The sequence below is a fragment of the Antechinus flavipes genome, chromosome X, assembly GCF_016432865.1.
Source record: "Antechinus flavipes isolate AdamAnt ecotype Samford, QLD, Australia chromosome X, AdamAnt_v2, whole genome shotgun sequence".
NCBI classification, from domain to species: Eukaryota; Metazoa; Chordata; class Mammalia; order Dasyuromorphia; family Dasyuridae; genus Antechinus; species Antechinus flavipes.
In genome coordinates, this window is record NC_067404.1 from 80,169,099 (window position 1) to 80,234,134 (window position 65,036).

The 65,036-nt window shown below is 50.4% G+C and overlaps 1 protein-coding gene across 2 annotated transcripts; it reads left to right on the forward strand.

The window, feature by feature from the left end:
- The first annotated feature begins 11,322 nt into the window (after positions 1-11,322).
- On the forward strand, positions 11,323-52,529 carry DCX (doublecortin). 2 transcript variants are annotated; one of them, XM_051968430.1, is made up of 6 exons: positions 11,323-11,701; positions 21,230-21,570; positions 41,683-41,785; positions 43,147-43,284; positions 49,326-49,420; positions 52,108-52,529. In XM_051968430.1, the coding sequence occupies exons 1-6, from the start codon at positions 11,338-11,340 to the stop codon at positions 52,162-52,164; spliced, it is 1,098 nt and encodes a 365-aa protein (XP_051824390.1). In that variant the 5' UTR covers positions 11,323-11,337; the 3' UTR covers positions 52,165-52,529. The 2 variants fall into 2 exon arrangements, with proteins under 2 accessions (XP_051824390.1, XP_051824392.1); XM_051968432.1 differs by having other exon boundaries at positions 43,147-43,269.
- Positions 52,530-65,036: the final 12,507 nt, after the last annotated feature.

A 65,036-nucleotide genomic window follows, 5' to 3' on the forward strand; every position in this document is an offset into this window, starting at 1 on the left:
TCCCTTTTCTTATTGAAATAGCAGAGACTGATTGTCAATATAATAAATTAATAATCTAGCGTCTGAAGCAAAATGCAAACACTGCTCTTTGGATTAAAGGCAAACCTTTGAACTGGGGACAGGAAAAACAGCCCATAACAGAGACTAAAGGCTTTTGGGAGAAAGGTACTTTGAGGAATCGCTGATGGGATTATTGTCATCCTTATCATTATTTCCTCACTTCTCTCTCATGTGAAAGTATTGTAGAAAAAGTCTTCATGATGTAGACTCAAAGCCTTGCCAAAAAATTTCTGATCATCACTTAGAGTAAGCAAATTATCCCCCTGTGAAGATTTGTGCCATTTTCATTCCCAAATACATGGTATCAGGAGACCCGTCCAGAGACTGGATAATTTGGGGATCCATTCACCATTTTCCCCAAAAATTTATATGGAAGTTCCAAAAGGGATCATCGAAATTGCAGAGAATTCCAGAGCCTCTGAGGCTGTATTTTCTGTTCTCTAGGTTAGAGAATTAGGTTTACAAACCTGAGAAGGAAAACTCTTCCTTGAGCTAGGCAGAAGTATGAGTGTGAGTGTGTGTGTGTGTGTGTATGTTACTTCCTCAGGAGAATAACAAAAATATGGCAGGTTCTCCATGGAATTGCTGAACTGTACTAGAACTTTGGAAGGCCAGGGAATCACCCCATGATAAAACTGTCAGGATGGGGATCACAAGATTTGAAGAGGGTTGTGAATCTTTAATATTTGTGGTGACATGATCAGTTTATTATGTGGGAGTTCTGCTTTGGATATACTGAAATTAAGATGTCTGGGGAAGCTAGGTGGTGCAGTGGATAGAGCACCAGCCCTGAAATCAGGAGGACCTGTGTTCAATCTGGCCTCAGACACTTAACACTTCCTAGCTGTATGACCCTGGGCAAGTCACTTAACCTCAATTGCCTTGGCAAAAAGAAATAAAGAAAAAGAAAAGAAATTAAGATGTCTACTGGATATTCAGATGCAAGTCTGTATATAAACAGAAAGGCTAGGACTGAATAAGTAGATGTAAGAATCATCAGTATGGAGGTGATAATTAAGAACGTGAGAGCTGATGAAATTACCTATAAAGATAGAGTGGGAGGGGGGGGCAGCTAGGTGCTGCAGTGGATAGAGTACCAGCTCTGAAGTTAGAAGGACCTGAGTTCAAATTTGACCTCAGATACTTAACACTTCCTAGCTGTGTGGCTCTGGGCAAGTCACTTAACCCCAATTGCCTCAGCAAAAAGAAAGAAAGAAAGAGAAAAAAAGAAAGAAAGAAAGAAAAAGAAAAGAAATTAAGATGTCTACTGGATATTCAGATGGAAGTCTGTATATAAGCAGAGAGGTTAAGACTGAATAAATAGACGCAAGAATCATCAGTATGGAGATCATAATTAAGGACATGATGAAATTACCTATAAAGATAGTCTATATGGAGAAGAGAAGGGGGCCCAGGAAAGAGCCCTGTGGAACACCCACAGTTAATGGGTATAACTTGGATGAAGATCCAGTGAAGATTGAGAAGGAATGGCCAGACAGGCGGGAGGAAAACCAGGAGAGAGCAGTGTCCCAGAAACCTAGAGAGAAGAAAATATCAAGAAGACAGTGATTAAGAGTGTCAAAGGCTGCAGAAAGGTCAACTCAATGCAATTAATGGATTTATTTAATTTATTAATGCATCATCAATGCAATTATTAATGAAATTTAATTATCAATGCAATGAATTTCGTTCTTAAGCACCTGCTAGGTGGCAGGCACTGTGTTGAGCACTGGAGATACAAAGAAGGAAAAGACAGTCATCGTCATCGAGGAGTTTATCAGCTAATAGGAGAAGACAACATACAAATGGAAGCTAGAAGAGGCAAGGAGAATGGGGACCGTGTCTAGCAGGCCGAGCTGCAGAAAGAGAGTGGGATGAATTGGAAAGCCCTAAAGGAAAACCCTCCAATCAGAGGGTAGAGGAGGCTGAGGGAGGTGAGAGTAACAAGGTGACGAGATTGGAAGTGATCAGCTTCTCTAGGAAGGGGCAACTCGTTCCTTGGAGCTGAAACCAAGCAGAGCTGAAGAGAGGAGGTCGGGTGTAAGGGTCCGGAGGTTACAGTCAGGTGGTCCAGAAGGATGAGGATCGAGAAAAGACCACTGGGTTTGGCAATGAAGAAATCATCGGTATCTGGGGAGAGTAGTTGCCACAGCGAGGCAAGAAGAGAGTGAGAGGGGAAGATGTGAAGACCCACATTGTAGATGCCCTTCCCAGGAGTCTGGCCACAAATGGCAGAAGAGATCCGGGATGATAGTGAGGATGGCGAGCACAAGAGAAGGTAAGCCATGGGCAGCAGGAAAATGGCCAGGGGACAGGAAGAGGCAGAAGAGTTCAATTTGCTCCCAAATTCACAAAAGTGAAGATGATGGGGGCAGGATAATCTGCTCCAGGAAACAGGATGAAATGAGGTTGCCCCTACAATCATCCTGGCTCGCTCTACTCTTCAGTCTCTCCTTATATACTCATTCCTTTCCTGCTCCCTATAAACATATTCAATTCTTCCCCATCCTGAAAAAGAAGCCTCACTTGCCCCTGCCATTTCCTCTAAATATCTTTTGTCTCTCCGCCCTTTCACAGCCAAACTCCTAGAAAGACTTGTCTATACCCCTCGTCTCCACTTTCTCTCTTTTCACTCACTTCTTAGTATAATATTACCATTTGACTTCTGATCTCACTCAATTCAAACTGCCCTCTCTCAGACTTCTAAGGGTTTATCAACTGCCAGATCCGATGTCCCCCTTTTCAGCTCTCACCCTTCCCACTATCTCTACTGTATGTGACACTGTTAACCACCACCTTTTATTCTCAGGGGTTTTGTGACCCTTTGTTCACCTGGTTTTCTTCCTACCTGCTTCTTAGTTTCCACACCCTCCCCCAGCTGTGGTGTTCCTCAAGTCTCTATCCTGAGCTCTTTTTTCTTTTTCTTTACACTCTCACTTGGTGACTTCATTTCTACCCCAGGTTTAATTAACTATGTTCTATTTACAGTATTCAGTCTCGCCTCCTTACTGAGATCTCGATGCCCATTTCTAATCGCTAGACATAGAAAAGCGGACGAGCCGTCGACATCCCAAACTCAACATATCCAAAACTAAACTCGTTATCTTTTTTCCTAGGCCTACTTACTTCCCTTCCAAATTTTCCCACTTCTATCAAGGATCGACCGTCCTTTTCATCTTCGTGCTCAGTTATACAGTTGACAAATCTCATTTCTTCTTCCACCATATCTCTCACCTCCATCCCATTTTCGCTACTCATTTTGCCATCGTCCTAATTCATGCTTTCATCAGTACTTACGTAGAATATCAAAATAGCCTTCCAATCGGTTACCTTGCATCTGTTCTCTCTACTCTCTAATCTGTCGTCCACACAACCACCAAAGTGATTTTCCTAGCTTAGGTCCTTGCCGCTCCCCTACTTAATAAGTTCCTAGGGCTCCCTATTGTCTTTAAGATCAAATATAAGATGCTCTGGTTCTCTTCTAAAGTCCTTTCCAACCTGGCTCCAATCAACCTTTCTAATCTTGTTATGTGATATCCTGCTCACTATGGTCCAGTCTCAGAGTTCCTCCCATATGACATTTTCATATCCCATTTCTGTGCCTTTGCACTGGCCATGTCTCATCCCTCACTTCTTCCTCTGAGAACTCCTTGCTTTTAAATTTCTCCACAAACATCACCTTCTATATGAAAAGTTTCCCGATTTCCCCAGCTGCTGGTGCTCCCCTGTTTTTTCTTTTACATTTCTTTCATCTGTATTTCATATGCAGAATGTAAGTTCCCTGAGGGCAGGACCGGCTCCTCTATTTCTGTGTCTGCGATGTCTATCTAGCACGGTACCTGGAACATCACGGCTGACAAATACTCGGTAATGGATCGACTATTGCCCGATGTCTTCTTTGGGATGCTTCCAGAACTGACCGTTTCAATAACGACATTCTCTCCAAAAAGAAAACCAATTAGCAAGCATTTCTTAAGTATCTACTATGGGCCAAGCTCTGAACTAAGTGCTGGAAATACGAGTAACATGGTGAAACGGCCCCTTCCTGCAAGGAGCTGACATTCTACCAGGGAGCCCAGAAGACAAAAAGAAGGCTTTCTCGTTGCTTTTTCTTGGGATGGCAGGTAAAGAAATGGGTAGAGTTGACTTTATCGGGTATTTAAAGGCAATGTGAAACATTGGTTATCTGACTTTCCTGGGCTTGTAAGGAGCATGAACAAAATGACCTCCATGAAAATATGTGTAATCTAGTCAATAGCATCTGTTGTAGAGAATGAAGAGAAAGAAATCTAATGAGGCATCCAGTGCAATCCCTCAAGGCAAGTCAACATATACACTGAGACTTGGTGACTTGAGTGTGACAATAGGTATAGGAGAGGATGGTAAAATATGTTGAAAAACAGAACTCAGAATCAAAAATCAAAATAGGCTAAAGGCTTGAAAACAATTCCAAATTTTCCTACCTATATAGCATGAAAACTTTCATCTAGAACAGTCTCTTTTCTTGGAGATAGAGTGTTAACATAACATCACATCCCCCCCAAAAAAAAATAATAAATTGACTATATCTTTTACAGACAAGAAACAACTGGTTACCAAAATGGAAATCAGCTGTCTATGTACAGAGGAAGGAAGAAAGTCAGTCCCAAACTAGGAGAAAGAATGAAGATGAGAAGATGATACTTGAAAGAAACTGTAAGAGTTGTAAACTGATTTATTCAAACTATTGGTATTAAAAAAAAAAAAAGAAGAGAAGCCAGCGTAGACTTTCACTCTTTCCTATGGACGTTTAACTGAAATTAAGCACTTGGCACAATGAGGGGGGCAAAAGAGCCCAGAAACCACCTCATCCAGCAAACACTTGATCTCCTCGCCAAGTGGAGAACCGTGGCGGCCAAGGGCAACACTAGTTTAGAACATAAACTCAATTACAAAATGGTACGGAAGAGGATGGTGGAAGATTACAAGTACTGTCACCTCATAAAATAGGAAAAAAGCGATGGAGGAAAAACCTTCAGCAGAAGGACTGGCATGAGCCCCAGTGAAGCCCAAGAGCATTTCGAGATGAAACAGGGAAGTGAGTAAGTAACAGACAGGTGAAAAATGGACCAAACTTGCCAGCATCTTAATAGCGATCTATTTTCATCCACTACATTTGAACTCTAACATCTCAGTTCCTGATGTGCTAATGAAATGGAAAAGAGGCCTAAGAAAATGAAGTCAGGAAAGACCAGGTGAACCAGAGTACATACACACAGAAGGGATCTGTGCTGGAGGCAACACAATTTGGAAAGTGTTGAGGGATCCATTTACGAGATTTGAAAATGGAGGTGCCGAACGATGGGAAAAAAACCCCACAGATGGCATCACTGCCCAAAAGAAGAAAAGGTTACTGAGAGGGCACGACTAACCACTGACCCATATGGCTCTACTCTCATCATCTGTGCACTTTAAGAGAATGCTTTACACATGCACTAACGACATCCTTGCTGATCACAGGAGAAGTGATCTGGTTTTCACGAATGATTTTCTACAACAGACCACATCTTTCCAGTCCCACGACTGATTTCAAGGAAGGCATAGAGGACACAGAAATCCATTTGTTGTTTACTGATTATTTGTAAATCAGTAGTTTGTAGTTTGACAGACCCAAATGCTACCATAAAGGTTCTGCTCCAACAAAGTGTCTCTTAAACATTAATTAAACCAGGCAAAATTCCTTGTTGGAAAGAGACAGAGACACAGAAAGACAGAGACAGAGACAAAGACATTGAGGTGGAGGGAGACAGATACAGAAAGACAGAGAAGGGGGTGAGATTGAGAGAGAGAGAGAGAGAGAAAGAGAGAGAGAGAGAGAGAAAGAGAGAGAGAGAGAGAGAGAGAGAGAGAGAGAGAGAGAGAGAGAGACAGAGACAGAGACAGAGACGGAGATGAGAGAGAGAGAGATTGGCCATTGGCATTGGCCTACAATTGTCTATCGATATCAGGCAACACATTAAGAAGGAAGCTGTGTGCTCCCCAGAGGGATTCTTCCCTCTGCCTATGCAAAGTCCAAATGGAAGAGGTAAGTGGCCCGGTGCTTCTGTTACTATATGACATTATACTGGTTGCAGTAAGGCCAAAAGACTCCAGGACTTCTTCAATGAAATTTGTGAAGAGATTTTGTGGCAGACATGCCCCTAATTCACCGATGGAGTATGAGCCCTGTTGGTTACCATCACCTCGGGTTAGCTGTCTGCCAACATGGTTATTACTCGGGTGTGGCTGCTGTCTACATTACAGCTTCTGGAAGCCACAGGGGAATTCTGGGTGACCAGATGGACACCAAAGGAGGATGAGTTAGAGTGGTCGGTTGGAGAAATAGAAGAGAGCAATGGCACAAAAACAGAGTGGAGAAATGTTAAGAAGAGCATTGAAGGCAGCAGAGAGGCCAAGGGAAAGATTGAGAAAAGGTAGCTTTGACAAAGCTCAGAAGAGATGAACCTGACAAACCATACGGGGAAAACCAGTTGGATGACGACTGCCTATTATTCAGAATATGACAGACAGCCGGATAGGCAATCTATTGAATTCAAATATCAATACATCCTATTTTCTGCCCCTCTCCCTATATCAAATGATCCTTCCTTACTACAAATATTCCTAGGTTTCCCTCATTAAAAAAAAAAAACCTCCTTTGATCCAAGCATCTCCACTAGCTCTTGTCCCATATCTCTCTTTGTTCATGAGCAAACTCCTGAAGAAAGCTCTCCTCCGTTGCTTCTCTTCTCATCTTCTAAACTGCCTGTGGCCTGCCTTCCTACCTCATCATTCAGTCAAAAGGCTCTCTCTAGACACCAATAATCTCTTTGTCAAAGCTACCTTTTCTCAATCTTTCCCTTGGCCTCTGTGCTGCCTTCAATGCTCTTCTTAACATTTCTCCACTCTGTTTTTGTGCCATTGCTCTCTTCTATTTCTCCAACCGACCACTCTAACTCATCCTCCTTTGGTGTCCATCTGGTCACCCAGAATTCCCCTGTGGCTTCCAGAAGCTGTAGTGTAGACAGCAGCCACACCTGAGTAATAACCATGTTGGCAGACAGCTAACCCGAGGTGATGGTAACCAACAGGGCTCATACTCCATCGGTGAATTAGGGGCATGTCTGCCACAACAAACATATGAAGACTTGACCCCAGTGGAATGGGTAGATTAGGACGATTTGTTCCAGTAGCCATGAAGGCATCGTTATCCTCCCAGTTACCCAGGTTCACAACCTAAGGATTATTCCCTCACACCTGGATTATGACAATGGCCTGATTGCCACAAGTTCCTTTTCATTCCAGTTCAAGCTTTATTCAGCAAAGTGATTTTCCTAAAGGGGGATCCAATTACATCACTCCCCCCCCACACACACACACATTCTCACTCAATGAAATCCAGTGGCTCCTCTCTTTAGCTTTTCATTAACATGGCCCCTTTCTACTTTTCCCTACACTTGCCCAGTGATACTGGCTTGACTGTTCCCTTCACAAGACCCTCCATCTGTTGGCTCTGAGCATTTTCATCAACTGGGTTCCATTACTAGACTTCTCTCCCTCCTCACCTTGGCCTCCTGGCTTCCTTCAAGTCTCAGCTAAAGTCTTACCCAATCCTGCTTAATATCATCACCTTCCCTCCAAGGTTTTCTCCACTGTTTCCTGTCTGTATCTTGTTTGAACATAGCTGTTTGCATCTAGTCTCCTCCCTTAACCTGTGGGCTCCTTGAAGGCAGGGATTGTCTCTTTCCGGTCCTTGTGTCTTCATCGCTTAGCACAGGGCCCTTCAGACAGTGCTTAATGATTACTTGCGGACCGCCTGACTGGACATACGCTGCAGATAGAGGATGAGTTTGGGCCAGAATCGTACCCGGGAAAAAGGCAGCAGACTCAGTTGCATTTGGGAAACTGTGCACATCTTTTCATAATACTAAGCTGTGTCTGGTCGCCAAAATCTACCTTGGACAGCTAGGAATCTCCGAGTCTCTCTGTGGCCACCAGTCTTGGAACATCAAGGGCTCCAAAGAATCCCAACTACAGATGGTCCAAGGGGCAATGGAGGAAGCCACCGGGGAGGCGAATCAAATCGTTCGCGTTCCCAAGTCACAAGAAGTGGCGTGGATGAAATAATCCAGAGTGCAAAAGGAGAAGAGCCTTCATGTAATAAGGAGCAAGGAGAAAGAGATGGACAGCTCCAGTGCTGCCCTAGTGCCCAGGGCCCATCATCAGACCTAGAGGAAAGCCCCAGCACTTTCAGTAGACGCTCTGGCAAGATTTCTGAGAGGAAATGGACAACTACTGTACAGTCTCCTTGGAGAGTTAGAATTGATATTAGGAAGATTTGGCTTCAAAGCCCACCTTGGACAGTAGCTCTGGGCCAGTCACTTGATTTCTGTAAAATGGCAACGACGTCTCTAGTTTTGTAAACCAGTTCTCTGGTCTGTAAAATGGGGACGAAGTCTCACTTACCCATCCAATTCCGCAGTCTCTTAGCTTTCCGAGGTGACTGAAGGCAGTCCTGCTTTTACCTCTGGGCCTGTCTGGGGACCTCTGCTTCCTTCCCTGAAATGTGAAAGAGGTAGAAGAAATAGTCTTTAGCAATCTAGAATGCTAAGAGTTTCCTAAAGTCTCTCTCCTCTGCTGCTTTTTGCAGCCAGGGCTCCCGTGGCCTCTCCCAAAGAAAAGCCCTTCCTCCCACTTTCAGGAAGGCTGGATTGGGGCCCTTTTATCAGCAGGGCTCAGGGCCTCAAGGTCAGCTTCCCTCGGGCTCTTCTGCCCACTTCCACTCTCCACTCTTCAGGGGAGTCTTGGCCACCAGAGGAGCAAGGGACGCGAGGGTGTCCTGGCAGGACTTTTTCTTGCCACTGGAACAGGCTGAAGTCCCCTGGACCTGGAATTCGAGCCTGCCCCTGGCTCCCATTCATCCAGCTAGGAGAGACAAAGCCGGGAGCTCTTTGTCTTCCAAGCTCCAACCTCGGTCTCCTGGCCCCGGGCTCGGTGCGCTTTCTGCCATACTTTCTGTGTCACATACTGTGACTGGCCGGGCACCCCCTCCACCGAAGTGCTGGCCAGTGTGGGGATTTGTGGGAAAAGGTCATGGATGCCATGTACCCCATCCCTACCCCCAGCCGGCAGCTCCTTTCCAAGTCTCTCTTTCCCACCCTGCCCAGTGGGACAGTCACTCCCTGCTCTGATCTCTTTCCTACCACCCTTTCTCTGCTCCCACTGGTCAGCCACGGGGGCGCTCGGGTCTCCACTCTCTAACTGGGACCCCCCAAGATCAGGAGCAGAGCTTTTTGGAAGCTCGGCTTGGCCGGATTTGGGGTGAGGGGCGGCAGCCTCCCACCCCGAGGCGGATTGAGCCGAGGACATTTGTCCCGCCGGGGCCACCCCCTCTCTAAGACTCTCCTCGACCTTCCTCCCTCAAGCCTCGGGGTCAGAACTGTGAGCCCCTCGTATTGGCCACTGCTTTACAAAGCCGAGCTCTTGCGGCTATTAAGTGCTCCAACTTGAGTGGGAGTGGGTCTCTCTCTCGCCAGCCGCCCCTGGGGAGAAAGAAGGAAGGATGTGATTAAGGGGGTGGGGGAGGGGAGGCTCAGTGGGCCCCAGTTAGTTCCTGGGGAGCAGTCGGGCAAGGCACTAGGACCTAGAAGGCATCTCTCCACCCTGGCAGGAATTCCTTGCTCGGAGCTCAGACAACAAAGGCAGAGGGTTTCTTTCTCTCAGCATCTCCACCCAGCAGCCCAGCCCTGGTGAGTGCGGCTCCGGCGTTCCGCGCGCGGCGCGGAGCAGATGTCCGAGGGGGGAAACACGAGGCGAAAGGCTCTGGGGCTCTGGGGCCGCGCCGTTCCGCCCGCCCGTCCCCTCGGGTCCCCCCAGTCCCTCCGTCCCCTCCGGGGGGCTCTCCCCTTCCCCTTTCATTCTGTCGGGCTCGCACCCCCCCAGCTTCTACCTGGGATTTTCTTGTGGAAAAAGTGAGTTGCCTTGTCCTTTGTTTGTAGCGCGTGCGGAGGTGGGACGTGAGTTTAAGTGGAGGAGTAAATGGGGGGAAGGGGAAGTGGGGGGACAGCAGATGTGGGGGGGAAGGTCCCGGGGGGGGTCCGAAGGATGGGGGGGTCTTTTGCCTTGTGACGGGCCGGAGGGGTGCGGGGAGACAATGCTAAGTGCCCCCTCCCATCTCTCCGGGTTATTGGGACTGGGTGCAACCGGGACCCCACAGGCCGACCCCCGACCCCCCTCCCCAGTCCCCAAGGCTCCGTGAGCAGCCCAGCTTCATGCCCTACCCCCCCTCCCCTTTCTCCTGGCCTCCAAGAAGGTGTGAAGAGACCAACCTTTTCTAGGGCCTGGGGGGGAGGAGGGGTCCTGGGGAGGTGTGTGTGGCGGGGGTGGGGGGGGGCTGTAGACCCTGGCTTTGCCCAAAGAGGGAGGGGGGAGGGAGGGATCCGAAGTCAGATCTCCATCGCTCAGCCCCGCTTACTACTTGGCGCCCAGAACAATGAAAGGTGTGCACTCCTTGCTTCCTGGGGCTCCCCGCTCGGGGCAGCCAGGCTTCCCAGAGAAATCCCTTCAGCCTGAGGGAGGGCTGAACAGCAGCCAGGGGGTAGCTTTTGACAGCGGGGCTCCCAGCCTGCCCCCAGCCCCATTCCCCGCCGTCGCCTGGAAATGTCAGTGGGATGTACAATTGACGGGCAGACTAGGGGGAGAGGGTGTGCCCAGCCCACCAGCACAAAGGCCCAGCCTGTTCTCCAAGGACTGTCCCTTTTCCAGGCAGATCTGCTCACATCCTGGGGGAGCATGCCATGAATAGCATTGAGGGGGGGGTGAGAAAAAGCAGGGCGTCCCTCTGAGAGAGCGCTTCCTTCGCTAGAGACAAGGGACCCTTCTGTTCGAGGAAACTGAGCTGGGGGTGTGGATTACTTTACAGCTGTTAGTGGGGGTGGGGCCCTGAACATCTGCCCGGAATTTCAACTTGATATGAGCCACTTGCCAGGAAGATCGGGGCTCTGAGCAGCTTCTCTCTCCTTGAAACGCTATCCAAGGGGGTAGCCGACCTTCCTCCCTGCCCAAAGAGCTCTTGAAAGACCAAGGAAGAAGAGCAAGCCAGGGGCCCCGGGCAAAGATCTCTTCCTGGAGTTGGGTTCTGCGCCTGAGCCTGACTAACATTCGCACCCTTCCCTCCCTCCTCTTGTTTGGTTTTCCCTTCCCCTTTCTTCCTCCCCCCACCCACTCTGTCCACCTCAGGTCTTGGAGGTCCACCACAATATGGAACTGGATTTTGGACACTTTGACGAAAGAGACAAAGCATCCAGGAACATGCGAGGGTCCCGGCTGAATGGGCTTCCCAGCCCTACCCACAGTGCCCACTGCAGCTTCTACCGGACCCGGACCTTGCAGGCTCTCAGCAATGAGAAGAAGGCCAAGAAGGTCCGCTTCTACCGGAACGGAGACCGCTACTTCAAGGGTATCGTGTACGCCGTGTCCACCGACCGCTTCCGCAGCTTCGACGCCTTGCTGGCTGACCTGACCCGCTCCCTCTCCGACAACATCAACCTCCCCCAGGGAGTGCGCTACATCTATACTATCGATGGAGGCCGCAAGATCGGGAGCATGGACGAGCTGGAGGAAGGTAACTCGGCCGTCCTGGGGATTAGGACCAAAGATCAAATGATCCTAAATCTAGAGCTGAAAGGGAACTCGGTGGTCATCTAGGCCAGCTCCGCCATTTTGCAGAGAAGGAAACTGAGGCCCAAAGAAAGGAAGGGACCCGCTTAAGGTCACATAGCCACTAAGTAACAGAGCCAAATTTGGAACTGAGGTCCCGGGACTCCAGTCTTCTTTCCAGTAGGCCGTGACGCTCGGGTCACGGTATTTAGTGGGAAACGATCCTTGGGGTTGAGGTTCTATTTCTTCAGAAGGCCTCGGAGAAATCCGGGTGGTCCAGTGGAAGGTCTGTCCGCAGATCGATGCCGTGGGCATCCGTGGTATTCTCTTTGTACCCATAACCTAGGCTGGGGCTCTTAAGTGTCAGAGCTGTCCCATTATGGGACGGACTGCCTCAGGAGCCAGAGAGATGGCCTTTAAGCAGAAGTGAGATGACCATTTATAGAGAATGTTACAAAGATGACCACTTCGGGTGGTCATTTTTGACTGGCCTAAATGACATCTAAGCTCCTTTTCAGCTCTGGAGTTCCAAGGGTCTCGGAAGAGTGGGTGGCAGGGATGAAACATGCGAAGCACCAAAGTGTTAGTGTGCCCAGGTGCCCTTTAACTCCCATGGGTGCCATCTTATGAATTATAGCTCAATGGAAGCAGATCTTTGGATGGGTTATCAAAGGGTCACGCTCTCAGGTGAGGGGTCACTGCTCAGCCTCCAGTGGTCCTGCTCTCACCTAAGCCCCTTCTCATCCCATGGGACTCTTGTTCAGAATCATCCAGCCTGTGAGAACCCTTGCTATGGACCTCTTAGCATCCTGTGGGCACCGGAGCCATTCTCAGTGTATCTGTCAGTTATTTCTCCCTCTGGCCACACGAGCTACCCACCTCCCTTTCCGGCCCTACATCCCTTTGTGTGACTTTTCAGAGGTTGTCCGTTCCTGGTTGTAAGTTGCAGACTATTCACTCACTCTCTCCCATCACGGCTCCCTATACCTTTTGAGTGACCCATAATTCTGAGTCTTTAGTGAGCCTGGGGGCGTTCTAGGGTTTGGAGCAGCCACCATATGGCATCTTGGAAAGAATGTTGGGACTAAAAAAGATTTTCTGGTTTTAGGGCAAAGCTCGGGCTCGTTGAAAGCGTTATTTAATGCCCCGCTTGTAACCGATCTCCCCCTTCCTCCACCTCTGGACTTAGCCGTCTGCATATGTGCAGGCGCAGTCCACTTCCCGGCTGCGGGCTGGCTCTCTGCTCACTTATGGCTTATAAAAAGCCCCCTCAGGGCGTGTCCCCGAAGCCGATGTGCTATATACAGCCTTTAGAAATGCCAGCCAAAGCCCTGGCTATGCCCGGCATTTCACCGAGCCTGCTCTCGCTAAGAAGGGCCCTTATGCACCTGACCCCCGCCAGCTGAACGCTCCTTGGAATTCGGGGCTTTGCCCGAGAGCACATTTTGATGGCTCTGGACAGCTTGCGTTTCCAACTGGCTAAGACGGGCAGGCAGCCCCACCCCCCGCCCCCAAATGGGAAATACCGGCTTTACCTTCGAATAAGACTCCCTCGGTTCCAAAGTTTCCTTTGTGAACATCTGAGGAGACGATTCAATTCAACGATCAATCAGTGAGTATCCATTAATCATCTACCATATGCCGGACAGTGTCCCGGGCGCTGGATCTGCCAGACAAAGAAGGAGATAAGCTAGACTCCCAGGGATCTTGTAGCCCGATGGGAAAGACAACGAGTGCATATAGAAACCTATATAGCATGGCGACATAAAGGGAATAAATGGAAAATGTATTCAAAGTAGAGAAACAGAAGGTGGTTTGAGAGGAAAAGTGAAGGGGGAGGTGGAGAGCTTCATTCCGAGGATGATACTTCATCTTTGTCTTAAAGAAAGAAAGAGATGCTGTGGGGCCAGCTTGTGTAGGACTTTCAAAGCCGAATGGAAGAATTTCTATTTTATCCTAGAAGCCAAAGGAAGCCATTGGAGTTGAGTAGGAGAGGCTCGTCTTCAGATTTGTTCTTAAGGAAAATCATTTCGGTCGTAGTGAGTAGGGTGGAGTGGAACAGGGGGAGACTTAGGAGGCTGTTGCCGTAATTTAGGGGAGAGGTGATGGTAGCTCTACGAATGGAGAGAAGGGATTGGATTGAGAGACATTGCCAAAGTAGAAAGGGAAAGATTAGGAAGATGATCAGGTAGGGGAGGGGGGAGATAGAAGGATTCCAGGATAATGCTGAGATGATGAGGAAAGATGCTCATGCCTTTGACAAAAACAGGCAAGTTTAGAAGAGGGGAGAGTCGGAGGGTAGGAAGACCCACGTTGAGTTTAAGAGGTCTCTGGGGCATCCGGTTCGGAACGCCCGATGGGCATTGGACGATATGGGACTGAAGTTCAGGGGAGAGATGGGGAGGAGATATATAGGGACATGGGGAAGGCATCTGCAGCAAGATGATAGCTAAACCCGTGGCAGCCGAGGGGGTTACCGAGAGAGGAAACGTAGAGGGAGAAGAGGGGACACGATAGAAACCATAGTAACACCCACATTTAGGGAGCGAGATGTGGATGGCGAGCCGGCAAAGGAGAAGGACAAGGAACTTCGGATTAGGAGGCTGAGAGGACAGAAATCGGGACTGAGAAAAGATGCTCGGGGTTGCCATTTAAGAAATCATTGGCAACTTTGGAAAGAGCAGTTGCAGGCGAGTAAAAACCAGATTTCTGAGGGTTGAAGAGTCAGTGAGAAGAGAAAAAGTGAAGTGTAGATACTTTATTTTTCCCAAGCAGATTAATTGGGAGATGGGAGGAGTGACATAGCATGATAGCTTAAGGGGATGTCAGTAGAGTGAATGTATTTTTTAGGATGGGAGAGAGTGGGGCGTGTTTGAAAGCCCTTGAAAGGGAGAGGTTGAAGATCTGGGGAAGGAGGGATGATGGAGGATGCGATCTGCTAGAGAAGAAGGGAGGATGTGGGGATTTAAGAAATATATGGGAGTTTGCTTTGGAAAAGAGAAGGATGACCTCTTTGTTAGAGGCGGGGGGTAAGAAAGAAAGACGGGGAGACAGAGCGAAGGGATTTGGAGACAAAGGGAATGGGAGAAGAAAGAAGTCAAGACAAATGACTTCATTTTGGGGGATAAAGTATCAGCTAAGAAAGAGAGGAGGAGGTAGTAGAGGGGCTTGAAGAAAGAAAAGGCTTAGAATAGTTTCTGGGGGCTGGGAGACAGGGGATCAACTAGTGAGAAATAAAAGGACCGCCTTGCTGCAGTCAAGGACCACGTGAAGCTGGACAGCATCCTGAAGCTAGATTTGGTACTGGATGCGGTCAGCATGGCGGCGGGACCCCCTCCGACTCCCCTCAGTCATTTAAGTAGCGGCAGAGAAGGCCGCTGGCGGGAGGACTGAGATTTGGCTAGAAAAGAATGGAAACAGGACAAGAGGACAGGAGGTTCAAAAGGAGGGGATTTAAGTACCTATTAGGTACAGGGTATTGTGTCCTTTCCCCAGGGATACCGAGGTAGAAAATGGCAGCTGTTGCCCTCAAAAAACTTATAGCCCACTGGAAAGAGACACTTAACCTTTCCTAGCTGTGTGACTCTGGGCGAGTCACTTAACCCCAATTGCCTCAAGGGAAAAAAAAGATATAGACCTAGATAAATAAATACAAGGGAGAATGAGAGAAATAGAAAGCATGGTGCAAAGTAGCAGGTGTAAATTTGAGGAGGGAGCTATCAGGGAGGAAGTGGCTCCTGCACCTTGACCTTCAATAAGCAGAAGGGGTGGGGTGGAAGGAAGAGTATTCTAAGCACGTAGAACAGTGTGGCTGATAGACAGGACAAGATTAGGGAATCAAGTGCAGTCCAGCTTGGCGCAAATGTAAACTCAATGCTAGGGAATAGTTGAAGAGAAGGCTGGAAAGGTCAATTATAGAGGGCCTTGAATGCCGGGCCAAGAAGCATGGACTTTACTCAATAGGCAGGTGAGAAGCGCTGCAAGTTTTTTGAGTCCAGGGCTAAAGTGATCAGAGCTGGATGTTTCCAAGACTTTGGGAATGGAGCGGTGGTAGGAAGGACAGGTCTGCTGATCCAGCTTCAGCAATATGTCCTTAGGAACCAGTTGGGGGTCTCGCTTTTAAACTAGGATTGCACTTTATCCAATTGTGGACTTCAAGGGGAACCTACTGAGCAGTAGGAAGAGGCACTGGGGGTTTCCAAGAAGCCACCAGGGCCTAGGCCGGTGCCTCCAAATAGAAAGCAGCTCATTCAGCTGAGTGCCCACGGCACCTCCTTGTCATTGGTCTTAAAGCTGAAGTCCTGACTCCTGCAGCAAATGTCTGAGCTCAGTGATCGTGTGAAGGGAATGGCCTCCCTGGTCATCGAAGGATAGGGGTCACCCTCGTAAAGGGTTGAGCAGGACCCCAGGGCCTGGCCGTCGAGAGCCACTCACTTGGTGAGGTAGCTCCAAAGTGCCCAACGGGGTGACTCGGTAACGAGTCGCACCTTGTGACTCAGTCTCCGTGCCTTGAAATCCGTCCCCTACTCGGGGTACTCAAAGCCGCTCCACTCCTCTATGTGCCGGCTGAGGCCTCCAGAAGGCTCCTTTCTGGGAAGGGCGGCCCTGCAGGAAGGTCACCATCGGTAGCGGGGCTTTAGCCAGCACTTCCTCGGGCCTGCGATGGCAGGACCACTGTATGGTTTCATTAGCTGGCAGAAGTATCTCTTTTGTCAAATGCCCCACTCGGGAACCAACGGAGTGGAGGCGAGGGAGGGATGAACCATCATTATTCAGGGTGAAGAACTGAGGCTGAAAGCCGGAGGGAAAAGGTTACAACTTGGTCCCTTGGCACTGGATGGATTGGATCCTTTCTCTGCTCCCCTATTCTCAGTTGCTATAGAGCCTCCTGAAGAGTCCCTTCATCTCAAATGAATCTCCTTGAGTTTGAATGAGATCTGTTCAATGGTTTACCAATACCCACAAGTCATTGTTGGGCTTGGCTATTCACTTGGGCCCACGGCTGGCTCATTCTGCTGCTAAAACATGAGATGTCTAGAGGTCAAGGGTGTCCTAATCCCTAAGGCTTCCGTAATCACAGAAAAAGCCAACAGAGACCACTGGGCTACTTCAGTTAGAGATAATGAACAGTGCTCTTTCTCTGCCATTTCATTGGGTTTATGAAGATCACTGATGGGATTGTGTGGTCATGCGAAGACTCACATAACAGGGTCCATACTGTAGTTACCATACCCCAAGGAGCTCCCCGCCACCTGGTGTAGGGACCGCAAATGCTAGCGGGGAGGGCCAGTAAGCGTGAGCTGGAAGGCGGGAAGGATCTTTGCAGCCTGGTACGAATGGGACTTTTGAATGTCTGTAGGCTTTTCAGAGCTTTGATGTGGGGAATAGATCACATTTGGGAAGTTGGACTTGGATTATTCATTCCTAACTCCATGATAACCGGATTCCTTCTTTTTAAAAATCTATTGTGGGCCGCTCCGTGGCGCAGTGGATAGAGCACCAGCCCTGAAGTCAAAGAGCCTGAATTCAAATCTGACCTCAGATACTTAACACTTCCTGGCTGTGTGATCCTGGGCAAGTCACTTAACCCCAACTGCCTCAGGGAAAAAAGTCTATTGTACTATGGCACAGTGGATAGAGCACCAGCCCCAAAGTCAGGAGGACCTGAGTTCAAATTTGATTTCACACCTTAGGCAAATCACTTAATTCCAATTGCCTCAGCAAAAAAAATAAAAATTTAAAAAAAAATCTCTTTTTCTGGTATCCAAATCCTGGCCCTCCTAATCCACTTCTGCTCTTCCGAGCTGGAACAGGTTGTACCTTGTTCAATGAGGCACAGTCTTCGGGGAGCAATCTCTCTAGTAAGCACTGAGTGCCTGCTATGACCGCATGCTGGGAGGTTGTAAGAACACACAAACACAAAACAGTCCCTGTCCTCCAGGTCCTCCCATTCTACCGATTAAAACTCCCCTCACTGGCCCCCAATCCAAGTTATTCCCAATTGGAATTGCCTGCCCAGCACCTCCATCCAGATATCCCAGATACAGATAAACTCATCTCCCCCAATACCTGGCCCTCCTCCAGACTTTTCTATTTCTGTCACCGTCACTATCCCCACGTTAAGCCAGAAGCAAAGCCGCAGTTATCTTTGACTCTCCTTTTTCTTCTCCCTTACATCCAATCAGCTGCTGGTCCGGATGATTCTCCCTCTGTAGAACATCTCTCAAATCCAGCTCTTCCTCCCCACTCCCAGTCACCACCCAGAACCAGGCCCTGGTCACCTCACACCTTTACTATCACAGTCATCTCCTGATCGGTCTCCCTGCTTCTAGTCCCTCTCCACTCTGGTCCGCTCCATCCACCACTCAGCTGCACACCCAAATCTGCCCGTGTCGCCCCACTTCCCGTGCCCTGTCCCCACATCATTAAATGTCAGTGATCCCCCCCTTGTTTCTCCCAAAAAGCCAGACTCCTGAGCTTAGCGTTCCAGGCCTTCCTTCTAGATCCTGGCTCTACCCCACCTCATTTGACATTATTTCCTTTCACACTCTGTATTGCAACCAAACCAGATGACTCACTGCCCCCTTCGTTTGCTCTCCTGCCTCACACCATCTCAGCTGCACAAGCCTGTGATTGCTCCCCGTTGGGATCCCTCTCTGCCTCCCTGGCTCCGCTTGGGAGCCACCTCCTCCACGAGGGTTTTTGGGACTGTCCCCTCCCCCAGCCTAAAGGGATCTCTCTCCCTCCAGAAATTTTTACCACGTATGCTTTCCAGATCCCATCTTTACCTTCATCACACCCTACTCTGTATGGCACTTAGTTGTAGACTCGTCCCCACCCTATTAGACCGTGATCTCTTTGTAGGCAAGGACTGGAAAGTTTTCCATCTTTGTGGCCCCCCTACTTAGCAAAGAACCCTATAAATCAAAGGTGCTTAATAAATGCTCACCATTCAATTCAGATAACTTGAAACCTTCACATCCATTTGGCCAGCGGTCCCTTCTATTGTCTCCCTGTCAAAGCGATCCTTGGACCCAAAGAACCGGGGTGTCGCTAACCAGTTACGGGATCCCCACTGGGCCATTTGGCTGCTCTGGGCCTCCCAAGTGAGATCAGAAGGTAACTGATGGGAAAACCATTTGGAAGTACATTTGGCCTTCCTAGTGATGCTGTTGTCAGTGGATCGCTAAGAGCAGGACCTGGCCATGGAGCCACCGCTGGGTGTTGGTGGGTAATGATGGCTGAGAACAGATCTCTCCAGCACTGGGGAGAGGGGCAAAAACGAGACCCGTCAGGTAGGCAGGTTCTAGAGGTTCATGGGCACGGAGCGTCCAAAGGAGGATCACCGGGGATTAGGACACACGAGGATCAGTTGGAGGCACTGGGGATGCTTGGTCTGGACCAAAGACTGTGTGTGTGTGTGTGCATTTGCCCCTCTGGGCCTATTTACAGACCCGTCCAGACAGGATGGCACTGACTGCCCCCACTGCTCCTAAAGGCACTGAGTCATATCCCCAGCCAGGCCTCTTTTTTCCACCCAGTTAAGGCCCATTACGCTCTTGGGCGGCTTCCATCTGCTGAGACAGGCCATACCCACAGATATCTGAGACGCACATGTGGGTAATGGAGATGATTATTTAATAAAAGGAAAGATACATGTGTCTCTGTATGTGTTCATATGTGCTGCGGACAAGGGGACTGGAAAACCTCAGAGACGGGAGGTGGCTTTGGAAGCAAGCGGGTCCAACACGAGCAGGGATTCCCTGCCAAGAGATCACGCCCTCCAGAGTCCATAGGCACACACACACACACACACACACACACACATACATACACACACACACACACACACACACAATCTTTTGTCCGGGTCCAGCATTCCTGGGGCCTACGACCAACCCTCATGTGTCCTCATCCCCTGGTCGCTTCTTTTGGACACCCCATCTTGTCAGCCTCCTAACTGAACTGGGACATCCCAGAGTTTGGATCAAAAATGGCCCCCAGCCAGCCCTTCCCCTTCTTACCTTTTCCTACTGCCATCTTCTGACTGGGCTTCCTCTCTCCTGGTGAACTCTGGGACTCTGCTTAACAACCTCCTCCCCAGGGGCCCATTTCCTGCCAGCTGTGGCCGGATGGGAAACAGCTGTGGAAAGGTGTAGCTGGCTTCTTAGAGCCATGCCTTCACAGAGAGCTCAAGCTGGGAGGCCCTCTTTGGTCCTGATTCAATGGCCGCTTCCCTGGCCTGAGCCAAGACCAAGGGAGGCCTCTTCAGGTGGGCAGCTATTCCCCCTTCCTGCAGCAGCCCCCTCTGGCAGAACACCTCCTAAAGACTCTCCCAGGGAAGGGAGTTACGTTCTTTCCAAGGGCCGGGCCAAGAGGGGAAGGAGGGCAGCCCAACTGGGGGCAAGTGCCCAAGACAAGCTTGGCCCGACTTTGCCCAGTCCCACTAAAAGTAGTCGGCACCATTTGCTGCAGCAGCCACTGGGAGTAGCTTTAGGGTGCTGAGAGCCGGAGGGCTCTCTCCCTATGTCCAGGTCACCCACCAAGCGCCCCAGGCCCAAAGCAGCAAAGCAAGTGCCCTTCCCAACCAGACTTGAGCACCAGTTAAATCTCCACCTCAATGCGTAGCAGGCAGACTCCCCAACGTGCGGTCAGTATCTGTCATAGAGGCCACAGAAGGAGCAGAACTGAGGAGAAATAAGAGAACAGAGGATGGCACTCACCTATTTCTTATTCCATCCAAACCCAACTTCTGTGGGTGAAAGGAAATAAACCATTTCTACAGTGCCTACTTTGTGCCAGGGACTGGGCTAAATACTCATGGATTCTCACCAAACCCGGCAAGATGGTGCTTTTATTATTATCCCTATTTTTACAGTTGAGGAAATTGAGGTAATTGAGGATTCCCCAGGGATGTGTAACCAGCAGGCATCTGAAGGCACTGAACTGAGAGCTTCCCGATTCCAGATTCAGAGCTCTATAGACCAAACCCTTAGTTGCCTCTAATTCCAGTGGTAGTAAGAGAAATGTCTTTCTCCCTCCCTCTTTCCTTCTCTCCATCTTTCCCCCAAGCCCTTCCTCCCTCTTTCTCCCCATCCCTTCCTTCCCTCCTAATCTCTTTGCTCTCGCTTCTCCTATCTATCCCTGCTTCTTCATCTCCTTCCCTTTAGCCTTCCCTACATCCCTGCTCCTTTATCTCCCTCCCTCCATCCCTCTCTTTCCTTTCTCCTTTTCATTCCTTCTTCCTTCACTCCCTCCATCCCTCCTCCCTCCTCTTTCCCATCCCTCCTGGGCCACGGTTTTTGGCCACACTCAAACCACATTTGGCCGGTGACCTTTGCCCAGAACTCGGCCAACATCTCTACCAAAAGACTCATCTTGAGGGGCGGACTGTCCTAAGATTCCCCTTTGGGGCCAGTTAGCCGGGGCCCTGCAAGGTGGGACTGTGTGATCACAGCCATGGCTTGCTCTGACCTCCCAGTTTTCCCTCTAGGTGAAAGCTACGTGTGCTCCTCAGACAATTTCTTCAAGAAGGTGGAGTACGCCAAGAACGCCAACCCCAACTGGTCGGTCAACGTGAAGACCTCGGCCAATCTGAAAGCTCCCCAGTCCCTGGCCAGCAGCCACAGTGCCCAGGCCAGGGAGAACAAGGACTTTGTTCGGCCCAAGCTGGTGACCATCATCCGCAGCGGGGTGAAGCCTCGCAAAGCCGTGCGGGTGCTCCTGAACAAGAAGACGGCCCACTCCTTTGAGCAAGTGCTCACCGACATCACCGAAGCCATCAAGCTGGAGACGGGGGTGGTCAAAAAGCTGTACACTCTGGATGGGAAGCAGGTAGGTGCCCGGGCTCAGAAGCCCCCTTCCCCCCTCTCATCAGGACCCCTAAGGAAACTCCAGCACCATCTCTCACACACTCCAAGACCATGAGCTATACGGGGAATGAAAGGGAGAGGCTGGCTGGTCAAGCTCAGAGGTCTGCGATCTCCAGTCTGGGTCTTAGCAGCAAGTTCCCATGGCCCCATTTTCCTCAGTCCGGTCCTAGATTTAAATCTGCAAAGGTCCTCAAAGGAACCTCATCCCCACCCCCTGTGAGCATTTGGGTCATCCACAATGGCTGGATGGACCCTACTTCATCCTTGCTGTTGATAATGAAAGACACCGTCTATGTTTGGCCTTTGGGAAGTGCTTTCAACACAATGTGTCTTTTGAGCTCCATGTTTGGCAGGTACTGGTATCATCAAGCATACGGAAGAAGAAATGGGCTCAGAGAGTCTAGAACCCTGCAGGGCTGTCGTTGGGTCCCCTACACTCTAGGCTCTGCACTAATGTCCTTGGCCATCGGGTCGCTTTGGGGAAAGCAGGGAATTGGACTCAAATATTACCTTTGGGACATAGGGCAGCCCACTTCACCTCTCCCTGAACCATAGTACTTGAGGATCAAAAGGGATCTCAACAGTCAGCTAGTCCATCCACATGTGAAAGGAATCTCCAATCTAGCATGTCCCATAAGTAGTCAGCCAGGCTGTTTGAAGTCTTCCAAGAAGGGAGAGCCCACTACATACTTCTAGAGGCAATCCCCTCCACTATGGGAAATGTGATCTCATTTGAGCCTCACCATAACCCTATGAGGTTATCCTCTTTTTACAGGTAAGGAAATTGAAGCAGGCAGGCATAAAATGACTTAGCCAGGGTCACCCAACTAAGAAGTGCCTGAGCAGAATTTGAACCCACGTCTTCCTGATGCTAGATCCAGCACTCAGCATACTGCCTCAGGCTTTTATTAAATTTCCTGGCCATCATATCACACATTGCTGACTTCTATGAAGTCTGTGGTTTACTAAATCCCCCAATTTAAAAAAAACCAAGTAGAAGAACCCCACCGTTCTTCTACCTGGGAGGTCAGTCCTTCTCAGCCCAGGTACAAGACTTGACATTTAAACTGGTGAATTGGATTTTATTAAGATTCAGTCACATGTTCTGACTTGGCAAGCGCCCCATGGATCCTGACTGGGCCGTCCAATTGGTTACCACTCCTACTCACCTTTGAGTCTGGGACTCCTCTGTGACTATATCAGCAATACCTCTGTCCAAGCCATTCACCAAAAATGTGAAACAGCCTAAAGCTAAGCCCAGCTCCCCAGGGCGCTCCACTGGAGACCTCCCCACACGACACAACGTTTCTAAACCAGTGGTAAATCCATCGTCATTGTCTAAGCGAGCTTCTCTTTGCCTCTGTTTCACAAGGATTCTGCCGGGAGTCTTCCATCCAAACCTTTGCTCAAATGTAGGTACACTCTTAGGACAGCATCCCCCTCATTTACTAGCTCAGTAACCTTGTACGGAGAGCCCCAGAGGTCAATCCGACATGGCCTGTTCTTGACGAAGCCCAGCTGGCTCTTCGCAAGCCCTTTCTAAATGTTCACTAACCATTTCTCTAATGATATTTTTGAGAATTTTCCAAGAATCGTTGGCCTGTGGTTTGCAGACTCTGTTCCCTTTCCTTTTGCCCTCTGTTCTTTTCCCAAGATCCTACTACTCTCCAGGATCTTTCACATACATTGACTGTGGCTCAGCAGCAACAGCTGCCAGTTCTTTCAGTACTTGAGGAAGGGAGGGGGGAGTTATTGAGGGTGGGCCCGGAGACTTGATACCCTTTCCTTACTTGTCTTGGAGATCAATTCTCAGTTTTGCTCTGTTCTCTCCAGGGTAAAGAGGCAGTACTCTTTTGAAAAGGAGAATGGAACAGCTTGGCAATTATCATCTCCTTCATCCCAAGCCTCCCTTCTTCTTCTTCCTTTCTTTGCCATTATAATTTTATTTAAACCTTTTTGTTTCACTCTGCTGCCCACACCAGCCCCAGTTTATTCTGTGCTTTAGCACTTTGGACATTATTTTCACAAGATTGTGCCGTGCTTTGATATTCATCTTCTGTTACCTGGCTCGATTTCTCCTCTCTGTACATCTCTTTTAAAATTGGAGTTTGTCAGTGAGTTTCCTGTGCATCCACATTGGGCTTTTAAAATGAATCCTTTTGTTTTTCAGCATTCCACACTTGCCCCACTCCAATCCCTCGTGGCTGATTTCCCCTGAATCCATGGGCCTTCACCCACTTTCCCCCTGAACTCTTTGAAATTTGCTTTCCAAAAAGGAGTCTGTCAGATCATGTACAGATTTTCTCCCTTCTGTCACGAATTCTAAGATTAAGTGTTCACTCCTGCCCAGGGTTTTTGTCATTTCCACCCCTGTCCCCAGTTCTTCCCCATTTGTGAGGAGCAGATCCAGAATAGAATTTCCCTTTGTTGCTCCCCCTGCTTTTTGGAGGACAAAATTATCCTTATGGAAAGTAAAAAAAAAAAATAACGAGCTACTCTGCTTTTGGCAGAGAGAGCGAGCTCTAGCAGATGTCTGAATAATTTAAGCCCCGCTTCACTACTCACTACTATACCATATGTCTGTGCCAGCCTCATGATCTGTTTCCTTCATCAATTTCCTCTGTCCGCTCTGGTGGTCTGTAGTATACTCCAAAGCCACAATCACTTCCATTTCTCCCTGCTTTGCCATTTTCCTAAATACTCTTCCCTCAGATTCTTGGATTTCCGTACATGAGTGTACCTTCTTAATTTAGAGTACCGCTCCAACCCCTTTTTTCTCCACTGTTTCTTTGGAACAAGGTACACACATATAGAATCATAGTCTAACCATAAGTTTCATGTGACCACATCTCAGAGGATCCCTGGGAGGTAAAATAGCTTCCCTTCTAGTTCCTTTTGTTTGGCAAATAAATTTTGGGCATCGGTTCTTCTGTTTTAGATCCCATGAATCTGTGGTTGTCTGAATCATTAGTCTTTCTTCTTTGTGACTACTCTCTATAGTACCCGATTTGGGGGATTATATTTAGGCAGGATTCTCTTTCTTTCCTCCTTTTTAATTTAAAGCCTCTTTGATTAGATTTGCAAGACCTCTGAAAAATGTATCCTCCAAAAGGTGTGCTTCATCTCTGGTCAGGCACCTGTCAACCCTTTACTACTATAAGCCGTGTTTTAGAAGTAGAAAGCCAATCGTAAGATAACTCCCTTTTTAGCCAGCTATTGACTTCCCAAATTGATTTTTCTTTTTCGATATCCCTTGCCTTCAATGGGCAAAGTTTTAGGGACCTGAAATGCACGAGAGAATGTGTTATTCTAAGAAGTAGGGGTTCCCTAGGCTGATGCTCCTCAGCTTTCCCCCAGGTCACTTCCAACAGGTGATTCATTTCCCCTCCCTTGAGAATAGAGACCTATAATGAGAATGAGCTCCTCCAGTGTCAGGGATGTCATGGTCCTTCCAGACCAAATTTGGTGCCTGGACTGCTAGAGTGGAACCCTGTTGACAGCTTGCCAAGGCTAGAAAGAAATCGAGTCTGATCCATCACGTCAGGGCTCCGTGATAATTAAACCCTGGCCCCCTCACAGTCAGACTTCTCAAACACATGGTTCTTACTCATTGAGCAGAAAGTGGTCAGATAGTATTTTTGACCCAAGCCCATTTTTTTCTCTTTCGAACCCTTCCTAATTTCCCTAAGTTTGTTGGGGAACTCATAACCTTTTATCTCTTTCAGGGCTTGAAGTGAACTACCCCAGTGGAACATAAGCTCTTTAAGGACAGGGTCCATGTCATTCTTATTTTTGTATCCCTGGCACTCAGCACAGTGCCAGTCACATAGTGGGTGCTTGATATGTGTTTGTGAAATTTAACTGAGTCAGATTCAGAACCAAAGGAGGCACAGATTGCTCTTCCTCCCCAATTTTATGTCACTTTGAAGTGGGTCTTTTCTGTTAGAGACAAAAAGAACCCTGGGGCAGCTAGGTGGTCCAGTAGATAGAGTACCAGCCCTGAAGTCAGGAGGACCTGAGTTCAAATCTGGTCTCAGACACTTAACACTTCCTGGCTGTGTGACACTGGGTAAGTCACTTAAATCTAATTGCCTCAGCAAAAAAAAAAAAAAAGGACCCTGTTCTCATCACTTGGAAATGGGGTTTGAGGGCAATAATTCAGTGAGGAACATGAAGCAGGGCTGATGAGTTCAGAAAAATGGTAGAGAAAGAGGTTAACGGCTGGAGACCAGGAGGAGTGAACTGAAACAACATGAAACTGGAGGAGGCCAACCGAGGGAGGCCGAGAACTTGTCCAAATCAGCCAGGTGTTTGGCCAGGCCAAATTCATCAGAAGAGAATCTGCTGAGGAAGGTCACCCTTGGCAGGGAATAGTTGTTCCCTCAACCGGAGGTCACCCTAGGGGAGATGTGGTTCAGTTAGTCATCCCGAGCACAGTTGGAGAAAAAGGCATCAGTGAGACCAGTGGATGCCCGAAACCCTCATAGGAAATACACAGTAAAAAAAAAAAAAAAAAAAGTCATCCCAGTAGGGGTAAGCGGGCTGGGAGTGGTACCAGGATCAACTTCTACACTGTCTGGAGTGACTAGAGAAGGCCAATCGGACTTGCTGGGTCACGGCAGAGGCGGATCCGATTTTGCCTTATGATACACAGTGGGGGTAGGTCACAGGCCAGCGTGCAGACTCAGGCTTGTAGCATCTCATCTTATCCCGAGTGTTGGCTAAACCAGATGAATCCTGGATTATATGGCACAGAGAGGTCGGATTGGGGTCAGTGGGCTCAGAAGTTATGACTGGAACTCGAGTGGACCGAGGCTTGTTCGACCTGGCTCCTGATGTATTCACCTGAGAGGCAGATGCGAGGAGGCCCGAGGCAGTCCCGCTGTCACATGGCCATTTGGACCATAAGCCTTCTTCCCGCTGTAACATGGGAGCATCTTGCCAGTGGGCACTGCTGGGGCAGAACCCTCAGTGTAGAGCACTGCCTGTACATGGATATTCTCCATCCTGTAGAAGGGATGAGAGCAGAGCAGCCCTGCTCCCTCCCAGAGCCCCTGCTCCTTCCAAAGACTGACTGCCTCATCTGCCCAAGTCAGCGATCACCACTTAGATGTCAGGGCACTGGGGATCTACCTGTCAGGGGAGTCAGATGGGGCCATCTGGCTCTGAGTTGACAGTTTTGTTAATGTAGTATCTGGTCAGCAATCTCTCTGTCTCTGTGTCTCTCTGTGTGTGTCTCTCTGTCTCTGTGTGTGTGTGTCTGTCTCTCTCATTTTCTCTCTCCTCTCTTCTCTTTCTTGCTCACTGTCTTTCTCCTTTTCTTTTTTCATTTCTCCTCTGTCTCTGTCTCTGTATGTCTCTCTGTGTCTCTGTCTGTCTGGGTCTCTCCCCTCTCTCTTGTTTTCATTCTCTCCTGTCTCTCTTGATCACTCTCTCCTTTTCTATTCTCATCTCTCCTTTCTGTCTGTTTCTCTCCTCTCTGTCTCTATCTCTCTCTTGTTTTCACTCTCTCCTCTCTCTCACTGTCTCTCTTTTTTTCTATTCTCATCTCTGCTTTCTGTCTCTGTTTCTCTCCCCTCTGTCTCTGTCTCTCTGAAGATAGGCAGAGCAACTCTAAGTGGCCATTGACAAGGCCAGAGGAAAGCTAGGGAATATTGAGAGCAAAGGTGCATTTTCACTATTTGGAGCGTAGTCTGACTGAGAATAAGTCCTCCTCCTTCAGGGCTCAAGTGTCCGAATCCCAAGCTGACAGGGGCACCAGGGTCATGTGGACAGCCTTCATTCAGTCACTATACCACCATTAAGTGCCAACTGTTTACAGGGTACCATATCCCACACTCAGATTATAAAGACTGAACATGGGCTCCTCACTCTTAAGTTTGTAATCTATTGGGGAGAAAATCTGTAAAAATAACTCTGCTATGGGGAATAATGAGAAAAGGGCACAGACGAGCTGCACGTAAGGGGTTGTGGGAAATCTGTGAGGAGTGAGGGCATTTTCTTTGGAGAGATGGCTTCCTGGAGAATGCGAGGCAGGTAGGCAGCCCAGGGGAGAGAATGCTGCACTTGGCAACAGGAAGAACTGAATTCCAATCCTGCAGCTGATACTTACTTCACTCCACCTCTTTGTGCCTCAGTTTCTTCCTCTTTCCAACAAGGGGGTTAAACTCAGTGGCTTCTAAGGTCCCTTCTAATGCTATAATCCTATGATGTGAGCCCTGAAGGGTATGGTACTCCTGAGAGTACTTACTGAGCCTCGGCTTGAATACCCCCAGAGATGAGAAACTCAGTAGCTTTTAAGGAAGCCGATGGCCTCGATGAACAGCTTTTAGCGTTAGAAAGCATTTCCCTCCATTGAGGTCCTTGTGCAAAGACTGGAAGCAAAGGCTGCCTGGGATTTGCCAGAGGAACGCCATCAATACTCCCAGCCCCACACCAGCCTCTGGATAGCTGGAATAGCAGCAGCCTCCCCTGGAGGCCTCAGGCTTGTAGAAATGGCACCAGACCTGTACCCCCTTACCATGAGGTTGAAGGGGTAAAGGGCTTACGGGACTGCGACTGGCCAAGAGACTGGGCCTCGGTGGTAGATTTGGGACATTTCCTCCAAATGATGGCGAAAATGTGGTTCATTCCTGGGAAGAGCTGGGAACTGTCTCTTCCTGCCGAGATCTGGAAGAAGTGGGCACGTGTGAGGATCGGGAGGGACAAGGGATGAAGGAAAGAATGGGGAAAGGGAAAGCTAGATTAGCCTTGAGCTGATGAGTCCTAGAGCTCAGCCAAAGTTAAGTTTGCATCTGCAGCTATTTTGGGGGCTAATTAAGCCAGACCCACCTATTACAAGGCAGACATTGTCTCCCTTAGCTACAGGAACCCTGCCAGACTCCGGAGGGTGGGTTGGAAGAGGCTGGGGCTGGGGGTGGGAAGAGGGCTCCAAGTCATAAACACACATAAGAATGGCCATCCCTCCTGCTGGAGGAAAAGGTTACCCACCTCGATGGAAGCACAGGCCGAGGAGTTGACAGAAACCATGGCCAGCCATGGGCTGCCACTCAGGGAGATTCAAGGTGCTGTGCTTGCCATTATGATTTTGAGAGAGACTAAGGCAAGGAAGATAGGGAACAGGCTTCTGAGGCAGGAAGATGTGGCCTCGAGTCCCTTCTCTGACATTCTGAACCAGCCCCTTCATATCTCTCTCTCGCTCCCTATGTCTCTCTCTTTTTCTATTCTCATGTTTCTTTTTTGTCTGTTTCTCTCCTCTCTCTCTCTCTCTCTCTCTCTCTCTCTCTCTCTCTCTCTCTCTCTCTCTCTCTCTCTCTCTGTCTCTCCCCTCTCTCCCCTCTCTCCCCTCTCTCCCCTCTCTCTTGTTTTCATGTTCTCCTCTCTCTCCTCTCTTGCTCCCTCTGTCTCCTTTTCTATTCTCATCTCACCCCACCCCCCTCTCTCTCCATTAGTTGCAGGGAAGATGTCAACCTGTGGGGCAGCTAGTTGGCACAGTGGAGAGAGCACCAACCCTAAAGTCAGGAGGACCTGGCCTCATACACTTAACACTTCCTAGCTGTGTGACTCTTAAGTCACTTAACCCCAGTTGCCTCAGGAAAGAAAGAAGGAAGGAAGAGAGAAAGAAAGAAAGAAAGAAAAAAGAAAGAAAGAAAGAAAGAAAGAAAGAAAGAAAGAAAGAAAGAAAGAAAGAAAGAAAGAAAGAAAGAAGAAAGAAAGAAAGAAGGAAAGAGAAAGAAAGAGAGAGAAAGAAAGAAAAAAGAAAGAAAAAAGAAAGAAGAAAAAAGGAAGAAAGAAAGAAAGAAAGAAAGAAAGAAAGAAAGAAAGAAAGAAAGAAAGAAGGAAGGAAGGAAGGAAGGAAGGAAGGAAGAAAGAAAGAAAGAAAGAAAAAAGAAAGAAAGAAAGAAAGAAAGAAAGAAAGAAAGAAAGAAAGAAAGAAAGAAAGAAAGAAAGAAAGAAAGAAGGAAGGAAGGAAGGAAGGAAGGAAAGAGAAAGAAAGAGAGAGAAAGAAAGAAAGAAGAAAGAAAGAAAAAAGGAAGAAAGAAAGAAAGAAAGAAAGAAAGAAAGAAAGAAAGAAAGAAAGAAAGAAAGAAAGAAAGAAGGAAGGAAGGAAGGAAGGAAGGAAGGAAGGAAGGAAGGAAGGAAAGAAAAAAGAAAGAAAGAAAGAAAGAAAGAAAGAAAAAGAAAGAAGGAAGGAAGGAAGGAAGGAAGGAAGAAGGAAGGAAGAAAGAAAGAAAGAAAGAAAGAAAGAAAGAAAGAAAGAAAGAAAGAAAGAAAGAAAGAAAGAAAGAAAGAAAGAAAGAAAGAAAGAAAGAGTGTCAAGCTGCACTGGTAGCTTGAGTTCTCTCTGTACCAATTAAATCACAGATCCTAGAGCTGTAACTAGGGTAAGGGGACCAGGCTTTGATTCTGTGCTCCCAGATTTAGAGAGTGCTAACAGCAACGATGCCCATAGTATTAAAGAAACAATTGGAATCAAGTTCGCCACAATCACTGGGGGAGAGGGATTTCAGTTGTCCTTTATGCCCCGAGGAAGCAGAAGAGAAAGTGATGGGTGGAATTTGGAGACTGGTACAGCCAGGAAAACCTAAGACTCAGAGGCAGCAATTCCATGGCAGCCTGGGAGGTAGGAGGTGCCTCCCCCTTGGAGGGCAGAGTGCTGACTGCCCCTTGTGGGGAAGGCTTTGGAAGGGACTTCTTGGAGTTTCCTGTAGCTTTGACACTCTGGGATTCTTTGAAGCAGGAATGGAGGCGGCCGCCACTCTGGAATCTCTGCCGGTGTGAGTGCTGTGCTAGATGGGAAGAGAGGGCTAGAGCCTGAAGAGGAACTTGGGAAGGCTGAGGGATGTGATCGGTCTTTAGGGGGTCTCTCAGAGGAAAGAGAGCTGGCCCAGGAAGGCAAAGCTAGAGGAATGGGAGCTAGCTTCCTGAGGGCAAAAATGATTTGGATTTTGGATGAGAATGGAGGGCTTTGCGCAGGAAAGGTGCCTGATACCAATTTGCCCGATGAAAGTTGTTGTTGTCATTTTTTCAGTTGTGTCCAACTCTTTGGGACTCTCTTGGGGGGGTTTTGTCCAAAAATGTCGGAGTGTTTTGCCGTTCCCTTCTTCAGCTCATTTTACAGATGAGGAAACTGAGGCACACTGAGTGAAATGACTCACCCAGGGTCACACAGTTAATAAGTGGCTGTGGCTAGATTTGAACTCGGGTTTTTCTTACTCCAGGCCTGATGCTCTGTCCGCCATATTACCTGGTTGCCCTTGAACTGAAGTTGCAGAAAGCTCAATTTTAGCTTGATAGAAGGAAAACCTTCCTGACAGAGCTTTCCAAGCATGGGACGGACTTGTACAGGACATTCTGGGTTCCTGGTCCCTGGACCTCTAATCAAAAGGCCAATTGCCGTACGTGTTGGAGTGGGGATTCTCGTCCGGGTGCCAACTTTGAGACTCAGTGGTTCTGTACCTCAGTTTCCTTAGCTATAGAATGGAGAAAGCTAGCCTTCCCCTCTGGAAACCTAAGGAGCTCCCGTGAGTGAATGCACGCACTGTTCTGTTCCTTGGCGGGGTCCAAGGCCCCCTTCCCCTAACCCACTCAACGAATTTCCACCTCCCCGGTTGATCGTAGAACAGCCGCTCTAATGAGACTCTGGAGAATGGCAGGGGTGGGGGGTGAAGGGAATGGTACAGACACGCAATGTGTTGTAGCACCGGGCTCCCCGCGGGAAGGGAGAGGGATTGGGCTAAGCTCTGGGCATTCTGGGGGATCTTTTGGTCCCAAGAGAAAGCTGAATGGCCAAGCCCCCACCCCCAGCCTTCTCTCCGGCACAGTTTCTTTCCATAAGTCATGCTTTCAGCATGTAGAGGCTGGCAGCTGTGGGGCCTGGTTGCTAGGCAACCAGTTTCCTAGCACAAAGGGACCTCCCTCAGCTGGGAAGGTCAGGCCTGTCGGTGTAGAACAGCTGGGCGGATGCTGTCTTTGTCTTGCTCTTGTCTTAGGTAATCACAGGGCGCCAAATCCAAGTCAAACTTCTTTAAGAAAGGGGACTTACAGGGAGGAACAATCACGGCCAGCCACCGCCGCCTAGCTGAAATTTCAAAACCTTGACTTCGATCTGGGGTAATTCTGAGACCAGATTATGGGGTTCGAGACTTGGAGGAGGCTGAGTGGACAGAGGCAGGGGGCCGGCCCTCTCTCGAGCGCTTCCCCTCTAGAGTGGGGCATTGAAAACAATGAGCCGCCCATCCCAGTCTTTGAAGGTGCTCCCACTTACAAGGTCCCGGGGTGATCTCCTTGAATTTACTGCCCGAAAGGGCAGTTGGTTGTTTTTGAGTAGTATCCAGCTCTTTGTGGCCCCCTTTAGGGTTTTCTTGGCAAAGATATTGGAATAGTTTGCCATTTCCTTTTGTGGTTCATTTTACAGGTGAGGGAACTGAGGCAAACAGGATGAGGTGACTTAACCGGGGTCAGTAGCTGGTATGTGTCTGAGGCTGGATTTGAACCTATCTTCCTGCTCTATCCACTGCACCGCCTAGCTGCCACTTTCTAGATCATGGAAGAGCTTTTGAGTCTCGAGAGCCCTTTGACATGAGGTGTCTCCTGTATATATCATTGAATTATATATATATATATATATATATATATATATATATATATATATATATATATATATATATATATATACACATACATACATATACATATATATATACATATATATATATACACATACATATACATATATATACATACATATACATATATATATGGAGTTCCCTGACCAAAGGGGGTTCTTTTATCCTAATTATTACGATCACAAAAGTTCACTTGAATTCATCAGCCAACAGAGCACCAATTAGTGAAGGAAATCTACAAATATGTGAATAAGCCCTTGATTTGAGAGTTTTCTGGGCCTTTAGACAAAAGCAAACACGATACCACATAGGCAACATTTTGCGCCTGATTGACAGAACCACACACCCCTCTGGACCTAGATATAAAGACATTAGTCTGTCAAGTCACAGTGAATCAGGCTAGTGGTGGAAGAGCTGAGGACCGCAGAGGAGGATCCAGGCTCCTGAGAGGGAGTCATCCTCAAGGGAAGGAGAGTTTTTCTCTCTCTCCTCCCTCTTCACCTGCTCCCTCCCCATTAACAATGTCATCAGAGAGACTGGCCCAGTAGGAGGCAGTGCATCCAGCCAGGATCAGAGTGATACAAGTGTGGACAATTATACGCAGAACCACAGGCACTTTCGGGGCGCACAATGAGCCCTTATACCACAGAATACCAAATGGAGACTTAAGAAAGGACTTCTGGGAGTTGCATGCTGCTCTGTCTCACATGTGTAGCTCACATCTGTGACTCATTGCTACTGTACTCTGGGGTTGAGTCTCCTCTTCCCATGGAGCCATATTGAAGGAGAGTCTTCCCAGGGCTTTTGGGGGGTTGGGGAAGATAGGCAATCATTCTTACTGTTACCTTCTTAGTAAATGCTTTTTCTAAGAACTAATTAGCAAGTTGACCATTTGTTGATGGGAAGCATGCTAATGGAGGAGGAGTGTCAGAATCCCAGCCCCCCAGAGTTATCCCTAGGAGCTTTAGTGTTAGAAATAGCAGGTACCCTTTTAGAACTCCAACCATGAGTACGAATTCCACTTAGGGGAGGGGCCCCAGATGGGGTCCACAAATGACTCTTTGATCAAATCATCAGAGAAGGTATAAAATTGAGAGATATCTAAGAATAGACATGCTCCTCAAAGCTATTCACCAATGTGAAGGAGGAGATCTAAGGCAGGGTCCAAGTTGGAGAGAGATTCTCTGTGGATGGTAGGGTTCTCCTTATGTTCCTGTCTGTGGATGACATTGTGCCGATTGGGTCAAGCCCCAGAATATTTTAGGGGGCAAGGCAGTTGGGTTTGAGTGACTTGCCCAGCTAATGTTAAATGTCTGAGGCCACATTTGAATTCAGATCCTCTTGATTTCAGGGCCCGTGCTCTATCCACTCTGCTATCTAGCTGCCTTTAAGCCTCGGAATATTGTGGAGCATCCTGGAAGAAGTGTGGAGAATGTAGTGAAGGTGGGAACGTGTGTAGACCGTAGTGGTGTGAGTGTAGCGAAGCGTAAAGAAGGTAGATTGCTGAGACCGTGACATATGTTTGGATGGACAATCCATAAACCTTGTCCATCACTCTATCTCTGAGGGAGACGGTAAGGTTGGATGATGAATCTGACCCCCACTTGAGAAAGAGGACGAAGGCAGGCTAGATCGCCTTCAGGAAATTGCAGGGTTCTTGCAATGGTCCCCAAGCTTGCCATGGAAACAAAGGCTCATCTTTTTAATATCGAGATCCTGCCATTGTTGCGTAGCATAGTGAGTCATGAAAATGGCGGTCTGAAAACACAACAGTCAATGGCACGTCAAGGGACAAAGCAGGGCGGACGGATCAGCATAATGAGCCAGTGGTGTTGTCATGAGAGTGGGAAAACAAGGAGGAGAATCTCTACCACGTCGGGTAGATCTCCTGTAGTGAGAGGACATGGCCAAAGGTTCCACGGAAGGGGCAGGGATGGTGGGGCGGGATCTCCATCACTGAAGAGAATTGCTAATTAGTGAGATCCACACTGGTGTCCACACCGGTTCACAAAAGTTCAAATCTGTACAACGTCCCCCAAAGGGAAGGCGAGCCCACATCCTTCTACGCCCAATGCCCTCGTGCAGCTCTGAGACGATAACTTTTTTGGGGGGGGTTAAAGTTAAAGTGGTAGGTTGGTGTGGAAAGACCATTGACCTGGGACTCTGAAAACCTGGGAAGAGGCAAGAGTGTGACAGAAAGGAGCAGTGAAGTGAGGAAGCAGGAGTTCTAAGCCTAAGTGTCCCTGTCTTACTGTGTGAGCTTGGACAGCCTTACTGCTAGTATCTGTGTGACACACACACACACACACACACACACACACACACAGAGCTTAAGCTTATTTCCTTCCTCCTCCGGCAAATGAGGGGATTGAGACCGATGGTCTCTGAGGAGCATCTGAGTCAGCTCTTTAATACTCTGGTCATGGCATGGTGGCACTTGGGGTTGGCTGGCCATTTGGAAGGCCCCAAGAGCTCACCATTTCTACCTCGTGCCCAAGAACTCGCCGGTTTGGGTTTGCATCTTCCTTCTCTTCTCGACAGACTTTTATGTGCCGGTTTCACTGGCCCTCCATTCCCTTCTCCTTGCTGGGTATAGGAAGATTCTGGTTTGCAGCCCCTCCGCCAATGCTGAGCTAAGCCAAAGCCGAACCAAACTGAGTCATTCGGCCTGGCTCTAGCAGCCATGGCCAGCAGCCAATGAAGGCCTTTAAGGTCCCGCTGGTGAGGATTTTGTGGAGGCCTTCCTGGTTGCCCAGGCTGCTGGATACCCACTACTACATGTTGCCCTCCCACAGAGTCTGGCCTTCACTGGCCAGGGGGCCGAGTGTGGCCCTCACAGAGTCATTGGATTTAAAGCTGGAAGGGGCTTCAAGAGAGTCTCTCTATTTCAGCCCCTCGTTTAATAAAGGAGAAAAAGGAGGTCCAGAGAGGAAAGGGACATTTCAGATCATGCAGAGACAGAGCTGGGATTCAAATCTGGGGCTTCAGACTGCCTCTCCCATCCAGTGGAGCATCTACCTTCTCACGGCTTCATTAAAAGTCTGCCCCCTCCCTGAAATTTCTGTAGTTTCCAAAAGGTGGGGGATTCCCCCCAACTCCCCCCCCACCCCCAGTCCTACTGGGTCTGCCTACAGCCAGAACTTTAGAAACAGTGGATGCTTTGTCCGGACAGGGAGTGGTCCTTAGCTTCCACTGGCTGGCGGCCTGTTCCAGAGACTAGTTTGCTGCCCAGAGGCACTGTCCATGGTGCTGAACAGGGCCAGCCTATCAAGGTAGTGTCACAGAAAGCGAGGGGATGCAGAAATTCAGGTCCTGTGGCCAAGAAACCTTCTGTGGTGTTGAGCTGGCTAGGGAGGGGACAGGAGGTGGGAAAAGTCAGGTAAGAAGGAATGAATCTGATGACCAAATGATCGAATTATTCAAAATGGGTGTTGCAGTGAGGTTGACTATGGCCCAGGGCCTTCCCGAGTTATTTTTCAGGCTCACATCATAGGACTCTGAGCTGAAAAAAAGACAAGCAAGTGTTTGTGGTGTCCACACTGGTTCACAAGAGTTCAAGTCTGTGCGATGTCCCCGAAAGGGAAGGCGAGCCCACATCCTTCTGTACCCGATGCCCTCGTGCAGCTCTGAGCCGATAGCTTTTTTTGGTGGGGTTAAAGTTGAAGTGCTAGGTTGGTATGGAAAGACCATTGACCTGGGACTCTGAAAACCTGGGAAGAGGCAAGAGTGTGACAGAAAGGAGCAGCAAGGGGAGGAAACTGGAGTTGATCCACCAAGTCCAAGCCTTACATTTTAGCTAACCAGAAATATGAGATGAGTCCTAGGTTCTGCTCTGTAATCCTGGGGGTGTCAATGCCATGGGTCTAGGTCCCCCATGCAGCTGTCTGCAGGACAGGCTCCGGGAGCCTAGGAGGCTACGACTGGTTCCGAGTTCAGAGGAGAACATGATTGGGAGGGGGGGAGTTAGGAGAGGATTTCTGAAACTGAAGCATTTGTTTTCTTTTGGGTTTGGTCTTCTAGCATCCAGGAAGTCTAACTGCTGGGACTGCTTCTATCTAGCCTTGAGCTACCCTCCCAGTTGCTTTCTGATACTTCTATCCTCCACCAAATGCCCCCCCAGGGACAGATCAAACATTACCACGAGTTAGAAAGTGATATGAATCAGCCCCGGGGAGTCAGAGCCCACCCAAGCACAAGGCAATATTAGCCCAGGCTCAGGTCACATTGGTTTGATGTTTGATATGCTAGTGGTCTCGAATGAAGATGGGGGCTATTGGTTGAATGGGGCAATGGGAGCACAAGGTACACATGGCAGTTATCAATGGCCCTGAGTGTAGAGAGGGACACAATAAAAGAGCAAATCTGTCCTATGGAGTGTGAAGCCTACCTGGGGGCTTCTTGAGAGGCTGTGCCCAATAGACAAGAAGGAGAGGACAAGATACTGGTCTGGGAATCGGGGGCTTGGGTTCAAATCCACGCTCTTTGACATAGTACCTTGATCATTCTGAACTCATCACATCTCCTTTCTGGGACTCAGCATGCTCATCTATAAAATGAGAGCATTGCACTCAAAGGCCCTAGAGACCCTTGAGTGCAATGCCCTCATTTTATAGATGAGCAGTTTGAGGAATCTATGGTCTTAAATGCCTTTGAGGCTCAGTTTCCCTATTTGTAAGATGAGAGAACATGGCCAACTATTTTCTGTGGGACCATGCAGGGATTACCCATTCACCAGTTCTTTGGGGGTGAATGGAAATTCAACCCAGAGCACACTGCACTGTACGCACCTTAAGGTCAGCACTCAATAGTGTGGGTCCAAAACAGTAGACCGGGGCAGCCAAGGACAGGAATCCCTGGCCTGGTGGCCAGCGGGACACAGATCTCATCAGCACAGGTGCCCCCTGAGATAAGTTGCCAGCTATTTCCTCATGGAAGTGTAAGGGGCCCTGGTAGCCTTTCCTGGGCCCAAGATCCCCAAGGAGGAGGCTGAAGCAGGGGTGCACAGGTCCCCCTGACCTGACTACGTTTGCCAAGCTCTTCAGGGCACAGTATCTTGGCTTGGAAGTAGCTCTTCCAGCATTTAAGAGGCCCTTCACACAATGACCATGGCCAAGCTGTTCTGTGGGGTTTTATTCCCTCTGGGACAACCACATAGACCTGCAATGGACAGAGTGCCATCCCCCGAGTCAGAAGGACCTGATTTCAAACAGCTAGATGGCACAGTCGCAGGGGTCCTCAAACTACGGCCAGTGGGCCAGATGTGGCAGCTGAGGACGATTATCCCCCTCACCCAGGGCTATTAAGTTTCTTTATTTAAAGGCCCACAAACAAAGTTTTTGTTTTTACTATAGTCCGACCCTCCAACAGTCTGAGGGACAGGGAACTGGCCCCCTATTTAAAAAGTTTGAGGACCCCTGGCACAGTGGATCGAGTGCTGGCCCTGAAGTCAAGAGGACCTGAGTCCAAATCTAGCCTCACATACTTAACACTTCCTACCTGTCACTTAACCCCAGTTGCCTCAGTTTCCTCATCTCTAAAATGAGCTGGAGAAGGAGACGGCAGACCAGTCCAGTATCTTTGCCAAGGAAAAGCCCAAAGAGGGTCACAAAGAGTCAGATGTGACTGAAATGACTGAACAACAACTGCTCCATCTGATGGGGGACTGGCCCGTGCAGGGCCAGCCTGCTGCCCCGCTGAGGGCAGCTCTTCTCCTCTGGCCGGCTGGCACCACAACCCAGTGTGGGAAAGGCCAGCTGGCTGTCAGGCCCCTGCCCACCCAAGCCCAACCCAAGTAAGGCAGGTTTATCCTGGCCTGCCCTGGGAAGGCCTAACAATGACCCAAAGGCTCCCAGGGGCTCAGCATGCTGGGAGGGGCAGATTGACCTCTTTCAATGGGGCTGTGGCTAAGGAGGAGGGAGACTGAATGGAGTTAGAGGCCCAGGCCCTGAACAGGACTGGAGCTCTGTTGAGATGCTAATCAGGCTGCTCCGTGTGGGTGCTGCTATTGCCACCTCAAGCACTCCCGCCGCCCGCCGATGAGGTCACTGAGATAGTTGCCATCGGAGCCTTTGTCTGAGAGACTGCAGTGGTTCAGCCGCAGAGCGGGGAGGAGGGAGGGGCTGGGCCTGGCTGATGCAGGATGCTGCCTGTGTGGAGGGGAACATCACCATGGCAAGTGTGGGCCGGGATTGGCCAGTCTTTCCTGGGAGGATAAAGAAGGAGGGAAATGATTGGTCCCCCTGGCCTCCCAAATTCTGGCCAAGGACAATAGGAGTGCAGTGGCAGGGACTGCAGAAGGCAGCGGTGGGGGGAGGGGAGGAGGTGAGTGGGCGGACGGCTTTGGGCATCTTGCATCCCATCAAAAGAGTATTGCTCGGGTGAATTCCACAACGCTCCCCATACACCCCTGTATAAATGGCCTGGTGCTAGGCCGGGCTCGATATGGACCGGTGGAAGGGGGAAGGAAGATGCGGCTTTCTTTGTATCTCCAACCCTCAGCCCTGTGCCTGGCACATGGTAGACACTTAATAATTGATTGGTCAAGCCCCCTCATTTTATAGGGAAGAAAACTGAGGTACAGAGAGGGAAAACGATCTGTCCAAGGTCCTGCAGGTAGGGAGTAGAAAAGTTGGGAATCGGCTACTGGTGCTCTGCCTTCAAATGCAGCGATCTAATGCCTTTCCTACTTTTCTGGCTGCCACTGATCCCCGTAAGGGCACTCTCTGAGGATGTTGTTGGGCGAACTTGTCCAACTGACTAGGGAGCCCACTGGAAGCAGGATCGGGAGCCTGGCAGACAGTGACTCGAGCATGCTAGGACCCGCTGAGTGGGACTGGCCAGGCAATGCCTGGAACTGAGAAGCAAGAGGGCCTTGGTGTTGGAACCAGTTGGGTTAAGGGTTAGAAAGGGGATTACCCACAAGTCCATGCAGAGCAGGGGTCTGCAACTAGGCAGGCAGGACAGAGGCTGGGGTATCTATGGTTTAGATGATTGAAAGGGCAGCCAACAGGCAATAACAGCTGGTTGTGCCCATCATTCCCTTTGGTTGAAGCACAGATTCTGGGAAAGGGAAATAGTGAAAGATAAGACTGAAAAAACTGCTTGGATTTAGACACAGAGGATCCTAAATACCAGGCCAAAGTAAGGGGCTAAGCTTCCAGGGTTAGGGAGGTGACAATCTCCCTGTCCTTCGCCCCATTGAGCCCCCATCTGGAGTAGTAGGCTTGGATCTGGGGGCCATGTTTTTAGAAGGCTATTGAAAAACTGAAGAATGGTTAGAGAGCACAGCCAGGATGGTAAAGGGCCTTGAGCCCAGGACACATGAGAATCAATTGAAGGAATGATGACTCCATAGCCTGGAGAAGAGAAGACTCAGGGAGAAGAAGCTGCTGGATTGGAGGCAAGGCCACGAGTTCTAATGCCTAGGCTTTGGCATGCATTAGCTGTGGGACCTTCCTCTCCCTGGCTCTCCTTTTCCCCTTCTGTAAAATTAAGAGACTAGACTAGATTCCTCCAGGGTCCCTTCCACCACTAAATCCTCAAATCCTAGGGATTAATCATCCAAAGGACTAAGGAGTCAGTCATTTAGAAATGGCCCAATCCAGTGCCCATGGCAGTACCACTAATTAGTCGGCAAGAAGGTAGAATGGCTGTTTTTTCATCTAAAATAAGGGCTTTGCTTGTGAGAAACAGCTAAGCCGGAGGGCTAGAGGAAGGTCCCTTTGGAAATTCAGTTGACTTGTGGTCAAAGAAATATAATGTCCCATTTGTGCCAGAGTCTTATGGTAGCAGATGTGAGAGCAGAAAATAAACCCCTGTGGCCCAAGCTAAATCACAGGTAGGTCAATGTGGACCCCAACAGGGATCCCCTCTTTAACATCCTGGACAGGGGTGGGACGTGTCCAACCTCCTCAAGGACAGCCGGAGATGAGAATTCACTCTCTCCTGAGGCAGCCGGTTCTATTTAGCATGGCTCTGATTGTTGAGAAGTTCCCATCTGGAACTCAGATCTACTTCTGAAGTAGGCCCTTGGGCCTGAGCGAGAAGGGGAAGGAAGCAAGCAAAACCGGTCTAGCCCCTCTCCCCTGTGACTATCCTTCATGTATTAGAGAACAGTGGTGTACACACACATACACACACACACACACACACACACACACACACACACACCTATTGCTGCTGCAAACAATGCCTTGGGACCCAAGCACAATAAGCTTATTCCTTCTTGCATATGCTAGCCTTTCAATGAGTGACCTACAGCCAACTCCTCAAATTTTCCCTACTCTGACATCTCCATTCCCAAATCCCGCAACAGTCCTTCAATGGAATTGTTGGCCATCATCTTAATGACTTTCCTCTGGGTGCTGCTCGCTGTCCTTCAGAATTGGCCCCCAGAACTAATTACAACACCGTCCAGATATATGCCGATTAGGGCAGCTGGCAGCAACACAATTTCTTAATGCAACCAAAGACTCGATTGGCTCTTTTTCTGACTGCCATATTGCATCGTTTGTTGACTCATTTTGATCTAGTGCCAGGGAGCACAGCAGGCCCCACATTAGATTGAACAAACATGTGGCTGTGGTGTATGCTGTTCTTGATGTTGAAATACAGAGCAAAAGACATTGAACAGTGAGTTGTGACCCTTTGAGTTTTGGTTCCTTTGCTTATTTAGACCCATTTCTTCCCCTCTCTTGGGTTCAGCTTCTTCTTTAGTAATATAAGCTAGTCCGCCCCTGCCTCTCTCAATTTGGCTCTATTTGGAAAAGGAAAAGAAGGGAATGGATGTGAATATGCTCCAGAGACTATGAAATGTTTTTAAATTATCAAGTATTATCTATGCAAAGGTCAAGGGTTCCTGGGAAGAGGGAGACTCTTGAGGATGAGGGGTGGTAGGAGGAAGATCAACTGGACAACTTGACTAGACATCAGTTTGGGAATGCTGGGAACCGGGGGGACATGCCGTTGGCTTTAAGCCTATAGTATTAGCGTGATCTTCTCCCCCCATCCTCCTGCACCCAAAGCCACCTGTGTGGTCTGTATGAAATCTCCAAAACCAGGGTAGAGGCAGCCTGATACAATGGAAAGCCTTCTGGCTATGGAGTCAGCAGAACTGTAATAGGTGGCGGAGCAGGGATTTACACCCAAATTACTCATTCTTTCTGCACCTCAGTAAATGAAGGGAAGTATACTCAATGATCTTGTAGCCCCCTGGGATGTATGAGAACCATTAGTTCCATTAGATGGAGGTAAGGAAACTGAGGCTCAGAAGGGGTCTGACATCTTAGAAATGTCACTCACATTTCCTTGTATTTCGTTCTATGCTTCTGCCAACAGAAAGTAGCTCCTTGGGAGCAGGGACTGTTTTCTTCTTTGCCTTCGTTTCTCCAGCACTAGCGCAGTGCCAGACCAGCAGAATCACCCACAAATGTGTGTTTTCTCCACAGGTCACCTGTCTCCATGATTTCTTCGGTGACGATGATGTGTTTATTGCCTGTGGTCCTGAAAAATTCCGCTATGCCCAGGATGACTTTTCCCTGGATGAGAATGGTGAGCGTGGATGGCCCCTATGGCTTGTAGTCCTTGTAGTGATTTTACCACTTGAGATTTCCGTGAGCTCACTCGGGTGGCTTTGGAAAGGTGCTGGGTGGGGGAGAGAAGGGGTGTGAAGCTGTGGCAAGAAGCATCTTACTATCCTTGGGACTGGTATTCTTCTCCCCGCTGCTCCCACTTACTCCTATAAGCAGTGCAAACCTGAGGTGTCCAGACATGTGAGCCATTCCCCTCACTTTATACCTAACCACAGGACTAGTCCATGCCCAGTTCTCCCAGGATGCTTATGGACCAGTGTCCTCTTTTCTAACTTCAACCAAGAAAAGGGGCTTGGGGCTTCCTAGGGAGCTGGAAGGAAGGAAACCCTAAAAGGGAGCAGTAGAACACAAATGTAGAACTGGAATAGATCTCAAAGGCTATCTGGTCCAATGCCCTCATTTTACAGAGGAGATCCTCAGGCCCAGAGAGAAATGACTTGGCCAACTTCACCCAGTTAGGAAGTGGCAGAGCAGAGACTCAAAATTAAGCCTTTGGATTCCAAATAAGCACTTTTGGGAAGTGCAGGGAAGACAGAAAGCTTGAGCCAGTATAATAACAGGAAAGCTGGGTTGGCACTGCTCTCAGGCCCAGCTCCCCTTCCCGCTCCCTGCCTCATCCCCAACTGGCAAGCCCACCAACTGGCTCCACTTGGCTTTCCTCATCTGTAGCCCCGGCTTCTCAGAGACTGGAGCAAGCGCTGGCCTTGGAGTCTCCCTTGCTTGTGGTCATCCCTCTCCACCAAGCCCAGACCTTACCAAGGTCCTTCCCAGCTGTATGCCTTTAATGTCCCTCTTCTCAATTTTGGGTTCAAAAGCCATTCAATGAGGGGGCTAGACTTCAGGTTCTCTATCGTCCTTTCCGATTCCAGATCTTCTGGTTTATTCTGTGATAACAAACCATTTCTGGAATACCATGAATGAAATGCTCGGTCCCTATCAAGCCCCTCTCCTGGGGTCTCTGTCCCATCTGCAGAGTTAGAAGTCATCGTAATCATACTCAACAATACCCGATAAAAATACAGGTGTTTTGGAAACTCTTTAAGGTCTGCAGAGCAACTTTCCTATATTGCCTTTTTTGAGCTCTTGAATTTCTAAGGCTGCCCTTAGCCGTGCCTTGTGGGACAGCGGAAAGAATGCTGGATTTGGGGTCAGAGAACATGGGTTCCCGACCCAGTACCGCCACTTTCCAGTCGTAGTGGTGGGGAAGTCCCTTATCACGTGTAGGTTTGGACGAGGAGCTCGCAAGGGTGTGAGTATTGGGGGTCCCAACCGTGACCTCTTCCACGTTGCATCCCGCTGATTTGGTTGCCTTCTCCCCAGAGTGCCGAGTCATGAAAGGCGCCCCAGCTGCCACCACTGGCACCAAGTCATCTCCCAAGACTCAAAAGAACTCAGCAAAGAGTCCCGGCCCCGTGCGTAGAAGCAAGTCTCCGGCTGACTCAGGTAACGACCAAGATGGTAAGTGACTTTTCCTTGGCTGTGCATGCTGACTCTGCCCACACGGGGCTAACTTCTGCATGCCTAAGGGTGCATTGCCACCGGACACCACATATATCTCCATGGTGCCCGATATAGGGACAGAAGGCATTAAGATATATACTGTTCCCAAGATGGGAGGACGTGGCCCCGAGCCACACCATTAGAGTGGGTGCTTTCATGTGCCCCCTCCAGAAAGCCAGCCCTTTCCTGGTCATCGGAATTGCCATCCACGTGACGGTCTAGCCATTAAGCACCTGAAGTTCCTGAGAACAGGGCTGGGTATTCAGTAGGCATTCAGTGAGTGCCGAATGAAGGAGTAGGTGTGCTTTACTAACTCTGCCCGACTGTGAAGACCAATAGACTAACCCATGCAAATTCTGTCAATAGTGTTTCATATATGAGTTAATCCAGGTCAATGAAAAGGTTGGGGTATCGGGGTTCTTCTCAACTCTGTCTTGTGCGTCACAGCTGGATCTGAGCCACTTAGATAAGATTTATAAAGCCCAGCAACAGAATCAGTGAAAAAATGGGTCCAGTTGTGTAATAGACCAGCTACGTGACCTTGTGCAAGCCAGTCCACTTCTCTGGGTCTCAGTTTCCTCATTTGGAAAAAACAAATCTCAAGATGCTCCCTAAGCAACTTTCAAGCTCTAACAGGCGGCGTTGATTCTCCAAACCGGAAGGGTTGATTGTGGCCACTGGCCTGACCCAAACCTGAATGAGGATTGGCCCATCTACAATAACCCCAAGAAGGGGTCGTGCAGCCTTGCCTCAAAGGCCTCGAGCAAAAGGGAATTCACTACCTCCGCTTTTTGGTACCACCATGGGGGTAGGGCATCTCTTGCCCCACCCCCATGCAGCTCTTCCCAGGAGAGTTTCACTTCGGGTCCAAAGCAGCAGGAGGGGAAGGGTGCTTCCAGAATGCCAGTCACACACAGGAGAGGACAAGTAGTCACAAGATCTCAGCAGTCCCCCGCCTCTGAGAGCCACCATTTCCTTGAGGAAATTCACCCTCCTCCAAAGGGAAATGTGGCAGTGACAGATCCATCACTTCCCTCCCTTAGTCGAAGGATTAATAACTACTTACCGTCGTCCGCCCATTCGACAGAATCCATTTCTGATGAAAAGAAGACCTTCAACAATGGCAGCATCTGGCAACCCATGGCGGAGTCTGGCCCAGAACCCTATGATCAGTTCTGGAAGGGATTGCTTCCGGCCCGCCATCTCCCACTCCCCTAATGGAAGGGTTGGAGAGAGAAAGAGACAAAAGCCTTTCCAGGCAGCGGGCAATCAGCCAAGCAGACCCAGAAAGGCGCACGATGGCCGCCCCAGCGCCGCCGCCTCCCACAGCCCGGCCCCTCGGCCGAGCCAGGGGCTCGTGAAGGCCGAGCCGTGGAGAGCAACATCTGTGCGGCTCTTTCCGACTGAGGAAGAACTAAATGGGGCCTTTCTCCCAGAATCATTTTCCAGTCTTTTCCTCTCCCATTCTCCCCTCCCTCAGTTTCTTGCTGAGGTACTCCCAGCCCTCTGGGCTGTGCTCCCAGCACCACAAAGTCTGATCTTCCCAGGAGATGTGGGAAAGATCCCTCTTTCTTCCTCCACATCCCTTAGCCCACCTCCCCACACATAGCCAATCAGTTGCCCCATCTTATTGATTCTTGTATCCACTCCCTTTTCTCAGTTTCCTACTCCCATGGTGGACGCTCTTATACTTGATAGTAGCTGGGAAGAGTTTTGTCCATCCCCTCTCACCTGAACCACTGTAGCAGCCTCCCAAGTTGTGTCCTACCCTCTAGGCTCTTGCCTTTTCGATCTATCATTTACAAGGTTGTCAGAATACCCTTTCCTAAAGTATAGTTCTGAGTACATCAGTATTACTAAAAAACAACCTTCAGTGGCTCCCTGCCGTCTAGTGGGTAAAACCTGAGTTCCTTTACCAGGCCATTTGAGCTAGCCACAATCCTCCCTTTCCGGACTTACTCCGTTTGACTTTCCCTCACGACGTCTCTGTTCTGCACAAAATCGGCGAATAGCCGAGCCCTTGAACTCAATCCAACCTTCACCTTGGGGTGGCCCAAGCGTAGTAGTATCTGCTTCCCCCTTTTTGTTTCTCTCTTTCCAGACTCCCCCCTTCTCTCCTCCCCTTTTCTCTTTTCCTTCACTTTTCCTTTCTTCTCCTCTTCTTCTTTCCTCTTCTCTTGACTTCTCACTGCAATCCTAGGATCACAGATTTTGAGCTAGAAAAGACCTTTGAGGTTCTCCCATCCAGCCCCCTCATCTTATAAAGGAGGAAACTAAGGCATCTGGGTTCACCTGGAGTCCCACAGCTAGTACACATCCAGGGCAGCTGGTGCACAATCAGGTCTTCCCGACTTGGGTCCAGGGCACTCTCCAGCGGGCCATGCTGGCCCGTCCGGATCCCTCTGAGGAGTTCCCGGTTCCACATCCCGCCCCAGCGTCCTAACAAAAAGCTGCCAGTAAGCAAGGCAAATTTTGGTCTTTGTGTCCCGAGTGCCTGGCACGGCACGGGCACATGATAGGCATTTACTGGATTGACTCAAAGTGAATTGAATTGAAGTATTCGAATACTGGGGAGAGCCAGGGCAGGAACTAGCAAAATTGCTGGATTTTCCAAATACGCAAGGGAGCTGAGTCTATACGCTCCAGGCCGGCAAGCTCAGACCCCTGTCAAGTCCCATACCCTCTCACTAAAGGGATGCTCAGTGGACTCCCAGAAAAGGGAGCAGAGAGCCCCAAGAGCTCACCTGGCTTTGGGAAGAGTAGTTCCTGCCAAGCTGAGCTCCTTCCCCTTTCTGCCATGCTCACCAAGAAGGTCAAGCAGAGGAATTCTGCGAGATTGAAACAAATCATCTGGCCCGACCCCACAGGAGAAGAGTGGGCCCGCCGGGCAACAGTGGCGCTAGAGGGGATGGAGCAGTCCCAACAGCCAGGCTAGAGAATGGGCTTCTCCTCTTGGCCCCTCTCCTCTCCTCTTCCCTTCTCTTTTCTCTTCCCCCCTCTTCTTTCTCCCTTCCCTTCTCTTTTCTTCTCCTCTTCTTCTTTCCTCTTCTCTTCTCCTCTTTTCTTCACTTCTCTATTATTATCTTCTTATCTCTCTTTTCTCCTTCTCTCCTCTTCTTTCCTTCCTTTTCTCACTTCTTTTCTCCTCTCCTCCCTTCTCTCCTCTTTTCTCCTCTCCTCTCCTTTCCTCTCCCTTTCCCTCTTCTTTTCTCTTTTCCCTTCTTCTCTCTTCCTTCACTTTTCTTTTCTTCTCCTTTTCTTCTTTTCTCTTCTCTTCACATCTTTCTTCTTCCCCTCTTCTCACTCATCTTTTCTTTCCCTCTAGCATCTCTTCTCTCCTCTCCCCTTCTTACTTCTGCTTCCCTTTTCTCTCTTCTCTTCATTTCTTTTTTCTTCTTCTCATTTCTCTTCTTCTCTTCTCCTCTATATTCTACTCTTCTCTTCTTCTCTTTTCTATTTTCTTCTCCCCTCTTCTCTCTTCCTTCCTTTCTCTTTTCTTCTCCTCTCCTCTTCTCTTCTTCTCTTCTCCTCTATATTCTGCTCTTCTCTTCTTCTCTTTTCTATTTTCTTCTCCCCTCTTCTCCCTTCCTTTCTCTTTTCTTCTCCTCTCCTCTTCTCTTCTCCTCTCTCCTCTTCTCCTCTCTCCTCTTCTCTCTCTTCTCTCCTTTTCTCTCTTCTTCGTTCCTTTCCTTTTCCCACTTCTTCTCTCCTCTCCTCTCCTTTCTTCCCTTTCCTCCCCTACTTTCTTTCCTGCTTTTTGGGGGTCTCTTTTTGTTTGCTTCAAGCTCATAGGGTCATAGGCTGAGCGCCAGAAGGAAGCTCTGACCCATCAAGTCCAAGACCTTCCTTCTTTAGAGGAGCGGACCGAAGCTTAGAGAGTCCAGAGAGCTTAAGTGGCTTGTTCTTCAAACTCAGATCCTCTGTGGCACCCTACAACGCCCGTGGTGGTGGACAATGGAAAAGAACTGAATGTACACTCCAGAATTCGAATCCTGGCTTTGCTGATTACTAGCTGTGCCACAAGGGCAAGTCCTTTCCCTTTTCTGGGCCTCAATTTCCTCATCTGTAAAATGAGCCAATTGAACCGGCTGGCCTCTAGGTTCTTTTCCGGCTCTAACTCTGTGGACCCCAGGAGAGCACCAGGCTGGCTTAGAAAGTAAGCTGAGGAGCCAAAAGGAGCCAAGGTTGCTCCAGAGTAGCTGGCGAGTGGGTGTAGCAGGCGAGGATTTGCGAGGAACCTAAAGCAGCCCGCTGGGAATGGGGGGGTCCAGATCACTTACTGATCTGGTGGGGGGGGGTTATCCTCCCTTGTAACATTCCTGTAGCAGCTTCTGCTTGAGCTGCATCTCAAGGGGAGAGAGCGGCCCTGGGAGGTGGAGGGAAGGAGGGAGTGCATTCTGAGCACGGGACGGCCAGGGTAAAGGCACGGAGATGGGAGATGCGGGGCCGCGTGTGAGGGACAGAGAAGGCCAGCTTGGCTGGCTCTCAGAGCGCAGGAGGGCGAGGAAGTACTTGCCAAGGAGGCCGGAAGGAGAGTTTGGGGCCAGGTTGTGCAGGGTTTTTGTCATCCCAGAGGCAGCGGGAGCCCCGGGAGGCAACTGAGGGAGAGTGTCACACGGTCAGCACAGCTCTTCAGGAACATCACTCTGGCAGCAGCCGGGTATAGGATGGACCAGAGTAGGGAGAGGCGAGGGTGGAAGACCAACCGGGAGACTGTTTCAGTGACTGTGCTGAGAGGCATTGAAGGACTCTCAATGTGGAGGAATGGGAGGGGGAAGAGTCCGAGCCTGTGGCCCAGTTGGGAACCCGGGAGCCCGGAAGGATGGTGGTCCCTTTGATAGGAAGAGGGACATGGAGAAGGGAGAGGCAAGCATCAGGCACAAATAGGAGGGGGGCGGTGGTGGCCTGCGGCCTGCTCCTCCCTCATCTCGATCTGCTCCTCCCTCCCCTGCCAGCGCCTCTCTTTCCCAAGTTGATCCTTTCGTAATTTGAGAATTTCCTCGGCTGTTCGCTCCGTGTTGTTATTAATGGTCTCTTACATTTACTTGCAAAATCCCTCGCGGTCACAAGGTCCTGTTCATTCATTATCCCAGTTTCTACTGCCAACCACAAGCGATGGGTCAGGGCAGGGCAGCAAGGGAGGAAGGGAGGCTTAGAGAGGGTCAGTGTCCGGTCTCCGGCCACACAGAGAGGCGGCGGGTAAGCTGAGACCGGAAGGAAGGCCTCCGAACTGCCACACCGGGGATGCTTTCCCTTAGATCCCCTTCCCTCAGTCCTGGAACTCGTGGCTGGCATTTCTCCAACTGAGAACCCCCAGTGTTCCAGGCCCCAGCCAATGAGCTACCTCTCTGGGGTTCCCCCAGTGGGAACTCTCCCTCCCCCTAACAGCCCTGTTCTTCTGAGAAAGAAAGGATGGGGCAGCTAGGGGGTGCAGTGGCTAGAGCACCAGCCCTGAAGTCAGGAGGACCTGAGTTCAAATGCGACCTCAGACACTTCACACTGCCTAGTTGTGTGACCCTGGGCAAATCACTTAACCCCAACTGCCTCAGCAAAAAGAGAAAGAAAGGAAGACCAAGAGGTTCCTTCCCGTTCTCCCCTTTTCACGAGCACGGGACTGTTGTCTCCCAGCATCATCCATCTGCTTTCCGTGGCTTTGATGGGGGAGAAGTAGAGCTTAATCAATTGATCCAAACCTGCATTTATAATGGGAAAGGGGGAGGGAGTGGGGGCCTGGAGCTCTGATTACCATAGATCCTGCCTGACCCCCTCGGGGGATCCTGCCTGGTCACTCCACAGTCAATGTCTTGAGCTCCCAGTGAAGCAGCGCCCCAGTCCTGCCTGGTGGGGAAGGGAGGGATTTGCGTGTGATTGACTTTTGGGACCTGCTATGGGACTTGAAGTCCCTGGGAGAGGGGTGGGGGTGGGGGGCAAGCACGGAGAATCCCCGGTACTTGAAACGCTACTGACCTGGGCCTGCCTTTTCTGTTCTCTCGGGCCAGCCAACGGGACATCTAGCAGCCAGCTGTCCACCCCCAAGTCAAAGCAGTCGCCAATCTCGACCCCCACCAGCCCCGGGAGCCTCCGGAAGCACAAGGTATTATGTCTCTTATACCTTACTAAACCCCCTTCTGCTTTATTTACCCGGCCAGGTGGGAACGTCGTTCCCATTCCATCTCAACGACTCCAATACCACACGACCTCCTCATCTGTCTCAACAGCTTTTGGGCCGGGCCCAGGAACTCCAGCAGGTACCACAGCCACCCACTTGCTCTGATTGGTTCTTTGGGCCTCTGGCCACCAGTTGCTTTCCAATTATGAGCCAAAGGAAGGGAGCTGTTGGCCCCTGGCCCAGAGACCTGCTCTGGCCGGGGGTGGGTGGTCTCAGGCAAGTAGAAAACGAAGGTGAAGAAATGAATTGTCAACGACCGTCAGGAAAACCGTGTTCAAAAGCACGAATGGACAGAGAACGGCAAGCAGAAATCCTCTCGAGGTATCACCGCGTGGCCTTCAGAGTCGCAAAGAAAAGAATAGGAAAACTCATCGTCGCAGGGGTTGAATCAGCCCAACCTTTCTGGAAAACGATCGGGAATTATCTCGTAAGGACAAGTTAATCTTTGTAACTCTGACCTAGAGATCCCCCTCCTGGGACTATATCCCAAAGAGGGTATTGAAAGACCCCTATGTACAAAGAGATTTCTAGCAGCACAGTGTGTGGTAAGAGAAAGCTGGGAGCAGATGTGTGCCCACCATAGTTTGCTAATGGCTTTTAACAAATTGTGGCAGATAAATGGAATGGCGTCTTGCACTACCGTAAGGAATCGTGCATATGAAGGATTCAGAGAAATAGGAGAAGCCCGGGACGGAGTGGAGAGGGGTTCCTCAAGAGAGGGGTTCCGTGTGAGTTCCCCCTAAAAGGGAATTCCACAAGATGTCTACAAAGGATCCCTCAAAGCGCACGGCTAGAAATATGGCGCCACTCTGCAGCGTAAGCAGAAATGCCTCGTGCAGAAAGCTGATGTTCAGGGGCCTCCAGGTAATTTGCTTCCAGTTAGGTAGACACCACTGCCAGAAAGCAGGCTGCCATATCATGAGGCCTTCTTTATGCCCCCAAACAGCCACTCTCAAGCCCCAGGTCCACTCATCTTCAAGATATTCCAGAACTTGAGAGTGGATTGGAGTATCTGTTTGTGCTCGATGGCCAGCTTGGCTCGGAAGCTGCTCGAGCTGGCAATGATGGGCGTTACAGCTCTATCGAGCCATCCCCATAGTAGTGATGAATGGGCTTTAGCAACGGGCTTCGATTGCTGCACAAGCTTACTCTGGGAGTCAATAGAGCCTAAAACAATGTATTTCAGAAGAAACGAGCCATCTACAGAAACTAAAAAGGAAGGTGATTTCTAGCCTCGTCCTTATATTTCCCCCAGAATATGAGCCACAGGTTGGAGGGGTAGTTCTACACTCAGCTAAGGGATCCCAAGACCCAGGGGTACAGAATGCAGGTGATTTACTAGCCACCCCCCCCCGCCTTTATAAGAAAGCTCTTTTGAAAGCATCAAACATTCCCTCCAGGAATCTCACAGAATTACCACCACCACAACCCCTTCTTTCAACCAATTCAACCAAGATAGGGAAATGGTCACTTATCAGTCAACAAGGATTTATTCATGAATTTTCCATATATTACTAGAATGAGAAGGGCCCTTAGTAACCCTCTCATTCAATCCCCTTATTTCACAGGGGAGGAAACTGAGGCCCAGGAAGGGCACGGGACCTTAGATCTCTTTCCACCATCCCAAAGTGCCCCGACCCATTTTGCTTCATCAAAACCCCAAAAGACCCTATTTTCATCCTGGTCCTCCCCAATCTAGGAAAAAAGTCAGTAAGGAGGGTCTTTATCTCACGGGTGAAGAAATCATAGCATGGAGAAGGAGAGAAAGCTAGCAAAATGAACAGTAGTACTGCCAGTGATGGGAAGGGCTTCCCCCTCCCCAGACATATTCTATTTGTCTGGGATGATTTGAGGCCCCCCTCTCGCTTTCAGAGAAGGGCAAGTGAGTGACAAAGGACATGAAGATGTGGCTGATTGAGGAAGCGGAGATGGTTTGCTTTGGGGAATTGAAGTTTGGGGTTGTACATAATAGCTTTCTTGCAGTATGTAAAGGTTGACGTGCGGAAGACAACTCCCGCTCACTCTGCTTGGCTCCAGAAGAGCAAATTTATTTCCCAGCGGAGAACGGTCACACGGAACATTGACGTTGGGACACGCTTTCTAACCGTGGGAGAAAGCCGGCCCAAAGTGGAAAGCCAAGGGCGGCAACAGGCTCCCTCTCTTTCTCCTCCCCCCCGCCAGGGAAGTCTTCGTGCGGAGGCTGGACGCGGCTCATCGTCTTCCTGCTCGCTCGTGCACAGTTTACCCTAGGTGTGCCTCTGAGGTCTCCTGCAGCTCTGAGATTCTATGATTCTGGTATAATGTGATCATAGAGTGTTAGTGCTGGGAGGAACTGGAGTGCCCCCTTACTTTACAGAAAGGAAATCTGAAGACTCAAGGATGGCTAGGGAGGGCCATAGGATCCCACAGTGTCAGAACTAGAAGAAGCCTTAGCCATCATCTAATCCACTTTCCCATTTTACAGCGGAGAGAGCTGAGGTCAAGAGAAGGGAATGGGCTCCAAGGGCCCCTGGTGAGTTCCATGGCTGAGCCAGCACTGGGATCTAGGAGTCTCCTAGGTTCCTACGCTTGGTGTGAAGGCAAGTTAACACTGGCTCCTTTTCTTCTTCCAGGACCTGTACCTGCCTCTGTCTTTGGATGACTCCGACTCTCTGGGAGATTCGATGTGAAGAGAAGACCGTGTCCAGCGTCCAGAGGCCAACTTTCCACTTTCCTCCTGTACAGTATGGTACTTCTGCTAGAGTGTCCAATAGGGCGATTATTGCTTTCAATTTCAAAAAAAGAGAGAGAGAGAGAGAGAGAGAGAGAAAAGAAAAAGGACGCAGAGTTAACATGGGGTTTTTTTTTCTGTGATTCCTCCTCTGGGCCACAAATCCACAGTTATCAAATCAGGTTAGATTGATACCATTCTTTTGAGTCATTTGATGGGGATATGATATGTGCCGTTCCACGGACCTACTGGGAAATTTCTGAGCCCCGACAGGGCTGATTCTAGTCTCATTCTATAGGTTGCCTTCCTTGGAGGGTAGCTCATTCAAATCATACCGAGAATATGGCTGGGGGGGAAGGGGTGGGGGGAAAGGGAATCTGGAGCAAAAAATCCTCGGTGAATCCTCAACTGGGCAAAAAGTGCCCCCAATCTCCTTGTCCGAAGAAGGCTGCCAGGGGGTGGGAGCTGATGCTGGTCATCTCTCGGCTTGCACCCCTGACAAAGCGCCAGCCTGACAGCTGACACCGCTTTGGGATGCCAAGAGGGCGGGGCGAGCAGGGAAGCCAGCACTGGTGACGGTAGGGTGACTGCACTGTCCTGAGTGAAGGTGGCCACGCCAGAGGGGTTCCGAGGCTGGCCCGCGTGTCCAGTAGGCCTCGGAGAGCACAGCCAACTCTTTCACCTCCTCCACAAGCCAAGCGGGAGCCCATGAGCCAGCCCGCTCAGCTGGGCCCGAAGGACTCGAAGCAGCCACTCCCGAAGGCCACGCTCACGCTCTTGGCAGCGGTGGTAACGGCCTAGCTCTCCGTCTTCTGTCGAATGCCTTGTGAACCATCCACACTGAAAACACTGTGAGAAATTGTTTTCAGGGCCGCCATCTTTTAGTCGCGTTTTATAGCAAGAACTCAATCTCCTTTTTATAAAAAAGCAAAAACAAAAACCTCATGTCTGTGCTCCAGGAGTAAACTCTCCCCGCTCCTTTTTGTCAAAGCCGGGGCTTTGTCTTTTTGTTGAAAAACCACGTGCAGAGAACGAAACCTTCCGACACCACCGACGACGACCTTCCGGACCATCAAAGGATGACCGAGTTAGGCGACAATGCCATCGCTGCCAAACTGCCTTCTGGGGATGCCGAGAACAGCCATGGCCCACATGGTGGGACCAGCCTTCGGATGAGCTTTGTAACGGCTACGCGCCAGCAGGTCCCGCCATTCCCTCCACATCCTCGATCGTTCCCTCCACATCCTCAGCCCTTCCTGTCACCACCAGCTTGGAGAAGCTGTTGTTCCTTGGGTGCCCGATTTGGCATGGCCGTGGCCTTTGAGGCAGGAGCTCCTCCACGAAGTCCTGAGACCTCACCTGACATCGGGAGTCATACCAGCCAGTGGTGATGGCAACAGATGGGAAAAGTTCCTGATGCCGCCACCATTTCCCTGTGTGTTACAAAGGCCAGGGAAGGCTGGGATGGGACAGGCTAGGATGGCTTGCCTTGGCTTGGCTTGGCTACTGAATGATTGGGGGTCATTTCGCCACCCTACCCGGAGCGAGCCGTGTGTGTGTGTGTGTGTGTGTGTGTGTGTGTGTGTGTGTGTAACTGTGTCAACATCAAGTGTCCTCTGCAGGCTACCTCAGCCTGAACCACTGCCCACTGATGTGGGCACACGATGCTGGCAATAGGGGACATTGGGGCAGAAGTGTGGCTCCATTCTTGGGATCATGGAACAGCAGAGCCAAAAGGGACCTTAGATTCTTTTAGTCCAACCTTCTCATTTGCAGAGGAGGAAACTGAGGGAGGAAAACATTCGTCCGATATCACACAGGCGGTAGGCGGCAAAGTCAAGACTCGAACCCCAGATTACCCAAGTTAAGCTCAAGACTGGCCACTGGAGCCAAGGCAATGCATGATGAATAGACCTTCCACTCATTCTTTTGATCCTTAAGGGCAGGATGAAGGCCAAGGGTCTCTTCCCTTCCTCCTCCTCTTCTCTTTTTACTCCTGGGAAGTTGAAAGGATACCCTGGCCACATCCCTTCCCTTCTTCCCGGGAGCTCATTGTCAATTCATTGGGAGAAGAAGCGGGCTGGACTCGAGTACCCATGTAATCCATTTGGTGGGGAACAGAGGAAGGAGGGCTCTACTGCTCACCCCTCAAAGGCCTAAAGCCTCAGCCCCAGTCCCTCACGGCCTCAATCCTTGCTTTTGCTTGAGCATAGTAAGCCATTTACCATTAGTCATCTCCTTCTCAGCTCTGGTGGGCTCCCACCAGAGTCCTGCTATCTCTTTTGACCGGATTAAAGCCCAAGCCATGGGCGCTGGCTCATCTCCTGTGATTCTTTAGCTTCAGAAGGAGCACCTCTCCCTAACTAGCTCCACGGAGCCCGTGATATGACATCCAGGCAGACAAACTTTGCTTGTGGGACACTTCTCTGCCGTCACCATTAGGAAAGAACAGGCCTCCTTGGACCCTCTGCAGGGCAGAGCAGGCTCACATTCCTTGGGATGCCCACTCTCTTACGTTTCAGGGGCAGGCCAGCCCCTCGATTCATGCAGTAAAAGAAGGGAATGGCATTTCGGAGCCCTCCCTGCATCCCCAGCTGAGTTCCCCGCATATTTACCCAGTGTAGGCCCAAAAAAGACCTACTCATGGGCCTTTTCCCAGCTTATTCATTAACCAATATTATCAGTCCCCTAATGGGTCTAATTAAGGAATTCCCAGTCCCCTCTGCTTTTCCGGGGCCCGCTCGTGCCCCTAGACTCGGCTGCCTTAGCAGTTCGTGAGGTTTCCTCAGCCCAGACGTCAGAGCTGCTGAGCTCTTTTACCCTTTCCAAGAATAAATCATCCCTCTTTTGTTTAGATTGTTCATAATTACAGATCGAGACGGAATCCTCCCCTTTATGAGGCAAAGATGGCGTTCGTCTTAAAATCTGGCAAAAATAACAATGAAATTGAGAATGGAAGACCAATTCTAATTAATAGAGATGCTGGGAGAATACAGCCATATATGGGCTTTTTTTTCCTATCTGGAGGGAATACAAGAGGTCAGCTGGTCCAACTCCTTAGTTTACAGTTGAGGAAAGGAGGCCCACAGAGGGGAAGTTGACCGGCAAGTCAGTGTCATCTGGGGCCGAATGTGGCCTTGGGTCCCGATCCCAGCTTGGGAATTTCCCTTTTCAGATTGAGGCTAGAAGCGATTTGTCCCCATGCTCCCCTCTCCCTCCACACGCTCATGAGCACCGTCACAAGATCCCGAAAACCTTCAGGAGACAGCCTTGGAAACTGAGCTGTGTGAACCCCCTTTGCAGGGCCCTTGGTGCCCAGCTGGGCCAGTGCCGGCCTGAGCCTCCTTCCCTCAAGGGTCCCTTGGATTCTTTCCAGCAGAGTCAGCGGATTTCGAGTGGCCCGGCAAGCATCTGCTGCCTCCCCCGCCCTCCGAGCAGCTCTCTTCCCCCACCTCCCCACAGATAAAATAGATGTATCGAACAGCACGGCCGTCACTCGTTCCCATTTCCTGCAGAAATAGAAACAGAGACTAAGTAAAAGAAAAGGGCACACAAGGGAGTAGGGGGTAGATGGAGAAGGGAAGACCGTTTTCCTAAATGAGGTCAAGGGAGGGGCACGAGCTGAAAGATAACGGGCAAGAGCCATCTCTGAGAGAACGAGTGTTAGCAAAGCAAAGCGAGGCTGACCGTTGGTACCCTGGGACCTTTGGGGCCCCCCGTGGACACGGAATGTTACAGTTGGAAAGGCCCTTAGGCACGTAGGAGCTCAGAGTCGAGAGGGACCTTGAGCTATACGTGGTGTAACATGAGAGAATATGATCGATGACATGTCAGCGCCAGCCCGGGAGGGACCTTGAGATACAGAACGTGGGTACCGGGAGGGCTTGTTGAAATTATCTCCTCTACCGCCCTCGGAGGGTACAGAATAAAAGGGAGAGCCAGAAAGAAGAAAGGATTTGCCCAAGTTGGCACAGGCCTGGGGCCAGAAGTCAAGGGGTCCTGGTTCCCACTGGAACCCCTTCCGGTACGCTCAGCTTTTCCTCCCCTGGCTTTCTGAGAGAAGCCACGTCTTAGATCCCCCCAAATCTCATCAAGCAGAGGGTACAGGGTCCAACCTCCCCACCCCAGAGGAAGTAAGATGCAAATCATTGAGGGGAAGCACAGGGGCAAGAAGATAGAGCGGGCCCTCCGGGAAGGCAAGGGAGGGCCCAAGGAGCCCCAAATGGCCTAGAGTAGGACGAGAGGTCGAAGGAGCATGAGACCCGGCCCTCCCTTGGGAGAATAGTCTGGGTTGGCCATACGTGCTCAGCTGCTAGACTACCTGTTATCTCCTGAACAAATGCACCCCGCTGGCCCAGCAGCCTTCCTCTTAGAGCTTTCGAATACTTTCTTTGCTTCATTTGGTGTGGCCATCATCAGCTGGAGCCCTTCCTTTGGTGGCTATCTTTGGGTGCTTCTCCTGGGCCCTACTTGGCTTGGGCTTGACTTTCTCAGGCCTTGTGGCCAGAGACTGCTCCCAGAAGGCATAGGGGAAGGAGTTAAACTCCCACCCTGGCCATCTGCCTATGGCTGACCTTATGATGTTCAGAGACTCAGGCGGCCTCTCTGACCAGTCCCGTGCTCCCTTTGGGCCCAAGAGGTCAGGAAGGTCATCAAGTCTTAGAAATGTCCCCAAAGCTTTGACAATGAGCCCCTTGCTCCCTCTCAGAGTCTTGAGTTGCCAGTTGTTGACTGTTGCATCTGCACCCGTCTCTTCCTCTTTGTGCCTCTGGCCTTCTCCCTGTACCTGCAATGTTTTGTCCACTCCCCTCATCCATGTTCTCTCTGTACCACTGTCCTCCATCCACTCTTCTTTCTGGGACTGCCCCCATTCTAGGGGCCCCCGGATTTTTCTCTACCTCTACTCTCCTTGCTATGGCCCTGTTTTCTCTGCAGCTTCTGCAAGCTCCTTTTTCTCTCCATGGCCCCAATTTTCTCTGTGCCTTTCTTCAGCTTTGGGTACCCACCATATCTTTTGAACTTCCCATCAGCCCTCTGTACCTTCTGGCTTCTCTGTGGGCCTTTCTGTGACTAGCACTCTTTCTGAGCCCCCACTTTTTCTCTGGGCTGTCACTCTCTGTCTCCACCACTTGCTGTCCCACCGTCCCTTCATGGCCCACTTTGGCTCACACACCGCCTCTCTCCAGATCCCTGCTCTACACGTGGCCCTTTCTCATCTCCTCTGCCCCGTTCTCTCTGCATTGCCTACATTTTCATGATCCTCTCTGCATTCCCCTTCGAGAGGAGCCCATTCTCCTTCCCATGTCTTTTCTTGGGCTTTGGAAGCCTCAAAGGCCGGCCTTGGGCTCCTCCCTCTGGGCCACCCAGGAGCCCTTCTGCTCTCTCTCTGGTCCTAGTGAAGGTGCCCCCTCCTGCTGGCCTTCCTTACCAAGGAACATGGTTACGGGTTCGGTTCTGTACGGCCCTGTCTCACTGCTACTTCCTCTTGGTCCTTTTACTTGAGGACCCGCAACATGGGCCTGCTGGTCAGGACCTCTTCGGCCAAACCCGCAGGCCTCGGCCTCCCCCAACTCGCCCCCGGAGTGCCTTTTGGGATGGCCGGGAAGGGTCCGAAGCTGGAGAGAGTGACGAGAAACAGTTCACCTAAGCGTTCTCTCCAGGGTTCCCGTGGAAGGTTCCCATGCAGTTGTTGTATCCCCTTTGCAAAGAAACTATCTGAAGATTGTTACTGTTACTGCCCCTATCTCTTCCTGTTCCCAGCTCAACCGGGAACAGTCCAAGCCAGAACCCAGAAAAGGCAAATGTGACAGGGAACCCTCCTCCCCCTGGGGCCTGGCCCTGTCAGGGCTGCTGGGCCACCCACCTCCATCATCCAGGCCCTTCGGAGAACAGCTCTCCACTTGGAGAGCTCAAGGCCTGGACAGTGGAGTGTTGTCCCTACAGCCCTGTGCCATTTGCCATTCAAGGGACAGCCAGCTGCCAGAGAGGCTGGTGGGAGCAGAATCCCTGCCCCCTCTAAGTGAAACAGGTCATCCCCCGATGTGTCCCAACTTACTAGTTGGAGGCCTGTGACCTCTCCACTACTTGAGGCATCTGACACCCAGCCACCACGCCCCACTTCTTGGACCTCTTGAAGGATTTTCCCTCTCTCCTTCTCAGCCACCTTGCACATGCATGTGCGCACACACACACACACACACACACACACACACACAGTCTTACAGGTGAGCAGAGACATCTGCCCCCTGTCCTCCTCCACAACTCAATTTCCTCATCTTCATCCTCATCCGACCTTCCCGGCTCCCCCGTCAGCCCCGGGCCTGGCTGACCCGGCCAGGCCGCCATCTCGTGGAGCCGAGAAGCGGGCGGACAGCCGATCGGAACCCCGTGCCATCTTCTCACAGCCCCTCGGTCTTTTTTCGATTTGCTCATAGTTAACAAAGCTGCAATCCGCTATACCTGAGAGCCCATAGTATGTATTTGATTGTCATTTGGTGTTGGGAGGGTGGGGGAGGAGGGAGGGCAGGGAATGGAGGGAGGGGGTTGGGTCGGGGGAGGAGGTTTAAAGTTTAGCTGGCATACTTTAAGCCATCTGTACAGAGCCACGTTGGGGGTGGGGGGTGGGGGGCACGCCAAGCGTAAGAATTAAGTTGTATTTAGGGTTCGCTAGGATGGGGGGGAGGGGGTTTGGTGGAAATGCAAAAAGTATTTAACAAAGTCCACTTTGTATAAAGCCGTTCATTTTAACAGATGTTCTTTCCTCATGGGACGTTTGGGCACACCCTCTAAGAGTGGCCCGCCTGGGCACCCCACAGGGGAGCGGTCAGACCTGACACTTCCAGGTGTTCCCCAGGCCCGCGCCCAGCGTGGCCGGCAGAGGGGCAAGTCCGGGGGCCTGCCTCCCCCGACTCCTCCATTTTCATCGATGGAGGCGGGAGAGCAGGAGACGGTACTAGGATGGCGTGCTCTTTCCTTGGCACAGACTGCAGCTTAAAGATAGTGACCCCCTGTCCCCAGCTTCCCCGGAAGCAGCACATGGCAGGGCCCAGAGCCGCTTGCCGGATTTCACACGGGGCGGTTCTCTGAAGCCTTATGGTCACCTCCTCGCCCCACTCGGCGTGTCCAGAAACCATTTCTGTGGCCATTTTAAAGGGGGGGAGTGGGTGCAGTTAAGGGCAATAGGGAGCCCCAGCACCATTAGGGACGCCGGGGCTGTAAATTTAGTATTAGAGACTATACGTAGCTTTGGAGAGTCAGTGCATGGTACCAGACATCCCGTTCCTCGGTGACCTTGTTGGCGACTTCCGAAAGGGAAGATTTCGTCTTTTCTCGAGTCCCTCTCCCCTCCTCCCCCTTCCCTAGCCCCGGGCTGTCTCTGGCCATAAATTACAGATCTGAGACCAATTTACGTGGGCAAAAAACCAAAAACCATTGTGCAACCAACGGGTCTTTGCTGCCTCTGGCCTCTTCCCGGGAACCCTGGGACTGAAGGCCCCGTTCCCCTTGATGGTAAAACCTTGGGCGAGCCGAGCCATCTTTCACCTTCTGATAAGATTGGAGGACTGTGCCTCGTCCCTGGATGCCATCCCTCTCAGGCCGGCCGGGCTGCAGGGGGGGGTGGGGGGGACATCGGAGCTTCAGAGGATCAGCTTGGCCCCGGGTCCTTCACCACCCAGTATTAGGAAAGCAGATGGATGCTGACAACAGCAAAGACCTTGGTGGGGGGGGGTGTAGAGGGGGCCTCCGGCTCTTTCCCAAACAGTCCTGCAACCTGATAGCCATTAGGAGGGGCCGGTTCACCCTCCAGGCTGCCCCTTCTCTCTACAGCAGGCCGCTAGAGCCTCTTTCTGGGACTCCATTGCACTGGAGGACCAGGGGCTCTTTGATCAAGGGCCTTTGAGGTCTAGAGAAGCTCCCTGCGTACAGACCCCTCCAGCAGCCAAAAGGTGGCCACGAGGGCCCACCAACGTGTCACGATCCCCCCGGGAAGAGTGGCTGCTGGGATGCGAGCTTTTGCTCACAATGTCTGTTCTTCCTCATTTTCTCATTTCCGTGTACATTGGCAAGGTGCGTGTAATGTCATTTTCCAAAAATAAAACTTGCTTTCCAGATTTCTGGCTGAGAGCTCCCCTTTTTTCATCACGGGGCCCCTAATACTAGATAATGGCACATTTGGGCATGGGGGAGGCACCGGGGGCCCTTGGCAGAGGGAGATGCTGAAGGCCAGTGGACACCGGGACCCCCCGCCGAGCAAGGTGCTATGTTTGGCAGCTCCTGGGCCCCAGGTGTGCCCAGCGAGAGCCGGGCAGGGATTCGGTGACCATCTCTTTCCATGGTTAAGTGCTGACGCCCCACCGGGGCCAGCCTTGCCCACGGGAAAGTCTGGAGGCTCCAAGAAGGCCCCCCTGCACTCTTCCCCCAACCTCCCCGGCTGCTGGCCGCCAGTGGCGGTGCCCTTCCACAGAGCCGGGGCCTCTCTCCCCAAGGGAAAGCTCTGGCTTAAGCCCTCTATGCCCCGGAACTGGCGAGACTGGGCCAATGCTGACACCGCCTCATGTCGAGAGGGAGGGGCCCCCAGAAGAGCCCGTCCTTGGAACGAGAAGTTATTTTTTTTCAAGAGAGGGGGGATTGGGGGGAGGGCCGGAGGGAACTTGCTGAGCGATTACTCAGTACCTGAACCTGGGGCCAGGGAGAGGGAAGGGGCCCAGAGCAACTCCAAGGACACTGCCATTTTTCTAAAGGCTAGGACAGGGCAGTCGAGTGGCCCTGAATGCTGGGTTGGTAAACGGCGGGGGGTGGGGTGGGGGGTGGCTGCCTTGTGCTCCCCAGAACCGGCAAGCACCGGCGTGGTCTGTTCCTCCGGGCCCAAGGTTTCCTCCCGGACGCCACCATCTAACACTCCCCGGGGGCCCCCCAGAAGATGGCTGAACAAGGGAGGGATCCTCCCTGTATCCCGACTGATAAAAATGTGAGGCAGGCAGGGCCGTTTTGGAGTCAGAGAAGCTGATGCTGTCTTCAGCTATATGGGGACTCTTCTGTGCCTCTGTTTCTCCCTCTGAAAAATGTGAGGCCTGGCCTCAGTGATCTCTCAGATTCCTTTCGGCTCTGAGTCTCTGGTTCCCGATATGCTCCGAGGTCAGAGCCTCCCCCCATCAGCTTCCCTCCTGGTCCTCCCTGCCTCCAGCTTCCTCTCCAATCTGGCCTGACAGAATTTCCAGAAGTGCTACTATGGAGTATAGGAGAGGAAGGTTGCTGCCCTGCTCAATAACCCCTCCAGTCCAAAGCAGCACTCCCTATGGCCCCCCACAGCAAGGGCCAGCCACGACCCAGAGACCCGGGGCGGGCAAGGAGCCGGAGCTCAATTCAGAGGTTTCCCAATCTACGTTCTAGAAATTGTGGAGGTTAGCAGACCATTTCCCACCCCCCGGCCAGGCTACATTTAGATTCAAAGCATCACTTTCACAAATGTAACATGGGAGAGGCGCGAGGAGACAACAGATCTAATGAAAAAGGAATTGAAGGTCCGAGGGGACCTCGATCAGCCATGTATGATACAGCAACCAAACAAGCTCCTGAGAACGTAGACCATATTAAGAGGAGCACCATGTGTAGAAGAAGGGAAACAGTGGCCATTCTCCATTGAGACAGCCACACCCAGAGGATTGTGGGTAGGACGGCAAAAAACTAGAAAACCCGTTCTCCAACGGAGAATGTCCAATAGAAGCCACGATGATGGCAAAGGATCCATTGAAAGAAGTGGGCAGGATCTCAGGGGAGGGGGGGAAGGAGAGGAAAATTTGGAACAGAAGGCTTTGCAAGGGTCAATGTTGAAAAATTACCCATGCATATGTCTTATAAATAAAAAGCTATTAAAAAAAAGAAAGAAAGAAAGAAAAAAGTGGGCAGAGTTAGCCCGGAGAGGCTACGGGAAGGATGGGAAGGCCGGCTTCGAGTATCTAAAGACCTCCCATCTAGAAAGAGTCTCTGTTCTCCTTGGTCCCATACGACAGAACCAAGAACAGTTCCCTAGCCATAAGGGCTGCCCACAAGGGGAAGAGGCTGCTGCAGGAAACCAAGAAACACGATGGTCCGTGTCCAACGACCTACACCCGACTTCTTTGGCGGGGGGGAGATTTGGAACTCAAAATCTTACCAAGATGGAGATCGGAGACTCATAATACTTAGAAAAGAAGTATTTTCCACTACACGACCTTTTCCTATTTGCATTATCGCACGCCAAGAAAAAGCAGGCCTCGGATGGCCGCCAAGCTTCCAGCCGCCCCCTCTCCCCAGGTGGTCTCGATACCCCAGACGCTATTCCTGGGGGCGTCCCGAGGGCCAGGCCGAAAGAACCGATCCCAAACTAATCTCCTCCCAGCCCCCTTTGTGTCCTCTCTCCTGGGGGTCGGCGAGAGCTGCTCTGGGGGACATAAGAGCTCTGGGGCCGCTTCTTAGATAGCGGAAAGGACAGAGGCACAAGCCATTGGAGGGGGAGAAGCCATAGGCCGGGACTGTAAAGAGGGGACTCGAAGATGGGAAGGGGCGGGGAAGGCCCTGGGCTCAAAGGGACTTCGGAGCTCATTTAGTTCAGTGTTACAGGTAAGAACATCAGGAGTTGAAATGACATGACTAAGTTCACATTGATAATAAGGTCGGAGTCACAAATAGCCTGAGAGAGAAAAGAAGGCAGGAGGGCCACAAGGAGGGAGAATAGCTAAGGGGATTTGGGGGGGGGTTGTACCCTAGTGTTCTCTTTAGAGGCCTTCAAGGCTCCTACCATTGGGGAGGGGTTCATAGGATAAGCCTCACTCTGGAGCCGGAAGGGACCTCAGAGTCCATCTAACTTAAATGCCCTATTTTACATTTGGGGACACTGAGGCACGGGAGGCGAAGGGCTTTGTTGTTATTGTTGTTCGGTATTTTTTCCATCAGGACGGACCCTTCATGATCCCACTTGGGGTTTTCTTGGCAAAGATCCTGGAGAGCTTTGCATTTCCTTCTCCAGCTCATTTTACAGATGAGGAAACTGAGGCAAGGGACTAAGTAGCAAGGGCGGGAACTGAAGCCAAGTTCTCAGACTCCCATAAAGCTGCCTTGTCTTCCCAAATTCATAAAATCTCAGAGCTGGGAGAGACCTTGAAGAGTATCTAGTCCAACCTACAGCTGGACAAGAAATCCTTCAAGCCAGTCCCCAAGGAGCGGCCCCCCCAGCTCCCCTTGGAGACCCCTGGGGAGGCAGAGTTTACTGCATGTCAAGGCGGTCCAGTCATGGCGACTCTCAGGTCCCCCACATCCGTCATCTGATCACGAGACCACCCAAGAATCAACCGAAGGCCCCCATGGGGTAGGGGGGAGTAAGACACAGGAGAGAAGACTTGGCTCCTGCTATGTGTGAGTCTGGGACATGTTCAAGGTCATTCTGGCGCTGAGCAGCTGAGGCCAGATGTGCAGAGCCTGCTGTGGGACTTGTGCTCGATCCCGCCCCATTTCCGGGCCTCAGTTTCCCTCTTTGTACAATGAAACCCATGAATGAGATAGCCTCTGAAGTCCTTCAGGTCTGAGGCTCTGGGACTCCAAGGAGACTTGTCCAGGCACTGCTCGGCACGCTGCCGCCCGGTGAAGGGGCCTGCCCGTGCCCAGGGAAGGGGCCTGCCCATGCCCGGTGGCCAAACGCCAGCAGTCCTTGCAAGCCCCTCGAGCCCCGCGGGCCCCCTCAGCTTGGGTCAGAGTGGCGGCGGCCAGCAAAGGGGCACGGGAGGCCAGCTCTCTCGCCCCTCAACCTCTTCCTCTGTGGCCGGGCAGACGATCCAGACAAGAACAGCTTTCCAAGGGTTCCTTTACGTGGGAAGAGGGGGTCCACAAAGTCATCGGCAACGTGGCAGGAAAAGACCCCCAGTGGAGGGAGTGACAGACCAAGTGTCTCCCAGACTAGCTGGTCTCCAGCTTCCCAAGAAGCTCCTGAATCTGTCTACCTGTCTGCATATCTCTCCTGTGTGTGTTTTTATCTCTCTGTCTCTTTCTCTCTCTGTCTCTCTGTGCATAGGTCTCTCTGTATGTATCTCTCTGTGTCTCTTTCTCTCCTCTCTCTTTTCTCTCTCTTCTTTCTCTCCTTTCTTCTCTCTCCTCTCTCTCTCTTTTTTCTCTCCTTTCTCTTCTCTCTTTTTCTCTCTACTCTTTTTCTCTCCTCTCTCTTTCTGTCTCTTTCTCTGTCTCTGTATTTCCCTCTCTGTGTCTCTGTCTCTCTCTCTGTCTTTCTCTCTGTGTCTCTGTCTCTGTCTCTGTCTCTGTCTCTGTCTCTGTCTCTCTCTCTCTCTCTCTCTTTCTCTCTCTCTCTCTCTCTCTTTCTCTCTCTCTCTCTCTAGCCTAGCTTGACCCACGATCCCCCTCAGCACTTGCCCAGTCTTTGCCTCACTCTGAGCCCTTCAGGAAGTTCCCTGAGAACTTGATGGCAGTAGGTTGGCAGGGCCTCCTTTCCCTTCATCCTAAGCAAGGCACAAAACTGAGCCTTCAAACAGGTGAATAAGCCAGGACTCCTCAGCCCCCAGACCCAAGTGATGTGACCTGACCTGCAGAGGGGCCCGGTCTGTGCCCCAGGGCAAGCACTTAGGGAAGAAACTGGGCATGTTGAGCCTGGAGAAGAGAAGCTCCTTCTGACCATCTCCCGCGCCCCCATGCTATGCTGGCCCTGGTAAAGAATGGGAAACCCCCCCATAGTCCCTCTCTCTCTTCCTTGAAGAGACAGTATGGTGAGGTGGAGAAGTTGAGTTAGGAAGAGCCGAGCCCATCCCCAAGTCCAAGCAGCGGCCCCTCCCGCAAACGGGGCCTCGGCTC

Coding starts and splice junctions, on each gene's coding strand:
- DCX (XM_051968430.1), top strand. CDS start 11,338: ATGGAACTGGATTTTGGACACTTTGACGAAAGAGACAAAGCATCCAGG. Junction 41,786..43,146: donor CTTTTCCCTGGATGAGAATG/GTGAGCGTGGAT, acceptor CCTTCTCCCCAG/AGTGCCGAGTCATGAAAGGC. Junction 49,421..52,107: donor GGAGCCTCCGGAAGCACAAG/GTATTATGTCTC, acceptor TTCTTCTTCCAG/GACCTGTACCTGCCTCTGTC.